This window comes from Haliotis asinina, chromosome 9 (genome assembly GCF_037392515.1).
Source record: "Haliotis asinina isolate JCU_RB_2024 chromosome 9, JCU_Hal_asi_v2, whole genome shotgun sequence".
NCBI lineage: Eukaryota > Metazoa > Mollusca > Gastropoda > Lepetellida > Haliotidae > Haliotis > Haliotis asinina.
In genome coordinates this window covers 14,482,960-14,555,048 of record NC_090288.1, presented here as the reverse complement: position 1 = coordinate 14,555,048, position 72,089 = coordinate 14,482,960, and the positions used below count along the sequence as shown (strand labels likewise).

The 72,089-nt window shown below is 40.0% G+C and overlaps 2 protein-coding genes across 3 annotated transcripts; one reads left to right on the top strand and one right to left on the bottom strand.

Moving 5' to 3' along the window:
* Positions 1 to 11,640: 11,640 nt before the first annotated feature.
* LOC137296849 (acid phosphatase type 7-like) lies at positions 11,641 to 14,845 on the bottom strand. The gene has a single exon (XM_067828717.1). The coding sequence runs from the start codon at positions 14,571 to 14,573 to the stop codon at positions 12,924 to 12,926; it is 1,650 nt and encodes a 549-aa protein (XP_067684818.1). The 5' UTR covers positions 14,574 to 14,845; the 3' UTR covers positions 11,641 to 12,923.
* Positions 14,846 to 15,053: 208 nt separating this feature from the next.
* LOC137296769 (UBX domain-containing protein 6-like) lies at positions 15,054 to 25,574 on the top strand. 2 transcript variants are annotated; one of them, XM_067828615.1, is made up of 4 exons: positions 15,054 to 15,370; positions 18,689 to 18,797; positions 20,799 to 21,052; positions 21,573 to 25,574. In XM_067828615.1, the coding sequence occupies exons 3-4, from the start codon at positions 20,836 to 20,838 to the stop codon at positions 22,682 to 22,684; spliced, it is 1,329 nt and encodes a 442-aa protein (XP_067684716.1). In that variant the 5' UTR covers positions 15,054 to 15,370; positions 18,689 to 18,797; positions 20,799 to 20,835; the 3' UTR covers positions 22,685 to 25,574. The 2 variants fall into 2 exon arrangements, with proteins under 2 accessions (XP_067684716.1, XP_067684717.1); XM_067828616.1 differs by having other exon boundaries at positions 15,088 to 15,273.
* Positions 25,575 to 72,089: the final 46,515 nt, after the last annotated feature.

The following is a 72,089-nucleotide window of genomic DNA, read 5'->3' as shown; positions in this document are numbered from 1 at the left end:
AGAGGGTCGCAAAACAGAGAGGTGTTATCGGGTATTCTAGAATGCGGAAGCCAGCATTGTTGAGATTACTAGGTTTAGAAGTCCCTCCTACGGTAAAACAGTTAAAAGCTCAAGCGAAACAGCTTGGATACACGGGTTATTCAAAATTGGGGAAAGCCGGGTTAACCACATTGTTATCACATACCCCAGTAGCACGTCCAACTATAAAACAACTGAAAGCCGAGGCACACGATTTGGGTTTAGGCGGGTATTCTCGTATGAGAAAACCACAGCTTGTAGAATTATTACGACAGAATAGAGCTATTGACCTACAGTTTGTGCGCACTGAGCACGCCGTAGGCAATTATTTGAGAGGTTGGCGCATGCGTGTTGATAGAAACATAGACATTACAGATATCAAGCCTCTGATAGCTGATAAGGTCAACCAGGAACTAAATAATCTAGGAAGTATCAAGTTTCAGATCACAGTGAAAATGTCGCTCGATAAGCAGGTTGGGAGTACCACTGAGTATTTTCAACCTTACTTCCGAGGTAAACAAGAGGTCGTCACACATGCAGAGACCATTGACGCATCAATCGATACAAGTTTTCAGCAGATACGAGAATACCTAGAACGCTACACGCACATGGGGTCCGGGTGGGTTGTAGATAAAATCGATAACGTCTATCTAGACATAGCTAAATACGTGCCGTTCAGAGGTGGGTCATACCTAGACTTGCCTCCCTACTATAAGAACAAACAAGCCATAGTAAACGTTAAGAATAGAGGAAACGATTGCCTGAGGTTATCTCTCAGGTCAGCCATATTTCCAGCTGTCACTAATCCGAACAGGCCTTCTAATTATCCACAGGATGATGGGCTCAACTGGGATGGTATAGATGAACCAACCCCAATAACCCAGATTACTAAAGTAGAAAAACAGAATAATCTGGCTATAAATGTTTTTGGCCACGAAGGTAATACAACAATAATACACAGGGTCAGCCCGGTGAAGGATTGTCAAGTTATTAATTTATTCATGATTCAAAAAGGTGAAAAGTATCACTACACGTGGATAAAACATCTCAGCCGGTTGTTACACGACCAGTCGAAACACGATGGGGAAAAACACTTTTGTGTACGATGCCTACACTGTTTCAGTCGGGCTGATTTATTAGAATCCCACCTGGAGGATTGCCAAGGTGTTGGGCAGACGGCCATACGAGTCGACATGCCTAAGGAAGGTGAAAATATCCTAAAATTCGACAATCACAAGAACCAAATGTCTGTGCCTTATATAATATACGCCGACTTCGAAGCCTTAGTGGTTGGGGTATCATCCACTAGTGGGAGTTTCACACAAAAAACACAAGAGCATAAAGCCTGTTCGTTTGGATACATTGTCGTCCGTTGTGACGGGGAAACGAAAGCTCCGGTAGTGTATAGGGGTCCTGACGCGGCTGAAAGGTTTCTAAAGTGCTTGCAGGAGGAAGAAAAAATTATTAGGAATGCATTGTATAGAATCGCTCCCATGCGTATGACCAGAGCCGACAAGATAGCTCACGCCAGTAGCACTAACTGTCACGTGTGCGACTCGCCACTTAACGGTGATTCGGTGAGAGATCACTGCCACATAACTGGTAAGTATAGAGGCGCCGCTCACAACGTGTGCAACCTCAAGCTTAAAATCAATCCTAAGACAATAAACATCCCCGTTGTCTTTCACAACTTGAGAGGATACGACTCTCACTTGATCATGCAGGCCATAGCGAAAATCGATGGTAATATATCATGCATTCCCAACAACATGGAGAGATACATCTCCTTCAGCTTAAACGGACTTAGGTTCATTGACTCGTTTCAATTCCTCCTGTCGTCACTCGACAGTCTGGTCAAGGCCAACAATACCTTCCCTATCACAGATCGATACACAGACGCCGAGACTAGACACCTGCTCATGAGGAAGGGCGTATACCCATATGAGTACATGGATAGCTGGGCTAAGTTCACAGAGACCAGACTACCTCCTATCGACTGCTTTTATAGCAAGCTGAATGAGGCGTCCGTCTCACGAGACGATTACTCGCACGCGATTAACGTATGGAATAAACTTGGTTGTAAGAACCTTGGCGATTATCACGACCTGTACTTGAGGACAGATGTACTGCTGTTAGCCGACGTGTTCGAGACGTTTCGGCAAACATGTTTAAAGCAGTATAAACTCGACCCCGCATGGTATTACACCAGCCCAGGTCTGTCGTGGGACGCCTTGCTTAGAAAGACCGGAGTTAATTTGGAATTGCTCACAGATTACGACATGCACCTATTCATTGAGAAAGGCTTGCGAGGTGGGATTTCCATGGCATCCAAACGATACGCTAAAGCAAATAATCAATACGTGAAAGGTTACGATCCTAACAAACCAACCAATCACATTCTCTACCTCGACGCAAATAACCTGTACGGCTGGGCTATGAGCCAGTATCTACCTACAGGAGGATTCGAATGGGTACCAAACGTTGATGTTATGAGCATTGCACCAGATTCGAACAAAGGGTATATCCTCGAAGTTGACTTAGAGTATCCCAAGGCATTACACACATCGCACAACAGCTATCCCCTTGCGCCCGAACGTATGAAGGTTAACACAGACTGGATGTCTGAGTACCAACATAACTTGTCAGGTGGTCGTGTGGCGGACGTTGAGAAACTCGTGCCTAACTTAATGAATAAGACCAAGTACATAGTTCACTATCGCAACCTACAGCTGTACCTGTCATTGGGTATGAGGCTGACCAAAATACACAGGGTGCTCATGTTCGACCAGAGCCCATGGATGGAGCCCTACATCAGAATGAACACAGACCTACGAAAAAAAGCCACCAGTGATTTTGAAAAAAATCTCTACAAGCTCATGAACAACTCGGTGTTTGGTAAGACTATGGAAAACCTGAGGAAACGCGTAACCGTGAAACTGGTTAGATCTAGTGAGGAAGACAAGCTCAGGAAATTGATAGCCAGTCCGGCATTCAACCGTAATAAAATATTCACAGATGACCTAGTTGCCATACACATGAAGAAAAGTCACATAAAATTCAACCGACCTGTTTACGTTGGGATGAGTATCCTCGATTTATCCAAACACCTGATGTACGACTTTTACTACAACGAGCTCAAGAAACAGTACGGCGACAGGTGCGAAGTGCTGTACACTGACACGGATTCCCTGCTGATGGAGATTCGAACCGAGGATGTATACGAGGATATGAAAAAACACATCGATTTATACGACACCAGCGACTATCCTAAGACCCATACCATGCACAGCACGGTAAATAAAAAGGTCCTAGGTAAGATGAAGGACGAGTGTGCTGGCACGCCAATAGCTGAGTACATAGGTTTGAGACCTAAGATGTACTCCATATTGAAAGCCGACAATAGTGAGATCCGAAAAGCTAAAGGGGTTAAGAAGTATGTGGTGAAACAACACATCAAACACGCCAGATTCAAGGAGGCCCTGTTCAAGACCCGTACCTTTAGACATAAGATGAACACGCTTAGAAGTGATGGACATAAGATATACGGACTGACTATAAACAAGACGTCCCTATCGCCTATGGACACGAAACGTTGGATAGCTATTGATGGTATAAACACATACGCGTATGGACATGAAAAAATTTGAGGCTATTTATTACAGCCCGCGTGGATATTGGAAAGGAGCTAGCGCAGTAGATAAGCTAGCTAAAATGGCGCGAGTATCACCGGAGAAAGCCAAAGCGTGGCTTGAAAAACAAGCCCTGTGGCAGATCTATTTGCCAGCGCCACGCTACGTACCTAGAAGGAGTTTCGGAATTAACATACCTAATAGAATTCACCAGGCAGACCTACTGTTCCTACCCCACGATAAGAGGTACAAGTATGCCTTAACCGTAGTGGACGTAGCCAGTCGTTACAAGGAAGCCGAACCCTTGACCACGAAAGATTCGGTCAAAGTAGCCAGAGGATTCGAACGCATATACAAACGCAGCCCGCTGACATGGCCAACAGAGCTGCAAGTTGACCCCGGACGGGAGTTCATGGGTGCCGTGTCACAACTGCTAGCCAAACACGATACGAAGGTCAGGCGTGGCACGGCTGGAGCCCATCGCAGCCAAGCTATAGTTGAGAGATTTAATAGGACTTTAGCTGAGCGCTTGTTCGGTCATCAATATGCTAGGGAAATGACAACCACTGGAAAACGATCGACCGAATGGGTAGCGAGGTTACCCGAGGTGGTGTCGGCAATCAACCATGAAGTAACCCGGCTCACTGGTAAGAAACCGGCAGACGCTATCAAACTAAAATCAGTGTTAGCAGAGTCGTCTGCTCCATTGCGTGGAAAGGAGAAACAGATACCAGATAGGGTCTTAGTTAGGTATCTATACCAGCCGGGGGAACACGAGGGCGATAGCCGTAAGCGAGCCACCGATCCTATATGGTCAGTCAAAACTTACAACATAGATAAAGTGGATATGAAAGCCGACGAACCTAACTTATACTACTTGAGGGATGGGCCGGGTAGGGGGTTTGTAAGAGAAGAATTATTGATCGTACCGTACGGCACAGTGTTACCGCCTGCCAAGTCACGGTAAACGTGATGGTGTAGCTTTGTAGTAGGGGCAATAATAGCAAGAGCTAAGGGTCCCACCAAAGCCTCATTTATTAAATGAGGCTTTTTAGAGGGGTTTTTGAAAAGTGTTTTCGGACTGTCATTCCCTATACTACTTGATTTCTTTTATGCAGCCTAATGTGTCCATACTGTTGCCACATTTCCTTACATTTCAATACAAAACAACCAATCAACGAACCAGTCACACAACTCTACGTTTTAGTGACCATCTGGCCTCATGACCACTTCCAGTCATCAATTCCTATAACCAAATCGAATCCATTGCAGTGGATAATGGAGACGGCTGTTGACATTTTATATTTATGCGTTTCTGCTAATTCGCTGGATTCCGTGAATTTCATCTTACCCTGAGTGAGTGGTATTGTTTTTCACTCCTTTTAGCAATATTCCAGCAATATCACCATGAGTGACACCAGATATGGGCTCTACACATTGAACCCATGTGGGGAATTGAACCCTGGTCTTTGGCGTGACGAGCGAACACTTTAACTGCTGGGCTACCCCACTGCTCCCCCTCCCCACCTCATCTCCATCTGAACATATTTCCCAAGGGTCAAGAACAAACACAATAAAAAAAACCAACACCAAAATGAAGAACGAATGAGCCTACACATTAGTGAGTGAGGTCAGTTTTATGCCATGATCTGCAATATTCCAGCAAAAAGGCGAAATTAATCTGTAATTAATGAAATCTGGGCCAAAAAATCCAGTGATAAACAGCATGAGCACCAATCTATGTAATCAGGATACTGTGACATGTCAGTGACCCTGACCACCCAATACCGAAAGTCGCAACTTGCGACAAGCGTGGACTACTGAAGACCAATTCAAACTGGTATCTTTATGAGACATCAAAGTCAATTGGGTCATCAATGGTTTTCAGTGGTCTGCTCATTATGATTTCCTCTCTGTCCTAACTTTTACACTTTTGTTTCGTCAAATAATGAAGACATAATATACTTTTGCGTTGCCGCTTGTCTGGCTTGTTTACAGGCATGAACACTTCTGTGTGTTGCCAAGTCAAATATACAACCATATACAGAAACATTTTGTGAAAATGAAATCTCTTTTATTGCGATACAATAGCTCTCTGTGTGAAGAGGGGCCTGCCTAGTGGCTAAAACATTCGGTAGTCTCTCAGATGACCCAGGTTTGATTCCCCACATGGGTACACTCTTGAAGCCCATTTCTGGTATACAGCTGACCAGGCTGCATGTATTCCTTCCCTTGCTACTACTCCCCTTTAGATCTACACCCATAGGAATCAAATGAAATCAAATGTAAATTGCACAGCTATAAATATTTCATGTGAAATAATGTCAAATGTTTCTGTGAAACAGACCAAGCCTAAAATACTGTAAACTTCTAATAAAGCAAAGAGACATATGAGATTAAGAGAGATTTGTAGCACTATACATGAGAAATATCGCTCAGTTATATTTTAGACTGTTTCCACTTCCGAAATGATATCAAAGAAAAACACAAAAATATTCCATTGGTAACACCTTCATTTATTATTATAAAATCAAAAAGTCAAAATCTTGTACATCCAAAAATATTTAATCCAGGTAACACAAAATACTTACTCTGATTTGGAGTACTGAAAGGCAAATAAAATAAGATCCTCATTCCCTCACAGTTATTGGCTGGCATGTCAGCAACCTTCTGTACACAGAACTATAAATTTCCATGTAACTCAACATCAGAGAATGAGCGAAATACACAGTATGGTGTCATACTGATGAACCAAATGTCTGATTTCCTGTTTCTCCTAGGCCACAGTAATACATGAGAAAGTGAGTGAAGTTTTACTCCAGGTTTAACAATATTCCAGCAAATAATGGTGGGGGACACCAGAAATGAGCTTTACACATTGTACCCATGGTGGGCATAGAACTTGGGTCCTCCACTGACGAACACTTTAAGCACAAGGCTACTAAACTGTCTCCGGTAATAGATGAATTCTCACATGCATTTCATAACATCATTATGATATGAATGCCAGTGTAACAATTTAACCATTATTTCTTGAACCTGCTCAGCCACCTTTAAGAAAAATGCATGCACAGGTTTTATTGTTGCCATTACTAATGGTTTGATATAACTGAGATCTGATCACCACACCTCCCAGAATGACACAACAATCTAATGTGGACTGCATCCAACAATCTTCAGTTGTGACTGTTTTTCTAAAGAGATGTCATCATAACATTACATCACAATACCATTAAGATTTGAACAATGTCATTTCAAGACTTGAAACCATATTTGCACTAGACCATCTACACTGTTTATGTACTTGGTTATTTCTAACTGTAAGTGTAATAATCAGCAATATCACAGCTATATGAAAAGGATTACATGTTAAAAAAGGTCCATCACAACAAATGCTTGTTATTGGCTGCAGTGGTCAATCTGTAAGACCTGAAGGCCTGGTTGTTAGTGTCTTACAGAACGGTTCTTTGCTAATATTGCCAAACAATGATTTGTCTTTACTAGTGTTCATTATTTACTGGTTGTTGTGACTTTACACGAATATTATTAATTGTTTGTTTAACAATGTAGCATTACAGTTACCAAAATTCCAGCTTTAAGATTGGACCAGACAAACCAGTGGTTGATATTCTGAGCACACAGTTGATCAGTGTTATAAAGCCTGTGTATCCCCTGGTCCTTGTTAATCCCACGTTAACGAGCAGGGAAAGGTTTGGAACCATCACTGAGAATCTTTTGCAACTACAATTTTGTTTGAGTTTGTTTTGAATGACATGATCCTTCAAACAGCTCTAATCAAATTACTGTTGAATTACTGAAACAAAAAGGCATCCTAGTGTTCATCTATTATATGTACCATCTGAATAGAGAGTGAATGCTGGATAGCATAAGGACTTGTCACAACTTGAAGCTATAAAACCATTGACACAGTGTCCAGATTGACTTCAGTTTATGCAGGGCATGTTTGTACGCCACACCTTTCAAATCAGAGTGAATTACACTATTTTTATGAATAATCCAGCAATATCAGGGTGGGAGACACCAGAATAAGCTTCACGAAGCATACATGTCAGGAATCAAACCCAGATCTTCACTGTGACAAGCAAACCCATTGACCATTAGGCTATGTCACTGCCCCTTAAAATCAGAACCATGATGTACTCTCTTTCATTTGGCGCACTGGTTGCCTTCAATCTCATGAACGACATAATTTTGTTGTAAGTTTTTGATAACTGAGATGAAGACATCACTTCCACAATAAAGCTGTGGCTGCACAAGTGTCCAGGGTCTTTAACAATGGTGGTGCAGTTCCCTATATAAAAGAGGATGGGTTCTATCTTATCTGACAAAGTGAGTTACACAAAGTGAGTTAATTCAGACAAATTAACAGCATGAAGTTGCTACTCTTAGTCTCTAAAATAAGCTAAGGCATTTACAGCAGATCTTCACTATCACACTAGCCATATTACAGAAAGCCTTTAAACACATTTCACAAATCCAGTAAAATTAACCGTGACAAAATGCAGTAAAAACAAAACAAAAATATTTACAATAATTTTTCAATCAGATTACCTTCATATGTTTGTATTCCCAAACATTTTGGAAAATTTGTTTCATATGCAAAGTTCTGTGATCATTTAAAAACACAAACATAAAAAAGTGGTAAAAAACACAAAAAGACCCACAAAGCTGAAAAATCAATCATATCTAAATGGCCTCATGTTAATAATTTATAACAAATCACATGAGAAAACAGAATACTGGGTAATACTTCAAGCAAATATATCCACACTTGATTATATCTCATATTTTAAAACCAACATTCTAAACAAAACATGTGATAATTATTTTGATATTTAATCAACATCATTGTTTAGTAGCATGTGTGTGTGTGTGTGAGCATGTACATGCTTCAACACTTGTTGGACATGTAAGATCAACTGAAAAAATAAATGAATCATTCATATCCATTTTTCAGACAAAAAAAGAAAACAAAATAATAATGAAAGTAAACCAAAATAAACTGTGTCTATCGCAACTCCAAGATTTTCTTAAGCAAGCGAGGTTGGAATTGTGAGTTTGGATTATGTTTCAATTACATCACAGCAGCGTATGAAATATGGCCTGTCCGACCACCTGAGAAAGTTTTGATTTCTAACAGATAGTCTAAATTTACAGCTTGCCAATCTGTTGGTCAGGTAAAAAATCACATGTTCCATACATTTAATTAATTTCGTAATATCTTGGTGTCTGGTCTGGTTAAATCCAAACAGGGCTGACAACATTTTGTGCCTACCAGCCCTGATGTCTGCTTGGGGTTTTGGCATATTTCATACCCTTATCACAATATAAAGGAACAAAAAGCATTTATTTCTCTGGTGAACCTCTTCAGGACAGGTGCAGTTCTGATAGCTAAAGAAAATAATCATGGTGAATCTGAACTAGGGATCCTGACAAAGCCAAAGGGACAGAACTATCTAAAACATTTGTGATACCTTTTGTGATTACTTGCTGTAAGTGTGACAATACACTCCTACAAATTCCAAAGTGAAAATGTTGAAGAGAACTGACTTTTATCTATCTTATTTGATGAATAACATGAAAGTTGTTGCTGCAACTGTGGAAACAGTGATACTTTTTCTTTCATTATTTATTATTGACAAGTAAGTAAAGATCAGATGAACACCAAAATACAAACTGTTAAATACACTAATCAGCTGATCAGTAACGATAGACTTCAGAACTAAATGGGAAACGTATTACAACATCTACACGTAAGTGGAATGTGTAAAAAGCATATGAATGATACAGCATATATACAAATATAAAAATGAGTTTAGCATTTGCTATAAGTCAGATTTAATTGCAAGCTCATAAGGAGACGGATTCTCTCTAAAATGCGCTACCATGGTTACCAGGTCTGTGTTCCTTATAACCAATCGTAGTGAGCCTTTTCCATGAATAAGATAACATAAAATTATAGTCTGAATTGTCTTTTTGCATGCACATTAACAACCATCTTAACATTTTATCTGATCTGATTTCAAGGCTTACCATTTTAATGGAATCACAGTGGTCAAACACCATGAAAGAAAGTGGCTGATCTTTGCGTTTAACACATATGAAGCTGGTAATAAAAACATTTTCTTGGTGATGAAAAGCCTCTCTCAAAAATGGTTCAGCAGTATCATAGAATTATAAACATTAATAGACACAGAAGTAAGTCTATTATTTTTTTGATTAAGGCACACTTTGATCCATCTGTGAATTGTAACAGCCCTAACTAAAAACAGTTATCAAGTGATGACTGTTTGATATATTGTCAACCACAGATTAAATGTATCACAAAACTGGCAAGATAACGGTTTGACAGAGGTTGATGGCATAGACTTTTACAATGAACAATGCTAGAATCTACATGCCTCAGGAAAATGAAACAAACATGGTTGTGAATTTTTCCTATGGTTAATAAAAGCTATTTGCAAAGTAACAATGATACAGTGAAGAGTAGCACAACCAGAAAGTCACTGTCTGGTGGGACTCATGCAGTTTAGCTGAACTGAGTCAAGCCTTGCCAACTTAGGTCAACTCAGTCTCAAGGTCAAGGTCAACCTGGGGGGATCAATAACATCAGTAAAAAGCATTGCTGACAAGTCACAGAAACAAAACAGCATCTCAAGCTCATTTGACAAAGATGAAGCTCAGAAAAAAGAGAGAAAATAAGAGCTGTGACACATGTTTGAGCTGAAATCAGACACTCAAGCATGTCAAGTCTGGTTCATATTTTGAGACACAAGCATTCGATTTCAATGTTTAATAACATTTAAAATATGATTTCATAAATCTACAATGAATCAGCAGAGTCCTATGTATTGAGAAAACAAGATGACTGAACTGTCTACCATGTCTTCTCATGACACCTTACCTGACAACATCACAACAGTATACCTGTCTTTGCAATTCAGGCCGGATTGCTACACTGAAACTATTGAATACACATAATTACATATCCCCTCAACATATTTAAACATGCAAGAAGGTACCATTATTACCATGTATAAGCTATTTTACATCCACTACTGTAATTGCTAGATGTGGTGTGGTGTGAGTTGGCTGCAATCCATCACAAGGGGTCAGCGAAACATACCATTTTGACACTGATCATAAGGGTCAAGTAGGGGGGTTGGCTTAACAATGGAGTTGGCTTATCTATGGTAATCTATAGTGAATGTCTCTTACTATGACAAAAATAAATGACGATACTTTTGACACATAAAATGAGACTACAACATGACCTGTGGCACCAGATAATTTTGTGTTCAGGTTATCATTTGATTCTCTGGGCACTGATGATCCTCTACATCTATGACCTTCCTAATATTTCACTAGTTTGTTACACACTTCATAAATCTTGTCTGGAAGAAAGCATAAACCAAGTTACAGATTTGTTTCGTAGATCTTTCATGTGCTATTCCCACAAGCAAACAGTTGTAATTAAATAACTTTTTGTTGATGTACAATACCATTTCTTTGATGACTAAAACTTATGATTCTTGGCTCCACTGCCTCATATCAGTAAAAGGTTGTGTCTGACATACAGAGGGTGTATTTATCTACAACACAAAGCTCTAATGCCATAATTTTGAGATTCACTTTCATGTCTCCAAGTTTTGTAAGTGATGAATCATTGATCCAGATCAATGCACTGAATCCCCTGAGTAGGACATCATCAGCCAGGACCAAGGTGGCAGATTCTACCTGTCAAATACCAGGAGGGCATCAATAAAATTGTAAAACAAAATAGTTCACTCTTCACAACCATATTCTCTTATATATCTTGTCCGTAAACATAAAAACATAAAAACATACATATCTGAAAATATACTATTAATGTGGCATGTTGATATCATGCTCAGAGCTATCTGAGTAATTCTCATACATATGAATTGTACTACATACATATGTGTAAAAGTGTAAAACTGAATTGTTTCTATTTCTTAGTCTGGAGTTATGATAGATTTTGTCACCATTGCTACATTTGACATATATCATGTGAACACTCGTTAACATGATTATTGATCTTAACAATGTCAGATCAAAAAACAAAATTGTGACTCCATCTTCATGATATTGTTTTTTGGAGTTTGGGGGAACTGGTGTACACCTGTTGCGGATACAAAAAAAATAAACCAGTTGTTACATTCATCTGAAACCATGTGTTTACTGAAATACTACACATGAAATCTCTATCTTTGGACGGGTTGACAGAGGAAAACACCTTTGTTTGGTCGCATCAGTAACAACAAGTGTTGACCAATCTCTTGCAGATGTTGTCAAGATTTATCTCAGTTTGACATCACAAAAACGGCTCAGAAAATGTTGAGTTTGATTCTCAGTTTGCTAACTATCTACAACATGTTAAAGACACTTTCACATTTGCCTTCATCCTATATATTGTTATAAGGTGTAACCATGGCAAGAGTGCAGTATGCAGAAAGCAAAGCCATACTGCCATTACCTTTAAAAAACTGATTGCAAAATCAATTTGCATTTGACAAAATCTGGCATAGGATGATCAATATGAACAGTCTTCGTCATGGTAGAGATGAACCAGATGAGATTAGCCTCATAACATGAACACAGAGTTAAGTCTTACACAGATGCAATCAACCGGTCATGTTGAAAGTACTCATGTTTAATGATGGGTGAGTGAGTGAGTTTAGTTTTATGCCGCTTTTAGCAATATTTCAGCAATATCACGGCAGGGGACACCAGAAAATGGGCTTCACACATTGTACCCATGTGGGGAATCGAACACGGATCTTCGGCGTGACGAGCAAACGCTTTAACCACTAGGATACCCCACCGCCCCTGTTTGATGATGATGATGATGATGATGATGATGATGATGATGATGATGACATGAATCCACGTTTGTTAAAATGTTTCAAAGCGACACCTTTGAATTGGTAACTCAGCTGGGCACTATTGTTGATGGTATGTCCTTGACGGCATGTCTGTGTAACTCTGATGGTTCTCTGTCCTAGTACCAAAATGCAGTACTAGAAAAATCCAAGGCCATTTTCAACAGAATGTAGAAATTCCTACCTCTCACTTCCCACCTGTTTGATGATGATGATGATGATGATGATGATGATGATGATTAAGAAGAGGAGGAGCAGGAGAATGTATGTGAAGAATGGCTGCCATTTGATCAAGACAATTCTTCACAAGGCCATTATAGTGATACACTGTCACAAATGGAATCCGTGTCTCTCACTTCCCACCTGTGCCTATTCTGAACAACATCCATATGTTCTTCCTCATCCTCCATGACATTAATCCAATGATCACAGCCACAGCGCATGTAATAATCACAGAAAACTGGACTCCATATTGCCTGGTCTTCCTGGAACGTAGCTTTTTCCTTGTCAGCTTCGCCATGTAACGGCTGTGATCTTCAGGAGGGATGGGAGGCTGCATGGGAATATTTCTAAGTTCTTTGATGCGCTGGAACACCCCTTCCCCTGGTTCACCAAATGTTCCATGGCTGTTTTGAACAATCCATATCCTATCGACTTTTTCATTGTTGCTTGCAGAAAGTACCTCCCAAAACAAATGAGTCGCATTGATGATGTCAAGCTTGGCAAATAGTTCCTTTTCTATCCCAGGATATCGGAAAGATGACCATTTTCCTCCAGGTTTGACAAACTTTTCTTGATGATATTCTGCGCCCATGGAACCAATGGTCAGATGAATTGGTCCTTTAGGGTTTTTATAATGATATTCATCAAAAAGTTTTTCTCTGTACACTGGCCATGTACGTTCATAGTTGTGTTGATGACCAGCTATGTACAGATCTACCCCATAGCGAAAAAGAATATCATCTAGTTCTTTCCGAAGAGCTGGCTGTTCTTTTAAACATTCCTCCTCCTCTTTGTTACATGATGCATACATTGGCTTGTGACCAAACATGATAAACCATGGATGTTTGGGTCTTTGCTCCTTATTGTTGATTGAAAGGTCATTTTTAAGCCAGGATAGCTGGGCCTCTTTTAGCTCATGGTTCTCAGCACAAAGGACTTCAGTGTTAATAACAATAAAGTGAGCACTTCCCAGGTTATAGCTGTACCAGAGTTTCTCGTAAGACATTGGCCATGAAGACCCTGGCATGGAGAACCGGTACCTGTAGTGGACATAATGCTGGAACTCCTCCTGGTCTCCTGGACAAGTCATGTAAGGAACCTGGGCAGCCATTTTCTGAATCCGTTTAAGGTATTTATCTCCAACCATACCTCCTCCTCGATGCAGATCGTTAGCTATATCTCCAATATGTATCACAGCTTCATAACCACCATTCAAAGCCTCTTGAACTAAGAAATCCAATGTTTTTGAGGATATTCCCATGTCTGCAAGAATCATCACAGAATGAATTGAATTCCTCTTGAGAGACGGTACGGTAAAAGAGAGTTGTTCACTGACACCTCCAGCACCTCTTCCAGAGTTGACTCTGTAAAAGTACTGTTCACCATCTTTCAAATCAGATAAATATGCACGGTGCCAATACTTTGTTCCTTCCTTATTCGCTTCCTCAAACTGAGTAGCCTCAGCAGTTGCTTTTCTCAGATTTGCATCTCTACCATATTCGATGTAAGGCTCATCAATCTTTTTCTTTGAGGCCCAGATAATAACCATGTCATTTATTTTCTCACCAAATGATATATGTATTTGTTCAGGTCTAACCATTTCTATCAGACTCTGTTTAATACCATTTCCATGTCTGTGATTGTGTAACAACGGGTGGAGTTTAGTCTCGACAGAATTTACTTCCACAATCTTCAAAAGAAGTACCCATGATAATGAGAAACTTAAAAATGATGAAAACATGTTTCTGCATCCACTGTGGAGAACTTGATTGACATGCATGATCAAATTAAAGATTGGTGATGAGAATCACTTTGATCATTGGATAATATAAAAGCAACGTTCGCTTTTGCATCCGACCTCAACAATGTATGTTGGAAGCTTCAGACAAGGTGACAAACAACACGTGATAGTTTGATTTGCCGATTCGTTTTGTTCACTTGTGATTCCACCCTCACCGTATACATTTTGCCACATCGATGTTTGTAACCTAGTCTTTTAGTATTTTCTTGCACAGAAGCTCTACGTTATGGACCGGAGTACAACTGCTAACAAATTTCTCTCAAAAATCGCCATTGATGTTTTCACTATGGAGGCTGCCATATTGAAGTAACGCAGTGAATGAACACCCAAATTATGCAAAAATACCATTTTTCAGTGTTTTATTTGTCAGTGATATTTCTTCGAAGGTATGTTTCGACTTAAATCAATTACAACGCATATTTGTATATTTTAAAAGGAGTAAAGTTCAAGATTCACTTCGGGGTTAAGATTCGCGAACAGGAAATGACTGACAATTCGGAAAACTGAGAGAAGCTAAACATATTTAGCCTTATTTGTTATGTCCGAATCGGAAGGCGTAGTCAGTAAACTCACGGACGGGTTTCTTAGTTTTGGGGAATCGTTCATTCCAAGTTCCTATGTGACGTCATTCAGGGAACTCATCTTGGACAACGAAAATACGATCGCGCTTCAAATTCTGGTGATCCTTGTTGTGTGGTTGTTGTTGAACCTGTGTCTAATACGATCAGCTTGGAGCATTTACTCAAGTGACGTGCATAGTATTATAACAGCACAAGGTATAATGCACTTTAACCAAACGTGTAACTCATTAAAATCCATGTCACACAGTCGAGGTGAATACTATTTCAGCTAGCTAAACGTCGTGTTCCTGCCAAGGCACACACCGACCGTCCTTGGCAGGAACACGACGTTTAGCTAGCTGAACTAGGTGAAAACCTGGAACATGACATTTAGCTAGCTGAACTAAGTGAAACCAGTCTACAATAAGTTTTTTTTGTTATGTTGAAAAATAGTCTAGTAGTACTAGTTACGCTGAAGGGGATCGTTGTCGGCACATATACTACCAATGTGTATCCCAGGTACGTCTCTGTATACGTAAATATTCCTTATACAAAGTCAGATTAGAGAAACGTAGCTTAGAGACGATTCTAACTCCAAACCGAAGTGTGGTTTATGTAGTTAAGGCTCCACTGATTGTGAGTGCAATTGTGCATCATGGAATATTTGTTACATAGTATTTGTTGGTATCACACTAATTTTCTACTCACTGAAAAATATCCACTGGTGTATTTCTGGTTTGGTCGTATGCTTTACCGATTGTGTAAATACACTTTAAATAAAAACTGTTGTGAAGATTATTTTAGTGTTCATAGCTGAGTAAACACATCTGTTTTCCTATGCTTTTCAATAATTGATTTCCTATTTTGGTTGCAACTGCATAAAATCTTGTGTTGTTTAGTTGCGGGAGGGGTATGTGCAGGAAGGACAGTGGTGGCGAGAAGCGTTTGTAGAAAAGCTTGCTCACACAAATTAATCTATTTATTTAACTAATACCAGTCTTTGTTTCATAAGTGAATTCAGATCTTTTTCATTTGACAAAAAACTTAGTATTTGTTTTGATTATTGTTTTCTTTAGAGTGTGTTTACACTATCAGTAGAGGTTGGAAGCAGATCTGAAATACATCAGTGGATATTTTTACATGCCCTCAACATGCACACAGAACCAAATTTATGTGAAACCAATGAATGCTTGCTTCCTAGGTAACACAATCAAATGCAAATAATACAACATTACGGCCTTTCCATTAAAGAAAGGGGCAGTTGAGTGGCTGATTGGTTAAGAAGTTGCTTGTCACACTGAAGACCTAAGTTTGACTCCCAACCAGGTGCTACAATATATGAAGCCCATTTCTCATGCCCCCAGCTGTGATATTGCTGGAACATTGTTGGAAGCAGTGTAAACAAAACTCATTTACTTCAGGCAAGAAAACAGCACAATGCAGGATGAACTCATCTTAGGGTACATTCCTGCCTTCTGATTTTGGAATAGGGTACACATCTGTAGTACCATTGCCAACACTGACCCCTTCAGCAGAAGTTACTAAGGCCATCAACATGTAGATCACTGTTGAACTAATAAACAAGGTGACTTGTTCAGCAAACAGAGTTCTAGTACTGATTACTCACAAGGTTTCTCATTGTTAGAATTAGTTGAACTCCACTCATGTCAGTAGCTGTAGAGTTACACATTAACTCACCAATGTACATATCAACAGAGTTATCACCTATGGCTATTTCTAATGTCCTGTGCTTAGAATGTTCTGAATTAGGAGATAAACATCATGTGTTGGCCAATTTCCAAATACTCAGATCTAAGTAGAAGGTTGTGTCAGCTAACCTTTTCAACTGACCAATCAGAGTACAGTTTATCATATCATGAAAGTTGACATTCGCACATACCTTTTGAGGTTTTATCTCGAAAAAGTTTGCACCCGAAAGATTTGGAGTACCCCAAAACAATGAGCAAGCAGTCGCTGAAAATATTAGCTAATGGTATATTAGCCCTAGGCATATATACTGCAGGTCAGATATATGTGTATTGTGAGAATTTTCATTTGTTGAGAGATCAGTGTCGATGACAGGGCAGTTTCGTTACTCCTGCCGAAGCCTAATCAGAAGCTGCTGTCTGATTGATTTAATCTGTTTGGTTGTCTCGTATTTAATTGGAAAGCCATAGGTCACTCACAGTTTAGCTGACACAACCTTCTACTAGGGTTTGTTAGATTCAGTATTGCAGTATGATGAATAATACTGAGACTAGTGAGTGAGTGAATGAGTTTAGTTTTACGCCACACTCAGCTATATGGCAGCAGTCTCTAAATAATTGTGTCTGGACCAGACAATCCAGTGGTCAACAGCATGAGCATCGATCTGTGCAATTGGGAACCTATGACAAGCCAACCAAGTCCGCGAGCCTGACCACCCAGTCCCATTAGTAGCCTGTTACAATGATCGCCTTTTATGGCAAGCATGGGTTGTTGAAGGCCAGTAGTGAGACTAAGTTTACTTAGACTGAAGAAATACACTATGAGACGAATATTCATTAACAAGTGAGAATATCTGGTAACAAATGCAATAACAAATCAAGAGTTCTTGTGTTATTCATTATTAAGTGAAATAGATTTTTTTATATGTTTTGATCATGTTGCTGGTGTTTATTCTGACCCAAAAAACTCAGATGTTATGTTGGTGTTGACAGCTTACCAGAATGGACAGATGCTGGTTTTGACAGCTTCCACTGTATTCCATTTTGCATTTCTCACTTTGATGAATGACACCCAAATTCAAGTAAAAACACCCATTTCTAAAGCTCATGAAGGTTTTTGATCTAGTGACCTAGTGTACTGGAAGTGCATATAACTTCCTTTTTTAGGTAGCAGCAGTGTGCTCAGTCAGTAACTTAAACTGCTAGACCAAAGCCAGGGTCTAGTAAACTTCTGTTTGGTCTAATTTAAGAACTAATATAGTAATGCTAGATTTTACTGAAAATTATGCAAGCAGCCAGGGTTGCATGAGTATTCTCAAATACTTAACACAAAGACTGTAAGCTCTATTTGTGACTATTTTGAACCAAATGAAGATTCATGCATTTTCCCATTCATGGTTTGAAAATTATATTTGGGACAGGTGTATAGCAGACTGCAAAAAATTTAAACTATTGCAAGTAATTGTTTTCTTTAAAAGACAGACTTGTGAAGAACTGGGGTGGAAAAGGTCTTCAGGAACCCATGCTTCCCACAACAGGCGACCATGCTTCTTGTAAGGGGTGACTAACGGGATCGGGTTGTCATGCTCGCTGACTTAGTTGCCACATGTCATCGGTTCCCAATTGCGCAAATCAATGCTTATGCTGTTGATCACTGAATTGTCTGGTCCAAACTCGATGATTTACAGACCACCACCATATAGCTGAAATAATGCTGAGTGCGGCGTATAACTAACCTTACTCATTCACTCCTTAAATGATGTAATCATGGTCATACCAAGTGTCTATTTCTGTCATTGTTTTGACTCCCATATTTTGGTTATTTCAGGTCGCAGCCAGTCCATTCCAAGAGAAAGAGAACGCAGGGACACAGAAAACGGCCACATGAAAAGAGAGTGACAAAAAGAGTCTGGATCTGGCCTGTACTCTTTAAAAAAGTAGGGGATTATTATATGTGTTATAATTATATATATGGTATATGTTGATACCAAGTATATGACATGGATAGTGCTGATGGTAAATATCTTGTGTAAAAATGTTTATGTAAAGCCTTCCACAAAATATGTCCGGTAATTAGTGCTGTTGTCAGTCACATTCTGCTGATCAATGATTGGAGCTGAGTACTCAGTCAATAATCGATTGTAAAACTCATTAGGATTGCAACATGCGATTCGTTTCATTCATCGAAAATTGAATCTGACACCTTTGTTTTGAGTTTTGATAACCATTATCACTATTTAAATTCATTATCTGAACACCTGTTTAGATTATTTCCAGACATAAACTTGACTCCAGCTGAAGTAGTTTCAAGTGCTGGCATTAGGCGAAACGTGAATTGTTGATGCCAGATAGATTATCCTATGAGAATTTTTGTTAACAGGCATCATTAAGTTGACTGCATCACTATTTGAAGCAGAGTCCGAAAGTTAAATTGAATCTTATTTATATATGAAGAACTGAATCGAAAATGATTGAATTGAGGGTTTAATCATTGCAGCCCTAAAACTTGCATCTCCGATAACTGAAAACAATCATATTTGGGGGCAAACAAAACAGTCATTGATTAATATCACAATCACAATATAGGATACTTCCTGCGAAGTTGTTTACATTGCAGTTTTACACATAAGGACAAATGCATACTATATAGTTTGTAATCCCACAAGAAGTAGAGCTACAAACATGCAGTCATTCCTGAGGTGCAATTCTTATTTTGACGTTTTTGGTTAAGGTCTGTTAACGCCCAATTTTTCTGTCAGTAAAAGAGGGCAGTGGAGTAGCTCAGTGGTTAAAGCATTTGCTTATCATGCTGAGGACCCAGGTTCGATTCTTCACATGGGTATAATGTTTGAAGCCCATTCTGATGACCGTGCTGTAATATTGCTGTAATATTGTCAGTCTGGGTTGATATGTCATTGAATTCCAATTGCACAGATCGATGCTCATCTCTGTTGATCACAGGATAGTCTTGTCCAGACTTCATTATTTACAGGCCACGACCACGTAGCTAGAATATTGCTGAGTGTGGCATTAAACACGCCAACCAACCAATAAATCTTTTTGCAGTTTATGATTAACAGTCTAGGAAGCAGGTTCCCACAGTTCTATTTTTTTTCTGAAATGTTCACAAAAATATTCATTATTTGTCATTATATTTATATTTGAATATTACCAATATTCAGCTCATCTGCTCAATCGCGCTTTGTTTTCCCTCGCTCACTGGATGTCAATTTGAATGGCACGTCGTATTATCAAACTCAACTCCCTGATTATCATACAGCTCTTGCAGCCATTAAGCACACCGAGTTAGTGTGGCTTTGCTTATGAGGTACTCATTTACAGCTCTACTGACTGGGACACATAGTCACAGCACTTTGTCCAAGTTTACTGTGCGTTTCTGTGCCTGCAACAAGGTGTTCATGTGGCCACCATCCGGTCCTTCATCAACAGATTCGTGGGTTCGTTTAAATGCACAGGGTTGTGTACTGTACACTGTGGGTTGTGACAAGACTAAAAAGGTTTTTACACCCAGTGACAGATAGGCTTGATCCTGTCATATTCAAGCTCGCCATTCAGGGCATCTCGGCTTAATGTCAGGGTTGCAGGATCAATTAATTCAAAGCAAGGCTTTACTTATCAAGCCTAAAGGGAAACTAGAATTGCTGCAAACATCATTGAGGTTACTCCAGTATGAGTCAGGGTCAGACAATTGGAAATCTTCCACATTTCTGATTATTCTTATGTGTCGTGCAGCCTTGTAGAAACCATAAACTTTTTGAGATTCCCATCATATCTTTGTCCTTCAAGATATTTGGCAGCCAGCCTTAATTGTTAATTTGTTGCCAGTTATTATCTTGCAACTATTACACAACTATTACTAATGTTTTCTTACAATGTTAGAACATTTCTCAGTATCCCTTACTTTTGCTATTTTACAGTTCCACATTTACCGGCTGGTGGAACCAAAGACTGACAATGGCAGCCATCAAAAGATTCTTCCAGAAGAAGAAGTTAGATGTGAAGTTTAAGAAGGCAGGAGAAGGTCACAGGCTGACCGAGGAAAGACAGCCCGCCCCACGACCAACTGGGCAGATGTTCGCCTCCAGCTCAAACCGACCTCAGTCCACAGCAGACGCGAAAAGGGCAGGTGAAGCGGCTCTTGCCAGATACGAGACAGAAAAGACTGCTAAAGGTTGGTTTGATATCAGCCATCCACACTTGAAGCTTTTTGTTGAGTTTAGGGATTAATTTTTTGTTCTGAAATGCAGGTCTTTGCAGATACAGGAACACATTTTGCTTTTCTAAGTGAGTGATAGGCATTGATAACATAGTTGTTTAAGGTGCTGCAAGAGTTGTGCCCCTTTGGAACATTAGAAATCTCTGATTGTTGGTTCAAAATGTGTTTTCTCCCATTGTGTTTATGAGCATGGTCATAATCTTGGGATTCAGGAAAGTGTAAAATGTCTGAGACCTGCAACCTGCATATGATGTTTTCAGCATTTAATTACACACACAGTTAAATATTATCATACATATGGTGATGTTTGTAGGGGTTTATAACAATTAAAAAGACTATATTGCAAACAATATGTTGTGTTGTGAAGTACATCTGTTAAATATATGAAAAATAATCACAATCTTGATTTTGACATATTGATGCAAAAATGTCTGTTTGAGGTGCAGCGTCTAGCGTTAAAATGACATTGTTTCAGATGATCAGAGTTTCCAGCTGGCTCGAGTCAGGATGAAGAGGCAGATGGAGGCTGAGAAGAAAGCCCTTGCGGAAGCTGAGGCCGCAGGAGCAGCGTATAGAGCAGAACCCACCACTGTGGTCAAGGACTCTGCCCCAGTTCTCTCCGAGGTCCTCTTCAAATGTCCAGAGATCGGCCCTGTTGTCCTGCCCAAGATGGAGATGGAGGCATATATCCATGAGTACCTCCTGGGAAGCCTAGCAGAAGAGCCTGAAATGACCTCAGCCCTTATGATCCACACTCTCAACAAGAATAAGGACAAGGTGAAGGTGGGGATTGATACCCTTCTGAAGTACATTGACAACATCATAGCTCACCCAGGGGAGGAGAAGTACAGCAAGATCCGGGTCAACAATAAAACATTCCAGGAGAGGGTGGCCAGTTTGGAGGGAACTCACGAGTTCCTTCAGTCAGCGAGGTTCAATGTTGTAACACTTCCATTTGAAGACCATGAAGAACAGTTCTATGTCATGTCCATTGAGGATACCAAAGAGGAAGAAAGGCTGAAAAATCTGAAAGAAGTTTTGTTAGCCGCAGAACCATTACGGCCTCAGCTTGACCATTCTTTGAGAGTATTTCATGCTTCAGGTTCTGCATCCCAGTTTGTTATTCCTGATGAGTTTTACAACATTACGCCGGAGGAGTTGAAAAAAGAGCAACAGCGACAGACCGAGGCTGTTGAGAAGCTGGGCATGCTTCGAACCAAAGCGATGCGAGAGAGGGACGAACAGCGTGAGCTTCGACGATACCGTTATGCTTTACTTAGAATTCGATTCCCAAATGGAATTCTGTTGCAAGGAACGTTCAGGACTGTTGAGAAATTGCAAGCAGTTCGTGAGTTCATTCGTGAGAACCTGGATGACGACTGGATGCCCTTCCAGCTTATTACATCAACTGGGCACAAGCTAACCGATGATACTTTGACAATAGCTGAGGCAGGATTGGCACCAGCAGCTGTGGTGAACTTTTCATGGGACCCGACTGTCATGGCGGAGATCGCTGCCCAAAAGGGTAAATCACAGGAGGGGAACTATTTGAAATCTGATGTCCTTGCTTTGATACAGTCGTTGTGAGGTTGATTGAGTCTTGTGCATGCTGGTTACCTTGAAAAACTGATACTCTGTGGATAACGCTATCCTAATCTTTATCTGACTTAGGTTGTGATGTGATTCTAGTTAGAAAGTCAGGCTTAGTTCTGCTGAGAGGAAAAGTGGGCGCAGTGCTGTGGCAAGGATTGATCTACACCTTCTCAGAAGCCAGCCAACATTGGGTTCAAGTATGCAGCAAATATCCATTAAAACTCCAAATTGGATGTAACCATACCTCAGTTTGTTTTGATCAAGTTTAACTAATGTCATGACATTTAAAAATTTAATGACAGTATTTAACTGACAACTTATAATGATGAATGAGGTTTAGTTTTTGAGCCAATAATGTTCTTAATATAGAACATTGTTATCTGAAATAGCATGATTAGAGAAATATTCTCATGGAAATGAATCAGTCGGCACGTGAAAACACTAGTGTTTCTTCCCAGGTTTCTCCACAAGCTTTGTATTGCACAGGGAGTGAAATTCTGGAAAAAAAACCCCAAAACAATTTATTGTATTTTCAGTGTTCCCTTATTTGTTTCCATGAGCATATAACAGTAACAAAATCCCATTTTTACAAAAAAGAAGATTGTTTTTCCAATATGTAAGCTCAGGAAACTTTGTGTAGTATACTTGGTGAATCCCTGTGTAAGTGGTTTGCAGAGTTGTGTCCCTTTGGTATAGCAGAAATCTATGGTCCTGGGTTGGAATCCAAGATTCATTATGTTCATCCAAGTTGTAATGTTAGGTTCGTCATCTTCATCCTCATGGTCTGAGAAGTATGATTTCGTACATGCTTATAGGAAAATAAAGTTTGTGTCGTGTATGGATGAAGCAAGATGAGGTCCATTACAGCTTTGACATTTTGTTATTCATAGTACCAGAGATAAGAGAAATCATGACAAATTTCAATAGATCAGGTTATATCATTTGTGGAAAATGTGGGATGATGCCTATGAAACAACTCATGATGATGATGATGATGATGATGATGATGATGATGATGATGATGGACAATCCATTGTACCATGAGGTGCCCAGGTTATGCATGCAGCTATATGGTTTGAGCGTTACATTGTTACGTGTTAAGTTTGTTGTGAGGTTTTAATGTTGCTGGGTAATTTAGATACAGTAGTGATAAGATTTATCCAGGACATGTAACATGTTTGTAGTGAACTTCAGATTGTTTTCCTTCGACTGAGACAGTAATATTAGAATGTATTTGATTTGGTGCTCTCTCATTTGATCTCACTGTTTGAGACCTTCAAGTTTCAAAATGTTTTTGATTCTTTGCCAATAAGATTTACTGTTTTTTTCCATCTCCTAGAAAGTTATGTAATATCTTTGTATTTGACTTATTGGGACCTGTCCATGCCTAATCCTAGATAATCCATTCTGTAAGGAGGCTTGTGTAGCATTTCAAATCACTTGTAGACAGTCACAATTTGTATTTAGCTCTATGCTCAACTCTTGATTCAGGGCTCTTCATATTTTATGGCTTGACATGATGGTGATGATGATGACTTTTATTGAGAAGCATGTACGTGGTTATGTACACCCCAAACACACATTCCCACCCCAAATTTATGTACAAAGTCGACACCCACTCCACTCGCATGTCATGTGAAAAGTCAATGACACCATCTAGTTCATGTGTACAAAATTGACTTGCCTTACCTCCCCCGAACAAAGTGGGTGACTCCACCTTAAAATCATCATGACCCCTGTAGCCTTAAATTATGAAAAGTCCCAAACAATATGTTGATGAAATGCTGTGCCAAGATAAGTGACAAGTGGGATGTGGACAATGTTACTGTGTACCACCAAATTAGTCACCATGACCAGTATCATCTTGGCCATTCCCTCCCCATTACACTGATTATACGTATTCAACCTTGGTCCTGTATACAGTCTGAATTTTAGAGGAAGCAGCCTAAGTATAAATCCTCAAACACAGACCTGATATTGTACCAGATAGCCAGAACCTGCCATATTTTCCAGTGTGTTTACCTGTGTGCAGATCTTAGTTAGTGAACCCATGTGTAGGAAGAATGCAAGTGTGCTGTTTTGTATATTCTGCCAAAATATTTAAAGCACTATTTCACACTGCACTTCTCAAAAAATAAATAATGCATTTCTCTCGTAAAACTTACTGTCAGCTCCCAATGAAGCTACCATATAATTTTTTAACAAATGTAATTACGATCAATATTCCCCATGCACTTATGTTAATTCTGAAACATCACTACACCTTTTATCAAATGTTCCCATTTGGTCATTCCCTGAGTTTTAAATTCATGCCATGAGTTTGGGGAGTCAATGTTACGAATGGGTGCATGCAAATGATTGTTTTCTTCTGTTTGATTTTAAGGTGAAGGAATTGTTTAGTAAACAATTTTTGATTACGGATGGTAGTGGCGGTGGTTCCATGGTATTGTGTTATTACCCACCTTTCACGCTTACAAGTCAGTCTTCCTGCACCATAGAAGTGTTGATTGGGAAGGGAAAATATAGGCCACATATATTGCGTGCATACCCAGTCTTGATGTGCTTGTGCATATGAATACTCTGATTGTATTGTGTAAATTTGTTTTTGTATATTTATAAAATCATTACTGAATGGTGAATGGTTCAATTTGGGTTTATTTTTCAGAAAAACTTTGTTAACTTGCACTTCAATTGGGACCTGATTCATTGTTATGTACTGTAACCATGGTAACCATATATATGGTGTAGTGGACAGGCATGGGGTGGTAGCTTAGTGGTTAAAGTGTTCTCCAGCCTGGGTTTGATTCCAAACTTAGATCCAGTGTTTGAAGCCCATTTCTAGTGTTCCCATCATTGTTTTGTTAGAACATTCCCTCAAAGAAAATAGTATTGACTCTCTTCCTGTCTTGTAGAGTGGTCAAAAGGCTGTTAGTAGTGTTTGTCACACTGAAGACCCAGGTTCAATTCCCCACAATGGGTACAGCCCATGTGTGAAGCCCATTTCTGATGTTCTCGCCCATAATATAGTAGACAAAATAAGTTTGGGATATTGGTATTTTTGTGACTGACATTTTATCAGTATGTCACTGAATAAATACATCATTATTGATAATTTCAAAATTTACAAATATCCCTAACTATTTTTGTCCAGTTTATTATGGAATGTAGTTAATGGCAGAGTAGGACTAAACTCACTCACTCATTCACTCACTGTATTGTTATTGATGCAGTAGTCCAGCCTGATGCAAGAATTAGGATCTGATGAATATGCAAATGAGGTTACCTAGGAATTATAAACTCTGTACATTAATACTTAATTAAGCGATGCATGATACTGAAAAATGTTGTCTGTTATTGCCTGTATTATAAGATTTATTCATATGTGAGCATTTCTGACAACAACATGGCTGCCAGACATTTCAGTTATTTGAAAAATAGATGTTATTTTACATTGCTTTAGTTAATGATCTCTGTCTTCAGGTCAGTTATTTCAAGAATGTATTTATTTGATATATTTGTTTCTTTGTGTTTTTCCATATCTTAATACCATATGTTCTGTGATGTTCAGAGAAAAGTACATATTCTAAAGTTGGTTCATGCAATACTCTTTGCATTTCCCATATTTGATATGGATGAAGCACATGGCCAATAATCTATATTTGGCACTGACTGTATTTTTAGTTATTTTTTTTTTCTACAATGGGCTATGTAGATTTTTGAGATTGATAATTGTTACCAAAATATTGATCAGTAAATTTCAAAATTGTAACTTTCAGCATAAATTCCACAGTATCTAAAAGAAATAAACCTGTTTCATATCACTGGTGAAAGGTGACATGGTTTTGCGTAGGTTATTAACAAAACCACACCCTGAACGTATTTTAAAAGCAGGCCATTAATAAAGTTCTAAATTTGTATATTGTGTGAAATATTTATAACTTTTTTCGCTGTCAGGAAAGTTAATGTACTATAAATAATAATTTTTAAATTGATAATTATTTATGCAATTTTCATAACATTGTGATGTTTCTGATTATTAGTAATTCTAGCCAGCCTTAATTGCTATACATTATTACCTTGTATTGACTTAATATGTGTTTTTGCTTTTTGTACTGGCTCAGGAATTTCAAGATAACAAGTATCACTTTATTCATGATTATTCTTAATTTATTGATTTCACATTTCATGTTTGTATTGTGATGGAAGCTCAGCTGAGATGGTATGATCATTCCTTTACATGGATAGTTACTATTATCCTTTAGTCATGTCTGTATGCTCAGCATCTGTAGCAGGAGAACGGTCGATGTGGAATGTGTGGCAGGACTTGATTGTCTTGCAAATGATATTTTGTATCCAAGTTCGTTCTGTTTTGAGTCCTGTGTCAGTGTTAGAGTGCCAGGAAATGTATGAGTTGATGATAAAATAATGGCTGGTTTATAAAGCACCTGTATCAACACTCTTGTGCATGCTCAGAGCACTCATATATTATTATCCCAGATAACCCAAGCTGCCTGTGAACCGAGAAGGTTACTGTCATATGACCTATCCCACCTGGTACCCATTTTCTGCTGTGTGAACAGAGACAGTTCATGAACAAACTCACTTGCCTAGAGTGAGAACATTTTTGTCACATGTGCTTTGTTATGGGGCAGGACTGAAGTCTAAGTAACATTCAGGACTCAAGCTGCCAAACAAGCTGTCACCCATCCAAGGACTCTCTGTGCTCAGCATTGCTTAACTTCAGCTGATTTGTGACCTAGGCTGTATACGCAGGACCACACACTACCACGAGTTCTATGTATAATATACCAGAAGTAAACACAGATGTTTCACTTTCCACTAAAACGACAATCCTGATGTCGATGTATATTTTCAGGAACTTGCAGCAAGATTGTTTGCCATGAGTTGTGTGGAGAATATTATCAGCATCTACTTATGTACTGGTGTATGTCACTTCTATGGGACGGGAGGGTACTGAGTTGTACCCTGGTACCTGTCTCAGTACCTGGACCCATTATGATCATGTGACTAATAGATTAAACAATGTAATATGTTATTCTTTCATGATTAAGATGGTTTTTTTAAAGATTACAACATAATTTCCACTCGCCAGTTTCGGATGTAATACATGGTAAAGATATTGAAAAATGTGAAAATTTTGCCTCTGAAGTGAAGAATGTATTGATTGTTATTTCTTACAAATTTGATGTCAGGAATAAACATAATGGGTATCATGCTAACGTTGAATATTTGGGGATTGGGTACTGGAGTAAAAAATTTGTGCCGTCCCTACTTGTGCCCTACTTGTGCCATGTAACAAGCCAAGATATGATAACATTTAATTTAATGAATTTCAGGAACATGGGATCTGCAGTATTGCAACAAATATGTTAAATTTCTACAAACATATTTTGAATATTGTCAGAACCATTCAAATGAAGGAAAACTAGAATTATACAACCTGCTTGCTTTGTAGTTATGACAAACTAAATTTATATTTGCAAGATTGATTTGTGAGGCTTTCAGTTAACAGTTACTAAAAATCTTGTCCATGCTAAATTTCAGAGGAGGTGAAGATTAACTGATTGGATTTATTGAAAATATCTTGAAAATATATGCCAGCGCCCTTTTCATTCATTGTAGTATTGCTTGCCTACGTTAACGTGCCCGAAGTTAAGATATGAGCTATTTGAATGTACCTTTAGGCCAGACCAATTTTATTTCTGTTACGGATCCACCTTCAAGAATAAGAAAAAAATTAGAAAGTAATTTTCTGTGCTCAAAAAATAAAATCCTCATACTTTTATTGACTGAAAATGTACACTCACAAGAAAATATATTTTAGGTTGTCTTTTTGACCCATATTCACATTTTGAATTCCCAAAAGTAAAATCCTTTTGAGTATTTAGAAGGAATAGTACTTTGATTGGAATTTCTTTTTTCACCTGTCATGATCCGAACCAAAGCCTGAATGTAACACAAACGGATGTGATCATGTTAAGGGAGACAACTCTTCCACAAAGACGTTTTGCAGATTCCAGAATGTATGTTAATTGGAGTGCAATTTTGGTTCATTAGTGCATTTGCCATAGGATGTTTGTTATAGCTGTCATCTACCATGTTTGTCAAGGGATATTTACTTGAACTTTGTCCAGGTAAAATTGAGTTAGTTTTGCATGTAATCCACATTGATTGTCATCTTGAGGAGAATCATGTATTTCAGTGAAGCATCAAATGCCGGGAATGTTCTAGAACTGGATGGATGTCAGGGCTCCCAAATTATCAGCAAATTTCAATAAATATTCCAAAATTGAAATTATAAATTTACCAAGTTTCATAAATGCAGCTATAATTAATGTGACTTATGTTGAGGAGACTTATATTTTACAAAGTGGTACCTGCAGCCGAAAGAGGAAATTGTTTTAATGCTAAATTGTACATTACTGCACTAAGTGGAATCTAGACCTTCATGAGGCGGTTACATAGCCTAGTGGTTAAAGCGTCCCTTGTCATGAACGCCTGGGTTTCATTCCCCACATGGGTACAATATGTGAAGCCCATTTCTGGTATCCCTCGCCAAAGATATTACAGGAATATTATTAACAGTGTTGTAAAACCATACTCGCTCACTCATGACTTTGACTCTTAACGGCTGTAAGATGTGTTTGTTCCTTTGGACAAATACAATGTTTGACTGCTTAATAGAATGTTTGAACAGATGTATTAGGTAACTGTCTTGTCAGAATGTAATGATGGGTTGGTTTTCGAAAAGTCATTGTTATTATTATTATTATTATTATTATTATTATTATTATTATTATTATTGTTATTATTAATGGCTTTGGGCAAAAATAATCATCATTTCATGCGGGACTAATGTCCCATCCAGTATACATGTGCATAGATACTGGACTTCGTATTTTGTTAAGGAGCTGTGAGAGCTTGTTTCTATGTAGTGATAGGCATTACAAATTATACATCCTCCAATAGAAAGTGTTGCTCATAGTGTCTCTTGTCTGTAAGGATGTTTTTCTTCATAGGATCAACGATTTTGACACAAACATGGCTATCTGTTGTAGGACAGTCTAACTATTGGAGGGTGAACTTTTGTTAGAAACATTTTGAGGGTGGACTGTAGGTGAAAACTATTGTAGGTCTTGTGTTTACTATTCAGACTATTTGGTATTTTTATTATGAATGCACATCAACTAAGATTCATCTGACTTTTTCAAGTTTTCATCGGTCCCAAGCACTGGACACACTGAGAAGAACACTTTGTTATGCAGTATGAGATTTTGTTGTTTTGTGTTACAGATTGTAGACATCCAGAGTTCAGAGGTTTCATGTTTGACTTCCAAATCTGATTATCTCAGACTGTCAAGTTATCCTCTTCCACAGATACATGTACTATCAGGAATTGAAAATTAAATTCTGGAATTCATCTATCTCTTTTGTTATGTATATAAATAATGGTTCAACTTTGTTTATTTCTGGATCCTTTTTTCAGTGACAGAGGCTGGTATGATGAAGAGGAATACATGTTTTTCTATAAAGAAGTCGATCCATTAAATGTATTCGTCATAATTTATGGCTCACCTGATTTTAACTTGTAAAGATACAGGATCGAATCGGTATACAGTAATCCATGCTTGTTGTAAGGGGTCACGACCCTTGAAGGTCCCGGGGTAGAGTAGGCCTTCAGCAACCCATGCTTGCCATAAAAGGCAACTCAGCTTGTTGGAGGCTACTAACGGGATCGGGTGGTCAGGCTCGCTGACATGGTTGACACGTCATCGGTTCCCATGCTGTCAGTCACTGGATTGGCAGATCCAGACTCGGTTATTTGCAGACTTACGTTTGAAAAAGGAAATTAAAAATATTTCACATAAAAAATAATCAATGCCTTATTCAAAAACAAGAACTTTGCTAGTCAGTCGGGCTAGCTATGCCTGAAAGTTGCTAGTCCACTAATGATTTACAACCCAAAATCTGAATGTTGAAACTAAACAAAAGATTCCAAAAATAGATGAGAATAAGTTATTGTCAGCATGACAGAGGTTTCATCATTAAGCTGCACAAAAGATGAACAATTTTATCTGGCCTTAATCTTGCATGATTTGAATGTGTATTATAACTAAAGAAAAAAAACATTACAAAACGTTGGAACTAAAGATTCAATTTCGAGTTTTTCATTGGAGCAAAAACTTTGCTCAGTCCTAACTTTATCAGCAATTTCAGTGATCGCAGAATCAATTATAGACATAATGAAGAGAGCCTGTTGAAGTGAGTGAGTGACTTAAACTCTAATCAGCCATATCGTGACTAATTTCACATTTCACAATACGTGAATATATAATAAATAGAGATTAATATACTCGCGAGTGTGTTTATTTCTTTATTATCCAATTGTATCTAACTTTTTATTTCTAGACAACTCCACGTAAAACGAAATCAGCTGTTGTCGCTTGACGTAAAGGTCAAGGTCGCGTTAGAATACAGTGATACTGCACTATGGACGTAAACTTCCTGTGTAATGCTACTAAGAAAAGAGCGCGACATATTGACTAGCTACTCTTGCACGAAGACAAAAATACAAACACATTTTGAATTTAGTCTTTATCAACTTAACGGTCACATGCAACCAAGAAATCAAACATAATTAAAACACATTTATCACTTATTCATGACATATCATATACACTGCTGCTTTAAAAAAACCCAACAAAATTATAAGCGTACAATCGCGATTCAAAAGTGCAGTATTTTGTACTTGGGCTTACTTCCCCCGAAACGAAGCCCTCGGGAGACCGAACCCAGTCATAGCGGGTGGATGTGCTCTCAAGTGTAACAACAGCTTCCGATTGGCTGTTTCATTTGCTGACATGCGTGTACAAAAAGATGTTCTGTTTGATGGGCATTTTAGAAGTATGGTGAGTCACAAGAAAGTAAGATTCTTAATGGATAACCATTTCTTTTTGTGTACTTGATGCGTCGTTTCAGTATGGATTCAGATACTGTTGTCAAACAAAATTATATACACTAAAAGAAGTCGTTATCCATGACGAATGTATATAGAGATGTTAGGTTTTGAAAATACATGTTCTCTGAATTTGCGCTCGATCCCATCCAAAATAATCTCACTGAGATGGTAAACTACTGCGAATCTGTCATTCGTCCAAGTACAAAGCAGGACTTGAAACTGACAAGAGTTTGCACCAGTTTCCGTCAGATCCAATCATCCGAAAAAATGAATGTAGTTTATTTGCAACCCACAGACACAAAAACATCTCATGTGTATCACACGTGACTAATTACATAATGTGGCAGAGACGGGACTCGGATGCACGAATCATAAATCAAATTATTTGCTTCATGTCGTATAGTTTGATAGGTGTTAAGTTCTAATTGCACGTGTTCAATGATTGAAGCTGTGTACTGCATGTTGTCTTTAGCAGACAGGCAGGCAGACATATGGGTGTGAATAAACCAGACACTGAGCTTTCTTTGTGACAGAGACTGCTTACCACAATCAACAATTTTTTTACGTAACGAGTAGATTATTTACTTGTTTGAGTACACAACCAAGATTAGACTACTGCTCACGACCTCAGACTCTGGGCATGATACTGTTTCAAGCTCCGCGAACCTATTCACTGCGCATGCGTTATGGACGCAGCGCAGCACAGCTGTTGAAACCAGTTTTCCCCCCAGCGCTGGGGGAAATTTAGTGAAACGTTTGAACTCCGATTTAGCGGGCTTTTTTCCATCGCGCTTTTTTCAACTTTATAGGTTGAATTGGCACTTTTTATGATTTGTTTCGGTAAGAGCATACCGAAAGGTACCAGAATCTACAAAGTTGTGTTTTACGTTGCATGTGACCTGTAAGAATTGTATAACTGGAAATATTGTTAATGGGAAGTTTTTCGTCGTCAGAAGAGTCGCTGAGAAGAGAGCGAGCAACGGTTTGTAACAGGAGGGTCTCACTGCCATAAAAGACTTGTCAATTTTGATGTGGTATGTCCCCCCGTATATTGGGCCTCCGAAGATAGTGTGAACAACACCACTAGACAAGGCTTTGCTTGTGTTTGTGTACGGCATGCATTGGGATGTTAGATTTATTTCGGACAAACTGCCGATGACGGAACGACTGAAGACGCGCGACGCGAGCATGAAAACATGGCAGGCTGATTTCCTGTCGAAGACAACAGATTTCCCACTTCCCCAGTGTTGTACATCAGAAAGGCGTGAATAATTGTTCACACTCTGTACATTTTTTATATCCAGACACTTGCATGGTTTGCGTTGAAGCTACGTTATTGTCTTGCAACTTCTGAATCAAATGTTTGCGGGCATTGTGATTAATTAGCCGTTTGTCGCCAGTGACGTGTGTTCCACTTGTCTTTATCGCCGAGCTTATTTTTACCTTTTCTTAAAATCTCATATCAATAAACACGATGTTTGAATAGTTGTTCGTAACCTTTTGTATTTGATCGCATTTCATTGGTTTGTTCTCGTAGTATGACCGAAGAGACTGAATATTCGTAGCAAATTTGTAGTAAAACGTTATGAATGAAAAAAATGTACCACATTCCATTGGGGTCATGGAGGTCATGGTCGGATAACTGACCAATGAAATTCGTTTTAGGGTCTATTACACGTGTGCAACATATGATTTTTATGTACTCGGTTATGTTTCACTGTATGGATAATAATATATATATATATATATATATATATATATATATATATATATATATATATATATATATATATATATATATATATATATATATATATATACTTATCAGGTGAGAAAGCCAACATTGCCCACTTGAGTGACGCTCACTCAATTTCTCTTATAACACAGTCTACACAAAGTAGAGACGCGACTCCAACATAAGGGTGGTAGGTCATCCAGGTCACGAGATGACCTATACACGTCATTCGATTACTAGAGACGAGCGAGTCAGGACGTGTTGCTTGGCTGCTCTATCTTGTGCGCTTTGTAAGCTGTACACTTCGTTTCTTGCATAATCATCTCTCTCTACCATCCCCTTTCTAGTCGGTGTGGGGTGCTTTTAGTTACCTGCGAATAGAAAGTTCAGACAATCACTCATACATCTGGACAAGGAGGCCAGATCCTTTGGGGCTGAGCAACGATGCTGTTCACACCTGCCAAGCAATGGCCACTTTCGCCAAGGTGGCAGGGATGAAACAGGGCGAGGAGCCTCTACATAGGGCATAGCGGTAGCCGGTGGAGTGGCACAGGTCACCCTGTCAGCTGCTAGGATTTTAGCATTACCAACCTCAGACGGGAAGGCTTCGTTGGGCGCACTAATCTCCCTGCATAGATTATGGACTCCCTCCGTCACACCTCAGTGTCCACAGACACTTTGTTCATGGGGGAGATCCAGCAGCAGGATCTAACCAATTGGATCATGATGAGTGGCGGCCCCCTCGCAGGCTCCACCCCCCGCAAGCGTCAGGGAGCTCCTCCAGCGGACCACTCCACTCCGAGGAAGTGGACCAGGAAGGTAGACTTTTGGTTCAGATGATGTGGCCGAGGACCCACGAACCCTTCCAACAAGCCCAGCCAGGCTAACCAGGGGTTCCAAACCCCAGCAGGTGCGCTCACTATCATTCCTCCGCTCGACCAGCCCATTGGCGGCCATCCGAGCCTCTTCATCCTGAAGTGGCATCAGCTCGGACTAAACCAATTCATGTGTCGGATCCTGGAGCGGGGTTTCCGCATCCCGATCTCCTCTCCGCCCCCTCTAACCTGCTCCCTGGGGGAACATCCGATGGACTCGGTCAGGTTCCAACTCACCTTATCGCAGGTGGAGTCTCTCGTCTGTAAGAGGGTGGTTTAGGAAATCCCCCTTCAGGATCTGACTCCTGGGTTCTATTCCCCCATGTTTGTCAGGCCCAAACAATACTTGGGGAAATGGCGGCTGATTCACGAGCTGAAGGAGTTCAACTCCTACCTCGAACAGCTGCCATACTGACCGTTCCACCAGTCATGAGGTCACTGGAGCCCTTGGACTATATGGTGTCCCGCGACCTCCGGGATCCATTCACTTGGCAGATCACAGGTACCTCCGTTTCATCCTTAGTGGCAGGCACTTTCAATGGAATTTCCTCCCATTCGGGATTTCTTCCGCCCCATGGCTGTTCACTCGTGTGACCCAACCCATCGTCCAGTTCCTCCACGAACTCCTGGTACAATTCCTCATGTACCTGGCTCGGGACGGGGCCTCGTCATCCACCTCCTTGGCCTCCTAGGGTGGCTAGAGAACCTGGAGAAGTCGGACCTAGTACGATCCACCTTTCTCCAATACCTTCGTACCCAAGTAGCAGATGACAAGGTTAGCACCCCTAATGATTCTTGCACTATCAGAGCCCCTGTCCCTCAGGCATACTAGGCCTCCTGATGTCAGCCCAAAACCTGACCGTCAGGGGGCGGCTGATGCTCCCACCCCTTCAGGTGTTCCTCAATGAGCATGTCAGGGAGGTCCACTGTCTTCACCCAATAAGTCTCCCACCTCACCTCAGACACTTCCTCACCTGGTGGCAGGTGGACAACAACGTCCTCAGAGGAGTTCCCCTAAGGACACCTCCCCTGACCAGTCACCTTTTCGTGGACGCCTCCACCCAAGGATGGGGCACTCACTTGGGGTCGGACCAGACGGCAGGTACCTGGTTGGCAGACCAGAAGGACCGGCACATCAATGTGCTGGAGCTGGATGCCGTCCTGCCTGCCATCCTCCACTGGTCCATTCCCCTCAAGCCCCAGATCTTACTGGTCCACACGGACAGTTTTGTTGCAGCCTTGGTGATCAACTGTCAAGACTCGATGCACTTTCGTTGCAAGTGGGAAGGAATGGATGCTTATGCCTTCCCTCCCCCAGCGATTCTAGCACAGGTAGTGGCCAAACTTCAGACCACCAAGTCCATCAGACTGCTTCTGGTGGCTCCCATGTGGCCTGCTCGAACCTGGCTCGTTCCCCTTTGCAGACTCTGTCTGCAGGAGCCCGTTCGGAATTCCTCTCCAGAGGGACCTACTCCTAAGCAAGCCTCAGGTATTCGATCTGCACGTTTCATTCAAAGGGGCTCAGGAAGAGCGGATACTCCAAGCGAGTACATTAATACCAATCTAGCGGCCATCATGTCTGTTGTAGGGAAGAGGTTGCCGGGTCTGGACATTTCAGCACTGAGGGAACTGATCAAGTTTCTCTGACAGGCGGAGGGGTGGCGTAAGCCAGGGGCTCCTGAGTGGGACCTCAAGTCAGATTTTTGTTAGCCTCTGGAAGAGTCTCTCCTCTTCCGCGTCACTGTCAAAACCACCTTTCTAGTGGCCATGACCTTGGTGGACCGAATATCGGAGCTTCATGCTCTTCAGGCAGACGAACTGTGACATACCTTCCACATCCCTTCCTTATGGCCGTTGGTAGACCCTGCGGAGGAGGCCCCGTTAGTGGTCTCTGAGTATACACCCACCGCACCCGCTCCCCCAGACAGGAGCAGCGGAAGCTCTTCCTTCCCCACTTCCAGAGAAGCAAAAGGGAGACTGATAGGACAGCTCTTGAGCTCTATCAGGCCTACAAGGATCAGGACAGACCACTTCCTGCTCAGACTAACCCACACGAGATTAGGGCCATCTCGGCCATCATGGCTTATCACTGCAACATTGCGGTGGTGGACATCATGGCGAGCTGCTTCTGGAAGTCTGGCTTGGTGTTCGCCAACCACTATTTAAGAGCCCTTTCCAATGAGGATCTGGCGGGCATTTCCACACTAGGGCCCCAGGTACTTTGCCCACCAAAGAACAGGGGCTCCTCATCCTTTGAGTCGGCACGGTGCTCCTCCTCCTTAGGAGACTTACATTTCCCGGCCTCTCGAAAGCTCCCGACCATTTTCTGTCTCAAATAAAACAATTCTGTTGCTTCTCTCCGCTCCTTCGGTGTTGAGGTGTCTCTCATCGTGTTGGGTTTCCCTCCAGGGTTGCAAGCTGCTCCCCCATCCTTAGCGGAGGTGACCGGACAGCGGAGCGTGTCCTACCCGCCCTCTAGTGTGGGGTCGGAATCATAACTCTCCTTTTAAGATAACATAAGCGACGGTCCAACTTCTCGCTTCCGGTCTGGTTCAATGTGCGCAGCGACAATTTGCTACATGCAAAGACAGAACCCAGCTTACGCGTTGCCGTGTTGACATTAACTGAAAAATATATCGACGCATGTTTTGCTTTGCTTTTTAGTTTAGAAAGGCATCTGTTGCTTAATTTCCAAATTCAGTACGAATTGACACGATAGAAGATAACAGGGAAAACGCCATGAAAAGTCGGTATATTGTCACGGCATTTCCTAAGACAGAACACGAGTCTCGGTGAAGTAATGAAAATTCTTTTTTTTATATGTTATCAGCCCTTATGTTGTTCCCAACGGTCATTCTTTAACTATTGCCACATTAAAATCTTACAAAGAGTTCCAATACAACCACCGACTCAATGTAAAAACATCGGGGCTACACCTCCAGCGAACGAGCATCCACTGGAAGTTCTTTATTGAGAATTTATGATTATTACATATCCCTGACAATTGCAAAAAATCCGTATAGAATATAAGAATTAGTAAGAAACATATATATTACGTTTTAACCAGCAGTTCCTCACTCATCTGAATCCATTTTGTTTTTATATTCTGACACTACGTACTGCATATTTTTATGTTTACATATGCAAGTCCCATACACCTATTATCCAAGCAATTAGTCGGTTGCATCAGAAACGCCAGTCATCATAGCTTGAAATAAAATATTTCCTCCTTGAAAAATATGTCCACCGGTCAGTTGTGAGTCATGTCATATATGTGAATTTATTGGTTCATTTCTTACAAAAGTTTAACACAGCTTAAAGCTCTTAATAAATAAATGTAGTCATTTACAGAGATTTCTCTCAAAGAACAACATATAATTCTGACCGCCCAAGCGGATGTGTATGACAGAAATATATTTCACAGGTTTCTTATTTTGGTAACATTAAGTTGACAAAATATTTCCCATGACAGATAATTAACTATCTAACTTTAACTATCTAACTCTCTGATTTTCATTCAACAGTTCATAAAGAAAATTTTAGGCTATATCCGTTTGTTAGGGATTCCACCGCCTCGCTTCGAACTGCCATTTCGCGATTCATACTTGCAAAGTAACCAGTCATGCCTTTCCCATGTGTATCATAGAAGCATGGAATAAATGTTTTAGGACATAACACTTGATATATCATCGTAAAAGGGAAAAGATATGCTGTCCATGCACCAGCGTGAACGTTACCGGTGAAGGTGAAGGCTATAGATCTACTGGCTAACTGTCTCTAAGTGTAATGGTAACACGTTTCGGCCTTACCGTGACGAGAACAATTAATTTCATACATAATAAGTAATGGTAATTTGTATAAACCTGTCAGCGAAGGACAGTAAAACAACTCGAGTATCACAGATTCTAATGTAAAACTAGCAACTAGACCTAAAAAAGTTTAACCATACAGTACAATACAAGGTAAAAGCCAGCTATATATTGCCAACAACTGAAGGTAGATCACCACACTAAGGACCATGGGGACTTACAGTGCATTTGCTTCCTGCATGGACCCTAGCTGGATTTACATCATCCCCTCAGTCGTTAGCAATTGAGACACATCTAGCTATAAATTAAAATTACACATATTCTACGATTAAAAAAGTGGAACGTTTAAATGTACTTGGAATGTCCTGGGACTTACGTACCCTCTCAGGGGGACAATAATTTTACAGTACTTTAACCCCCCTCGAGGATACAGCCCCTAACAATCCAAGTTACTAATTCAAACCTCCAATCATAAAATATTGATATATTTACAAATCAGCCAACAAATCTAATTCTTTTAAAAATGCAAAAAAATTATGTTGCTAAAAAGATCGTTCATAGTACGTGATTTGAAATAATTATCCCTTGTGATGGAACGGATTAGTGAAGGGAAGATAAATTCAAAAAGATCGCCCATTTTCAATTTCACACACACACACACACACACACACACACACACACACACACACACACACACACACACACACACACAGACACACACACACACACACACATATATATATACATACATACATACACACACACACACAATGTATACAATGTATATATATATCATATTTGTAAAACTAGTTTGAAAACGTAAAATATCTTAACTATGACGGACAATACAGTGTTAAAACGGGCTACAGATTGCCATCAACTGAAGATAGATTATCATACTAGGGACCATGGGGAGTTACAGTGCCTCATCTACCTGCATGGACCCTAGTTCGATTTACACTATCCCTCCAGTTGCTGGCGATTGTCGGAAATACTTACCCAAAGTATTAAAGAACAAAAATACTACGTTTTAAAAATTTGGTAAGAATGAATGAGCTTTGTCAATAAGTGTAAATAAAATTTACATACCCTCTCAGGAGGACAATAATTTTACTTACCCCCCTTCGCAGCTGCTAATTTACACGACCGTGTTTAAAATACCATTAATCTATTTACGAAACATATCCAAAAGTTTATACAATAATTCTATGTCATTTAGAAATTGAATTATGAAATGATAATTAACATCATAAAAATGATTACCGAAGTATTTATCCCTTGTGATGGGGTAGCATGTTGAAGACTTGTAACTCTATGTATAACGGCGTGTAATGATAATATCCTTCTTCAGGTTTCCCTCCGCACCATGTAGTATTGGCTATCCGCTCCAATTAGGATAACGAGCAAGAGTAAGGCGTTTCCCTTTATTGATAAACAAAGGCTACAAGTGTTGTGTTACTTATATCGCTGACAAAATAACAACCATTTTGTCTTCACCTTATCACGTTTATTGGTAACTGTTGCCGTGGAGGGTGTGGTTTCTGAGTTGAATAAGCACTAAATAAATTGACGCTCTTAACTGTTACCAAGGCCTTGACGTATGAAAGTATGAAACAACAAAACAGTTACTTCAACGATATATGATTCTTTGACGTTCATAGTAACAATAAAACATATTTATATTTATTTGTGATTCTAAAGTGAGTTCAGTTTTACGCCGCACTCAGCAATATTCCAGCTATATGGCGGCGGTCTGTAAATAATTGAGTCTGGACCAGACAATCCAGTGACCAACAACATGAACATCGATCTGCGCAATGACCGATGACATGTGTCAGCTACGTCAGCGAGCCTGACCACCCGATCCTGTTAGTCGCCTCATACAACAAGCATAGTAATTTCTGATCAATTATGCAAAAACACTCAGCGAATGACAGTAAAATAACTAGATTATCACAGATACGAATTTAAAAATAGTAATTAGATATACTCTTTAAAAAAGTACGGGATCCTCATTCTTTTAGTTACGATTTAGGAGATTTATCAGAGTCAATTAATGCTGATATGGTATTATTGAATGTTTTGAGAGTGCATCACCATTTGCACTTCCTTACAACCATGGTTATTTGGAATAAAGTCGCTTTTGAAAGATGATTGGTGTAGCTCATGCAATTTGCACGTGTACGATGTTCATTCTAAAACAAACGACTAGAAACAAACATTAACAGATATGTGATGCAAGATGAGTGTCAAAATTAATGTTCTAAGTGATTTCTCGACCTTCTTGAAAAAGCGTCAAAATCAAGAATGGGACACCATGCACGTGTATGAGGCTACTGCGTTGTGCATGTGCTTATCATGTGTTGTGTTTAGGGGTTCTAATAGAGGGAAATGGTGGTGCGTTCGAAGATATCTGTCCTTGAAACGTTTATTAACATTTACACTTCCTATCCAAATTGAAAGTTCAGGTTCCTCTACTTTTTTTGAAGAATATATGACCTATGACAGAAGGCAGTGGCTCATGGGCCAGTCTGGTTATACAGACCTCTGAATTCCGTGTTCTTCAGAAATATGCAATGGGCCGAACCAGCTTTATTATCCTCTACTTTTTTGAAGAGTATATAAAACAGTTTACCCATGGAGGACAATGGAATATAAAAACATGCTAAACATCTCAAACACCTGAAGGTAAATCACCATACTAGGGACTAGCAAGTCAAGAACCCTCAAGCAATTTGTTGTCAATTTGTTTTATGTGTTGTAAGAATGTCAAGTTACGACGAGTCCCAGGAATGTTGCCTCTTCTACTACCTTGATGGGAGTGCCATCTGAAGATAGGTCTGGATCCTTATGAGGTTTGTATGATCACACGCTAAAGAAACGCAAGTTTCTTACTCGTGCACTTTTACTCGTGCTATCAAACATGCACGAGTTGTCACCATCTTCAGTGGGCATAAAACTGAGCCAAAATCTTTAGCCAGTCACTCTTTGTTCAACAATGCCACATATAAAGCAACTTGAAAGGAACCAGGCTAAACTGGAGAGTGTGTCCAATATCTTGCTGGTCACTTTAATGGCAAGATAACCGTCCCCAGCATCGATACAACATAACACAGATGACCCTCCTCGAAGCGGCCGACCTAAGGTCACCACCCCTTGACAAGATCAACACATAACACATCAACACCAGCGAGATCCTTTCCTTACAGCAAGACAGTCTGCTCGACACACCATAAAGGCGCATAATCGACGCATCTGCCGTGACACTGTCATCCGACGCCTGCGTTCCAACAACCTGCGATGTCGTTGACCATCTCGTCATCCTGTCCTCCAACCACGGCATCGTCAAGCACGGCTTCAGTAGGCACAGGGTCATCAACACTGGCGTCAACGTGACTGCAGTCGTGTCATATTCTCTGATGAGAGTCGGTTTTGTGTATCACATGCAGATGGGCCAGAATTTGGCGACGTCAAGGAAATCGTTTTGCCGACAGAAATATTTTGGAAAGAGATGCATGGGGTGGACCTAGTGTCATGATTTGGACCGGAATTGGACCTAATTCGAGACTTGGCACAATGTGCTTCCAGGATGTGGGTCAAGGTCGAGGACATGTTGTCACAGTTCAGAGTTACATTGACCAAGTCATCATACCCCATATTTTCCTCAGCATCGGAATCACTTTTTCCAGCAGATAAACACATGTTCCAAGTGTCACCTTGGACTTTCTTTAAAAACACAACATCCGCGGCCTACCGTGACCAGCTCTCAGTCCTGACCTGAACCCCATCGAGCACCTGTGGGATGAGGTTCAAAGACGCCTGAATAAACTGCGACTAGTGCCTACAACTGCTGATGAACTCAGTACAGCTGTCCTGGGTGTGTGCAGGAGAATCCCCAGGGCTTTTACGAATCGTCTGATCCACTCTATGTACAGGAGATGTGAGATGTGTTGCAGTGATCAATGCCCGTCTAAGTAAACTTAGTCTCAGTACTTTTCGTTACACTCAATCACTGAGTCTAACAAAACCTTATGGGAGGTCGCGTCAGGTAACCTTTGAGATAGACCAATCAGAACACAGCTTACCAAATCGCGAAAGTGCACATTCGCACATACCTTTTGAACTTTTTATCTTGAAAAGGTTCATACCCGAATGATTCCGAATGCTATTTAGCTTAAGCTCGCTTCCAGGTGATGCTCACGGCTTACGTACAACCATGACAACGGTGAGTAAACAGTCGCTGAAAATGGTGTTTTTGGCAATATTCAAGGATGTCATCTTGCGGAAATATTAGCTAATGGTAACCATGTGAACAGAAACCCCAAAGAGCGTATATACTGCAGGTCAAATAATTGTGTTATGTGCGGATTTGTTTGTTGAGAGATCTGTGTCAGTGACCTGAATATTTTGGAAGATCCCTAAATAGTAGCCGTTGTCTGATCTCAGTGGTGGAGTGGTGGAGTGTAACGATATACACCGAGACTAAGTTTACTTAGACTGTGATCAATGGTAATGCTGGCCACACCAGGTATTCAATTACGTCATGGGAATTGACTAGAATCGGTGTCTTTCTTTTACTGTCACAAAATGTAATGACGTCATAGGTTTCTGTTACCAATGAACTGTTCTTGTTCAAATTTCTGTATACCTGACGCTGTTGGTATTTGTATTTTAATACTGTTAAAAAATCAGCACAGGTATACTTTGTACTAGACTTGCGTTTCTTTTGCGTGTGAGTTTATTTACGACAGTATTGAATACAATTATTTTTTATTTTGAAAACTTAAAGCCATTTTCAATGGCCAATTTTCAGATTTTGTTAAGGCAGACTTGTAGCTGCCTTTCTATTGCATGAATCTTTCCAAACATATTGAAATCATCCACGAAAAAGGACCCAACACAAGTGTTCAAGACGTTAGTGACACTGTTTATTTTGATGCTAAAACCCCCCTGATTTTGGTGGAAATATCATACATTGTGGAACCTACGTTGCATCATGTAATTTTTTTCTAAGTCGAAAAAGGTAGACACAGTATATTGTTTGTTGACAATGGAGTTTGAAACATATTAAATGGTAAAAGATACTTCGTTTTTAAGATACATCCAGTGATCAACAGCAGGAGCAGGACCTGATTTTATAACGCCAATGCACAAATAAACAAAGAAGTGATTTGGGAATAATGGGCACAGTTTATTCCTGAATATGACCTATATACCCCCAGCAACTGCTCACAACCCTAACTCAACCCTTAATCCCCTAGGAGAGCTGCATGCTCACCTCCGCCAATGACAATGAGAGCATATGAGTGCTAGGGCCACCACATAGACACCCATTTCTCTCGGCCAAGACCCAGTATGCATCACTCAGGCTCCGAGGGCCACGGCATCGTAAGACCAGAGTGATAACACAAATCCCCCCCCCCCCCCACCCCCACCCCCCATCCCCCGGTAGTATGATATGAGCGGGGAGCCCAGCCACATACCCTACCTATGCCTAGAACTAGCAGGTATTGTGAGCATCTGCCGAGAGAATACCGCCAACACAAACTGTACCGAACAGCAAAGAATAATTTGAATTATCTTCCATGTACTATATATACGGTAATTATAACCTCACCAGACCAACCACAGAAATTTGTGACATTCCTTATTGACCACCTTCAATTCAATGCCTCTTAATCAATGTTCATAAGAGGTCAGGTAGCTCCATTCAAGGGGGATCCACAAGAATGTCATGTGCTACGCCTCTGGCAATGGAGACTCACAAGCTGAAATAAATGAATCCACAAAGTATCTTGCCTATTTAAATCCCACATGGACATATATACATAGTTGTAAGACAACAGCAGATTAAAATTGTAATTATAAAATTGAATGGGAGGGTGTGTGGGATATTTGCCTTAATATTTCACTGCCCATGGCCTTTACTCTTACGCTGGCACCATGTGCTAACTGAAAGAAAGTTAGAGTAACCTGCCCTTGGCCATTACATCGACAAGACGCTAACGTCCTACCGCGAGTTTCTACTGATTTCCTAGAGCTATTAGAGTTATCCCCAATTAATCATACCGATCAGAGATTTGGCAGCTCAAAGTCGATAAGAGACTTTATCCCTTAAATGGATATATTTTATTACATGTGCCAACCCAGTCAGCAAGGCTGACCACCCGATTCCATTACTCGCCTCTTACGACAAGCATGAGTTACTGAAGGTCAACATTCTAACCCGTACCTTAACTTCATCTTTGAGATGACGAACACCAGATTTTGATCCCTTGCCCTGAATCTTTTGAATCACGTTCCACGTTGGACATTTTGGACTCAGATTTCCAAATATGCCTTGGTATTTGCCATTTTAACATCACACAGGTTATGTACAATGGGATGTTATCGGAATACGTTCCCCACCTTGTTCCTAATATTTCTAGCTCGCTGTCAGTTTGTAGTGAACCGTGGTTTGCGTATAGGCGTTTCTGCAGAGGGCATGGGAATGGTTTTGTCTCCATTGGCATGCAAGACGTCTGAAAATAGTTTCACGGGATCATGAACATTTCTCCAATTTATGTTTTCCAGAGCTTACGGATTCGATAATGGCCAATTGGCATTAGTAAAAATCCACCTTGTTGACGGCGGCTCATCTGCGGGATAGATAGAGTAAGAACTGTTGAGAAGTGGCCACTTCCGCAAAGGTCCATTTGGACCAAGGATTCAGACTCATTAAGAAGATTATAATCTGTATATGATGGATTAAGAGCAGAGTATGTTCCTGTGTTAGGATGGAGATAAGAATCGTTGAAGATGCATAGATCATTACGAGGGTTGGCTGAAAAGTTCTAAGCCTCACTGTGAAAAAAAGTTACAAAGTCCACGTTTGTAATTTATTTTTCTACATAGTCCCCTTCCAAGTTCACACACTTTTGCAAGCGATGCTGCAAGGCCCGAATCTCGGTCAGGAAGAAATCTTCTTCAGCTACCCTAAAAAAATCAGTCACAGCGGAAATGGCGTCATCATTACTTGCAAAATGGCGACCGGCGAGTTCCTTTTTCATTTTGGGGAACAGGTGGAAGTCAGAAGGAGCCAAATCAGGTGAATAAGGAGGATGGTCAATGAGTTCAAAGCCACAATCGCGGATTGTTGACATGGCCACCACCGATTTGTGAACAGGCGCATTGTCTTTGTGGAAGAGGACACCTTTAGCGATCATCCCTCGTCGTTTGGCTTTGATTGCTTCTCGCAACTGGTTCAGTAGATCAGCATAGTATTTGCCGTTGATAGTTTGACCTTTTTCAAGATAAATTCAATGAGCAGAATACCCCTGGAATCCCAAAAGACTGATGTCATCACCTTTCCAGCTGAAGGAACAGACTTGGCTTTCTTCGGATCTGGTGAATCAGGATGCTTCCACTGTTTTGACTGTAGTTTTGTTTCTGGTTGAAAGTGATGTATCCAGGTCTCATCCATGGTTACAAATCGTGCCACAAAATCATCGGGATCTGCTTCAAAACGACGCAAATTGTCAAGGGACGTCTGGAACCTGACACGTTTCTGTTCTGCTGTCAAGAGCTTTGGCACCCATCTTGCAGAAACTTTAGTCATTCCTAATTCGTTGGTGATAATATGCTCAACCCTCTCATGAGAGATGCCCACTACACTAGCAATATGTCGAGTAGTCAATCGTCGATCATCCATCAACATATCGAGCACTCGCGTGATGTTTTCTGGAGTGGTTGCTTTTGAAGGCCTTCCTGAGCGTGGGTCATCATCAAGGCTTTGTCTGCCACGCTTAAATTCTGCAGCCCACTTCTTTACTGTGGAAAATGAAGGAGCATCATCCCCTAGAGTGGAGACCATGTCAGCATGTATCTGTGTTGGGGACATCCCTTTCTTTTGCAAGTTCTTGATGACTGCCCTGTATTCAGTTTTGTCCATTTCTGATGATTTCAGAGGGTAGGTTTACTAAAAGAGCTGTAGTTGAGATAAAACTATTAGTACGTTTGTAGTTCTTGTGTCTATGATTCACTAAATGATTGTCCTCATTGGTGGCAAACACCTGTCTCTACCTGGTGGGGAAAAACCGCTCAGGCTGAGAACGTTTCAGCCAACCCTCGTATTTGAGTGAAGGACCGTTCCGTGGTTGTTTGTATGAGAGTTACCCAGTAGGGGGTAATTGCCGTTCAAGTCGCCTATGATCATTCAGGACTTCTGAGTTCTGAGATAATACAAGTGCTGAAGATCAGATAGGCTTATAGTTGAGGAAGGAGGGAGATAGAGTGAATATAGTGTTAATCCTATGTTCAGAGTCATGGCGACAACAACAGATTGCAGAACCATTGAGGACGCCCTGCCTCACGTGGATAGAATTGTCTCCTCACGTTCGGCAGTATTGATAGTCATATATACACTTAAACGCGGTTAGATCACTAATAATCAAAGGTAAATGAATCTCTTGTGTGCTTAATGGACACTTTAAAAGAAATGCCAGAACATGCATGGAAGCAATTGATTCAGTGTTCTTTCAGTTTAAGGTTAATGAAACATTGGTAAGAAGTGAAAAACAAGACTGTTGAAGCACACACGCACCATGTTTAATTCAAACGCACAAGCACTACTGGCTAGTGCATGTGGAAGACAAACTTCTCATGCAGCTTAAGGGGAAAGTTTATTTATGACCATCAAATTGTAAGGTGTTCCCTTACCTTTTGTTTGTAGTATAATTATAGTATAATCACATTGTTTGCTGATTGTTTCCTTTCAGTGAGATTCTTCTGAGTTGAGTAGGTAAGTGAATGTACTTATTAAAGGTAGAAATGCATGAACAAAAATACATATGAAATCAACTGAGAAACCATATTGGTTGCTTCTGTGGTATTTCCTGCTTGGTAACAACAGGAGAAAGTTGAGAGAAGTATGACGACTCAACAACAACAACACAACAACTCCATCAACAGTGTCAGTATAAGGTGTGACCATTTACCTTGATACAGAAAAGGCCGCATGGCAGCCTGTTTCTTTATATGCCAACTAAAGGCTGTTCCAAATGAACTGAGAACTTGTTATAGGCTTTGCTCCATGTCATCGTACTTTCGTAGCAGAGAAATTTAAAAGCACACAAAAGTTAATCAATTACTTGATCGAGTGTTTCCCATTTCTTCGATCCTATTTACGTAAACTTATGTTAATTTCAGGTCTATTCACAAACACAAAATTTTTAAAGAAAATAATCAAACGAACGAAAGAATTACCAAAATTGAATGAAAATATTTCAAGTGTGGTGAAAAAGGTTTTACAGCTGGGGTTTTTCATTACCGAAACTTTATAGAATCCCTGAGAAATATTCAAAATTCCGAAATTCCGTATTATCTTCGTAGGAGGTGAACTCTCTTAAGGCTGTGGTACTCATATGTACAATCCTAATTTTTGGGTGTCAGTTCGAATGATGTGCCAACATAAAAGAGAATATGTCACGAACAATTGATATACGGGTTGTAAAAATGGCACAAACGGCAGACGGAATTAACTTCGTTGACTAGGGGAGCAGAGAATGTTGTTATTGATACGTTCGTGCAAACCATGCATGCATGGATTCGTTACAGAACTTGGCCCGGAAAACACTGTTCTGACAGAAAAATACGATCGTTTCATGTTTTAATTGAATTGTTTTTTTTATAGGCATAAGCTATATAGTTTGGTTTACTAACTTCACAACGTTAAGCCGGTTACTCTCAGAGTCCGATTCGACATTTTAACAATCACTTGACAAAGACCCAACCAGTTGTAACACGATCACGCAATGCATTAGTATTCACTTGATCAGATGATGAACAACGTGTAGTTAACATGCACCTGCTGATTTTGAATATTCCCGTGAATATGCTCATAGGACAAGCACTGACTGATGTGATGTTAAACACATGAGTGTTTGGGGGGTTACTTCACAGCAGTTCCTGTCATTAACGAAATGAAAAGAAGAGACATAGGCCGGGCCATTTCCTACCAGATAATTTGCTGTTAATTTCGTGAAGAATAATGAAAGAATGGTGAAGTTTTTCAAATGTCTTTATTACAGGTAAACGAGCGAAAACAATAACCATAAATGGATTCATTCGCATTGACAAAATTACTACTTGCCGAACACCGTTGAAATATTGCTGTGCACAGCATTAAACAACAAGCAAAGAAATCCTGTTCTCAATGGAATAGTGAATGACTAAGATTTTCTTCTGTCACAGTAAGTGAGTTAATATTTGACGTCAACGTCACAATGGCAATATCTTAGCCATATCGTGACGAGCAAACTGGCGTCCTGTTCGGGGACTTTGGCATACACTCATCAGCAATGATGTTCAGTTCATCAGAACTCATCGTGAACTGACCATTCAAATTCATTCAGTAAGTTGGAGTCAGTTATTGACATATAAAGAGTGGAATATGTTCCTGTGCCAGGGTGTAAGTATGTATTTGTGCCATCATTATGTATATATAACTTATTATTCTAAATGAAATCGTCCAAATCTTACCCTTTTTGCGTTTGTGGTCACACCACCCTAGAGAGGGTTGTGAACATTCAGATCCCCATGAATATACAAGGCTTGGTTAGTTGATCGTAGAGAGTTTGTAGATCAGTCTGCTGACGGGTTCTTGAAGGTGGAGTGAGTGAGTTTAGTTAAGAACTATTCCAGCTATGTGGGGCGGTCTGTAAGTAATCGCCTCTGCACTAGACAATCAAGTGATCAACAGCATGAGCATCTATTTGCGCAAATGGGAACTGATGACATGTGTCAACCAAGTCAGCGAGCATGTTAGTCGTCGTTTTAGTATACACCGAGGAATCTCTCCATATTGTGAAGATCACTCACAATCGCAACGTCCCAATCATTGTTTGGTTCAGGGTGTAAAGCCAAACAAGAAGAAGGTTCCATACCTGAATCTCACAATACATTAGTACATTATTGACACATGACTAGATGGTTAGATACACACTATCTAATGAGTGATTCCCATTTCCAATGTTGCAAACAACCATGCCTGTATGTAAAATCCCTCCCTTTAACCACCCATCCGCCTAACAAGATGCTGACAAATGTATCGGCGACAGGTGATATGATATGCTTATGTTTAACAAAGAGAGATGAGAGATGTGCTCAGAATAATAAGCATATTTCTACGAGTGCCAAAAGAACCAAGCTTTTGAGATCACATACACATAAATCAATTATTTGCTTTGGTGTAAATGAAACTCGATCATTACAGCTACTTATATCGACATTCAGTTACATTAAAATCGACGTTCTTGACAACAGTGCGAACGAAATTTCAAACAGTGAGGGTGGCGCGTCTCCGTGACGTAATGTGAGGTATGCCTTTGTTGGGCACTGTGAAATTCATGTGATTTCCGGGTTAAATAATCTTGTTTACAGGGTTTCTAAACCTGATTCTGTCAAAATCGCTAATTGCCATAACGGTTACACATCAGTATGTTACAACCTGTCAGACCCGTGAAGGTCCTGGGTAGAAGAGGCCTTCTGGAACCCATGCTTGCCATAAAAGACGACTATGCTTGTCGTAAGAGGAGACTAACGGGATCGGGTGGTCAGACTCGCTGACTTGGTTGACACATGTCATCTTCATGCGGCGACCCAGGTCAATCATGGTGATGGCGATATCGACTATCTTGCTATTTCATATCTTCAGTCCACTCCGTTTTACGATCACATCAACATTAGATCCAACAAAAAACTCTACCACATACTCGATTGTGTACTCGCAACTCTTCCAACAGAATCCTGCCCTAATGCGAGGGATGAGCACTACCAGTAAAGTCATCTTTGTCTACACTCTCCTTATCGGGGGACTAATTCTCAATCTACTCGTGGTTTGTGCGTTGAAACGGTATTCCAAGAAAAGACAACAGATGAAAACCACGACTGATGCAGACAAAGCAGCAAGACATGAAAGGCAGACGACAATCACAATCGTCACCGCCAGTTTCGTGTTCTTATTTCTCGCCCTCCCACTAGCCACCAACTCCATCGTATACAACCTGATCCCAGACGTATACAGAAGGAAAATCTTCTACGTTTATTTTCTGGTGGAGAAAATTGGTTCTGCACTGATGGGTTTGAGTCTGTCTACAGATTTTGTTACCTACCTCTGTCTCAGCACCAATTTCAGGACCACCTTTTTCAGAATCCTTCACATCAAGCAGACTGAATCACCAAACAGATGCAAGGACCAAATAACAGACCATACACACATAGCATAGATGGATGTAAGATGATGTCCAGTGACGTGCAATTGTACAGAACTGCAAAACTTGGAACAGGCGGACTTTTAGTTTTAGCATAGTGGCCCTTATGAATTGAACTGTCCTTATGTGTTTTGTTTGCACAATCCAACTCTAAATACGTGCTAACTAGTGTTACATTTAGATTTAGATAGATTTAGATTTAGATAATTATCAATTAATCAGTATTGCAATTTACAGAATATACACTCTCGTAAGAGTTAAAATATTTCTTTCGCGGCAGTAACAGTTTAGCACCTATGCTGTCGTTCGTGTGTCACAATAACTTTTTCACTTAAGAACACCTTTGTTCAGTCACACCTGACCAGAGTCTTTATCTAACGCATCCTTATGTCTTTATGACTAAAACAACAGTGGGATGGTGGGGTAGCCTGATTAATATGCCGAAATCCTCACATGATTACAATGTGTTAAGTCACTTTCTGGTGTCTCCCGCAGTGAATGAACATTATTTCACGATGTGGCAGCATGAAATATGAAATATATGAGATAAAATGATGCAGGTCTTTGAGGTTTAAGAGAGCTGCCTTGCCAAAGGGAGCCAACTCTAACCCAGTATAATCCTATTAGTTAGATAACTATGACAGTCCATTGTACGATTTAGACTATAGCATCATCACGTTGTGAATATAGGGAGAGGGAGTCGTCATTTAGTGTAGCTTTCGGAACATCCAAAGGGTTGGCTCATGGTGTCACCATGTACAGATTAAGACCTGACCTCGTAGTCCGTGCTAAAAGGATTATGTTTGTGACAGTGCGAAGCGATCGTTATGGAAACCTCTAGTGTATAATAGACCCGTGAAGGTCCCGGGGTAGAATAAGTTTTTATTAAAAACACACACATGTCCTTAGCTTTCAGAGGATAAACGATCACGAGCAGTCTCTCAATAGACACCAGAACTAACAGACAGTTTATACTTCTGAGTAACACAGTACATGCACTGACTGCGTAGATGGTGTCCACGATGCTGATGGCCATGAGGTAGTATTTGATTGAGTTCCGCACCTGGGACACAAACACTGAGATGTTCAAACTGTTCAAAATAAGGGCTATCACGTGGAATATGAAAGCTATAACCTTGATATATTTATCTACGGCAAGGTATGCCACACGTGAAAGTACCAATTCAAGACGTTGGTAATTCTTAACAGGTGGCTCGTCTACATGGTCCGATGAGCAGTTGAAGGTAACATTGCATGCAACATCAGAGGACGTAATTTCGATCGGGACAACCGTTGTGATTATAATGTAGTCACTGGTATTTAATTCCATCAGTGATTCCACAGTTTTTGTCAAATTCTTCTCACCAGACAAACCGGTGGATGTAACATCAGTGACATTAGCGCTAACTTGTATAGCTCTGTGAAGAGAAAAAAACACCAAAGCCGCGCATGCGAATACCCCCGACATGTTGCCTAAACGATTTGCTGTGTATCGCCGACCGTGGCCTTTTTATACGTTAACGAGACATAATAATCACATGCCAGAAATCACCAAATCCAAGGTCAGCAACATCAAATTGCTTATTAGGATGCTTAATTATACACCAAAGAATTGATTTTGCGTCACAGTGGGAGACTGATTCCCGAATTCCGATATACCACTAGGTAGGTTCCACCTAGAAAAATGGCAAATATTCAACAAACACAATCCAATATTCTATATTGGATCGTGAGGACGGGTTTAAACGAAATACAAGTGCGAGTGTGATTTACCGTTGAGAAAACAGATTCATCAAACTGTTTGAACACTTATCCTCAAGTGCCACCATACATTGTAGAGCTGGTTTTGCATTTACTTCATCACGAAGGCCTGTGGCTTTGCCTTGGAACGTTCCGAACTTCACCCACGCACAGTTTGTACGTTGAAGCTGATCTGCCGTCCCTGAATCGACGTCAAATTAAACTGTCCCTGTATGTTTCTACATTATATTCCTCAAAATCAAAATCAGTCATGCATCTTGTAAGTGTGTTTTTCATCCTTTTCATAAAGAAAATGTGATGCATTGGCCAGAGCCACTGACGTTAGATCAAAGATAACTTACTTCTACTGCGTCCATATTAGCAAGACTTGAATCTATCAATTTATTAAAAACACACACAAAAAGTAAATTTACTATTTATATCGGGGTCTCATGTTTTCAATCATCAATCAATCAATCAATCAATCAATCAATCAATCAATCAATCAATCATCCTCTTTGAAATTCTAAACAATTTGAAGAGTGATCTTGCTCCTAGCTTATGCAAAGGTGCGTTCTGTTAGATAGTCAGTAACTTGTAATTGTTGGGAACACAATTGCTGATGCCGCGCACATGAAAAACTTAACATATTGTTTTGGAGTTTACTTACTGACTGGATACCCCTTGACGTTGACAACGGGAACGACGTGACGCTGCCAACGGGAACGACGTGACGCTGCCAACGGAGACGACGTGACGTTGACTGTCCATCCCATAATCATTTGTCCTCCTGACAGGGTATGTAAGTCCCAATAAATTTAACCTTAAACTAGTAAATTTAAACTTACAACTTTGTATATCGTAGAATATGTGTGCTTTTAGTCTACGGTTATAATTGTCTTCAATCACCAGTAGCTGAAGGGATGGTGTAAATCCACCTTGGGTCAGTGGAGGTAGAAAAAATACTGTAAGTCCGTAGTATAGCGATCAGACTTCAGTGGCTGGTGATCTATCGTCCGCTATAGTATGATTTTATACTGTATTATCCTACAGTAGTATGTAAGTTTATATTCAATGCTAGGTTTAATCTCTAACTGTGATATACTAGTTACTTTGCTGTCCTTTGGCGGCAGATTTTATATAAGAACGTTATAAAGTATTTATGAACAAACTGTTGCAGTCACGACATGGCTGATATATTGCCAAAGTGACTTAAAAATTTAACACTGCTGTATCCGTGATTACACGATGCCATTTAGAAAGTGGTCAAATGCAACATATGTCATATTTGGGATTTCACTTTCTTAGTAAAGTACAAATTCTAGTTGTGGAAGTTGTGGAAGCATCATATGTAATGGAAGTCGCGGTGGCTGAGCGGGCTAGGTGGCTGACTTTGTGTGCTGGCTATTAGATGCCTGACTCTGAGGGTGCGGGTTCGAATCCCGGATGGGACTCAACCGAAAAAAGTACTAGAATTTGTACTTTACTAAGAAAGTGAAATCCTAAATATCACATATGCTGCTGTATCCGGTCCATAGGTTTACGATGGTCTGTGTTGACACCTTGAAGTGCCTTGCCACCTCCTGCTGCGATGTCCGCCCTTGTAAACGACAATGACTTTGTGTCATTGATCCACTGTCAGCCTTTTCATTCTCGTGTCGTCTATAGTGGCTTAAAGCCCCCACTCACAGACTTCAGCTGAGGGTGATACACAATTTCATGATGCACGTGCATTTCATGTATCGTGCACTTTAGCAATTGACTGCAGTACATGAACAGGGATAAAGCATTAACAACATGTAGGTATGAATTAAAGGGATTAACAACAATGGATGGTGGTAATGATGTGACAATAAGAGGAAACCAAAGGTAACTGAAGCCGAAACAAAGTATACATGGCTGATAAGGTAATTGCTTTGACAAACAAAACAACCGGCAGCATTGAGTTACTGATATTTCTGATAACTACCCTCTCTTCACCTAATCACGTTTGTTGCAATGTGCGATCGACGATTCGTCCAATTATGATAATGGCTAGGAATTAGGTGTTCCATGTATTGACAAAGCATCCAGCAGCACTGAGTTACTGATAATTATGATTAAAAATAACTACATTCTCGTCTCATAATCACGTGTATTGCAAATTTCTTACGTCCATTGTCCTCCTGAGAGGGTGCGTAAATCCAAAAACATTCATAGAACATTTAAATCTACCAGGATTTTAATCGTAGTATTCTTGTTGTTTTAGTTTTGGCTAGCATTTTGTACACTCGCCAGCGGCTGAAAGGATGATGTAAATCCAACTAGGGTCCATGCAGGTAGCCAAGGTACTGTAAGTGCCCATGGTCCCTAGTGTGATGATCTACTTCCAGTCGGTGGCGATCTATTGTCTGTTTTTATATTGTTTTGTCCACATAGTGATATATGTTTTAACTTTCCACACTAGTTTTAAATTGTAACTGTGATATTCTAGTTGTTTTACTGTCCTTTGACGACAGGTTTATTTATGAAATACATATCTTCCGTTTCTGTATTAAATGTTCTCGTCACGATATGGCTGAAATATTGCCGATGTGACGTTAAATATTAACTCACTCACTCACTCACCCTGTGCAAAAGTGACATGATGCTCTTTGGTATCGTGATGTAGAGAATGTACCTTAAAAGTTGTGACATTTTAACATCGCAGGTAGGAGTTGTTTGAATGTTGGTCGACGTGAAAAGGAAGGTGACTATTGGACACTTGAAATCATCCCTTTTGTCATTTATTGTGGGGAGGAGTTTTTGTCAGTCTGAATCTGTATGCACAGATCTAAATATGTTTTGTGGCGGACTCACCTACCTCTGTCTCCCTAATTACAAGTTCAGGTGGGTAAATCAGTGGCACGTAGCTTGCTTTTTCGTGGTTTTGATCGATATTAGATCATCGGTGGACCGGGAGCTTCCGTTAAACTTCTTGGCCAAATTACCTTCCTCTGATTTTGCCAACCCAAGCATAAATTAATATGTATATGTCATTTACATATGCTTGTAAGTCATATAAGTCATTTGCATAAAGAAACAGACCCGAAAGGAGGGGAACACCATTGGTGCCCATGGGCATATCTACTTCTTGGCAAAATGTTTTACCCCAAAAATCACGAAGATGATATCAATGAGAAAGTCCAGCATTTCACATATTGTTTTCTCGATAAACTTTAAGTGATATTTGCATTCATTTTTGACAAATTGTCCTGAACCTCTGAACATAGATATGTAGGTATATCTTGGTTAACACGTTTGTTTACAAAATGACTCATGGATAAAAGAAATCCGTACGGATGGGAATATCTCAAGAACCGTTGACTAGATTCTTTTCATATTTGGTATCTAGGTTTATCACAGTAAAAGAAAGGTATCAATCAGGTTTGGTGACCTTGATCTTCATCTCAAGGTCACAAGGGAACTTTAGCGTTTTACCTTGTCAGCGAGATATTTCAAGAACCGTTTACTGTATTTTCTTCATATTCAACACCATCCTTTATCGAGGGAAGCCGCAGGGCCCATTCGATTAGGCGCAGGGCCCATTGGTGACCTTCAATTAATTTTCAAGGTCACGGCGACACTTTGTGAGTTCTGTTGCGTGGTAGCGATGCCTTTCTAATTCTTATAAGAAATTGTTTAAACATATTTCCGAAAAGTGGGTAGGTAAACAAACACTTTTATGCTTTTATAAATTCTTATAAGAAGTTTCATTACAGTCAACATTTTCAGGTAAAATCGAAAGTGCAATTCTGAACACTCGTGTTACAATTATGTTACATATTTTGACGATTGTTTGAACACAATAGACAATTAATACATTACATAAATACACACGTCGCCTATGCGTTACTCTTTAGGGATAGTATAAAATTCGGCGTACCATTCATCTTATTTTCTCACCGGGGAGGATGCTGTCGTGCCGGGCCGAGGTGATCTTACGGATTACACCTTAACCCCAGAGTACAGGTTCCATCCTTACAGGGTTTGAATCTCACCGTATCAGTTGTGTAGAACAGATTGTGATACTGTGCCTTGCCTGTTCGTCTGCACTGTCGACTACAACCATAGTCGACGATTCAAACGATCACTACAGTCCTCACATCCAAACCCATCGTCCATTTTATACAAATACAGTATTGTGATTAAACGCTTCTGTTCACGTGTTTCGTGACTGGTGTAGAGCAGAAACACAACCATTTTGAATGTTTGTACCATGACCACGAGAAAGAAAACCATGAAAACCAGTCAATTTTGCGTTTAGAGTGTTTAGACTGTTTATTGCCCAGTAGCCTTATGTTTATTGGCTAGCCTTGTGTTTTTCATGTTATGGACACTAAGTGTGAATCCCATTTCTGGAGCCTGACCGCTGAAGATCAGCATAGGTTGCTGAAGATCAATATTCTAACCTGGACCTTCACGGGTGTCAGGTACGTATACTATATAACTTTGTTTTTATTCATTTATGTTATGATGTGGCTGATATACTGCCGGTGTGACTTCACTCACTCACTCACTCACTCACTCACTCACTCACTCACTCACTCACTCACTCACTCACTCACTCACTCACTCACTCACTCACTCACTCACTCACTCACTCACTCACTCACTCACTCACTCACTCTATCAACACATTCCCAAATCGCAGTGTCAGTGATATGCATGATTTATATTAGCATGTTGAACATGTTGAAGTGGCATTATTTTATTTTAGATAAACATATGATTCCAGTTAACAGAACATGTAATATTAATGTAATGTTAATGTAATGTTAATGTAATGTTAATGTAATATTAATGTAATGTTAATGGCGTTTTCCCTTTATCGATAAACAAAGGACAACCGACAGTATTGAGTTATTAACATTTCTGACAAGATAACAATACTTTCATCACCAAATCACGATTACTGCCACAGTCAGACAGCGTTAGTGTGAACCCCGATAATCCGGTCCGGAGATATCCGAATCGTAGCCAGCTGTAATGAATCTTGTTAACTAAGTAAACGGATTAACTGTTGATTCATTGATCCGAAGCTTTACTCTCCGGATCCGGACGTTAATAAGCGTTAACGGATTAACTAATTACACCAGGTTTCGCTTCAGCAATCCGGCGATACATCAAAAACGTTCGGATAATCAATGAGTTGACTGTACGTTTCACTATAGGACGTTTTTAATAAGAAAACGGAAGTGTTCGGACTAACGTGGCTGGGTGACAGTTGCCATCTTCCATATGGTTTGAGTCGAGTAGGTACTGAATGAACAGACTGATTAACGGTTACCTGTGCCTTGACTAAAATGCCTATGATAATACAAAATCAAATGATAAACATTTTGGATGCGTTTGTGGTAAAGATACATACAAAACCCTGTAAACGCCAGAGCTGTGTTTGATGCCTTTCCCTCCCACGAAATGAAATCTTTCAGTATGGTTGATTCGTAGATCAGCAGACATGCAGAACATTGTGTCCTTCAAGTCCATGGGCCAGGCAAATAAAGTAGTAGGTCATTCGTTAATTTGTCCATATGATTCTTTTTCTCTTTTTAAATCCTGTAACGGAGCTGGCCAGATTTGCAAGACCCGGTGTTTCAATATTTCCTCAACTCCTCAAGAAGAATGAGGATATTTGATCATCAGTTGTCGAAATTCTGCAAAAATGAAAATGTTATTTATAGGCATCCTCAGCAAACCCAAATATGGTGTTGGCTTAGGGATACATGACTAATCACCGTATATAACATGACGTAATGATTTAACTTATCAGTTGATGACCAAATGGTGTTATTTAAAGTAATATATCATCCGATCATATGATGTCAATATTTGATATTTGTTTTCGGTAGATTTTTTCGTTAACAATATGTTATTTCATATCTATTCCAGAAATTTAAGAGTTCGAGAAAAAATAGAAATAACAAGAAAACGATCACAATTTCGAGAAATTGATTTCCCATAAAGCTTAACATTTCGCGTTTCTGACAGACACTTTTAAAATAACCTAGAAAATATTCAAAATTTCGAAAACTCTGCAGATGAAAGCATCATCGAAGTAGTTTCTGTCATTAATGAGGCGAAAAGAAGTGACACATGTGCCAGCCCATTTTCTACTTGAGAACTGCTTGTTATTCTCGCGAAGAAAACATGAAGCATTGCTGAGGTTTTCGAATTTCTATATTACGTTTACACAATGCTGTACCAAAAACAAAACAGAAACCATAAATGTACGTTACAGCTGCACTCTGATACAGAAAATTGTTTGATTGTAAATTCTAACGCCAATATTGTTTTTGCCACTCAATACTCAGAAAAGAAAAATAAAAACCTCCATCCAAAATATCAAAAAATAAATTCATGCTGGTAAATTAAAGCGCCACAACCTGCTCATAATGACAAACACTCACTCACTGTTGGTCTTCAGCAACCTTGCTTATCGCAAGGAGCGACTAACGAGATTGGGTGGTCAGGCGTGGTTGACGCATGTGATCGTATCCCAAGTGCATAGATTGATAACGTTGGAACCGTACAATCAACCCAAGAGTTTAAAAGAATTTTCTGATAACACTGAAATGAATTTCGTTGTTCGTTGATTTTATGGAAACAGCTGACAACTTTTTTCTACCACAATGTCCAGATCTGTCACCTGTACCACTACACATCACAAGAAAGTCCATCCCGTACATAAATGTGTCTTGACATCATTCATTAGTCTGCCGTATTCGATTGTCGAACCGTCGTGTTACCATTGTTGATGTTTCACATATACGACTCCATTCACTGTTATTGTTTCAGAATTAACCGATGAATGTCTCCATATTGTAAAGGTCACGCACAATCACAATGTAATCATCACTTGGTTCAGGGTACAACTTCAAACAAGAGGACGGTTCTGTACCTGAATCCCCAGCGGGGTATCTCAACCACTATGTGCAGTTCTAGAAGCTATTCATCATTAGTGTAGTGTTAAGTCTACATCAAACACTTTACTGACATTACTGACACACGACTAGATGATTAGATAGGATTGTTCTTAATCTCAAAATAATGAGTGATTCTCATTTCCAGTATGCCCACTTTTAACCATGTAACAATCTCACAAGATGGGAAGTGTTGTTATGAGTTATTGTGAAAACAAGTAAACGTTTACTGCCACGAGTGAAATCTGTTTATCTTGAAAAGACGAATGTTTCAAGATTGTGTCGATAGCTTTTGCCTCTAAGCATACTATATCTAAAAGTAAGACCAGTTAGTCCATGTTTGAAACAAGACAATACAGACTGAACTGTACAGACAAAACAAACACTCAGTTCATAAGGAATGTGATCACTTACTGTAACGATAAATATACACTTTCAAGAAGCATCACTGTCATACAACTAAATGTCCACCTCTTAAGAAAGTTACAAATTGACATTAGACATCAACAAACATCCATCAAGCAATTAATCAAGCAAAAAATAATTATAATATCTTTCCATATAATACGTACTATGACACTCCAATGATCTTCGCTTTGTCCATCAATAGTGCTGCCACTATATTGCGCTTGTGTATGCACCAGCCAAAACTGGCATGTAACCCTGTACCTTCTGGGCATATCGTCACATTTTTAGGACGCACTTTTGCGGTGTACAGAAGGCACGGCAAAAATGACACCCTTTCCTTTCATTGCTTGCCAAAACGAAAAAGCTAAAAAAAAAAACTCGATGGAAGAAATCCTATGCACATGAGGTTTATCACACTAACAAGTGTTAATTTATGTCATAAAATGTATTTTGAGTTAGGACAAGAGGACAAGATTAAAATTTCTTAATTTTTTTCGCATAAGCATTAAAGCATACACGAGAAAATATTCAAGTACCGAAACTTCTGTAGATGAAGGTATGTTCTTAGTATCATCTACGTAGATGATGAAATCTCTTAAAACCTTTCTGTTGACTATTACACTGATCCCACTGTTGTGCATGCTGTGCACCAGGGGCACATTTCACGAACACATGCTGTGCACCAGGGGCACATTTCACGAACACATGCTGAGCACCAGGGGCACATTTCACGAACACATGCTGTGCACCAGGGGCACATTTCACGAACACATGCTGTGCACCAGGGGCACATTTCACGAACACATGCTGTGCACCAGGGGCACATTTCACGAACACATGCTGTGGACAGCACGACCCCAGTCTAGGGGGCGTATACCAATCAGTACACCATACTACAAGCACTGATTGAAAGCACGTTTTGGGGTTACTTTCAAAAGCTCGACAGCAGTTACGCATTAACGAAGCAAAAAGAAGTGACAAACATTAATTTTTTACGTGAGAATTGTTTTTGATTCTCACGAATAAAACAAAAAGCAATGTTGACATTTTCGAATGTTTTTATTACGAGTTAACCATACTGTATCACAAACAAAACAATATACATACAAACAATAATTACAACTGCATTCTCATAAAGAAAACCTGTTTACTTGTAAATTCTAAGGACAATATTTGTTCTACAAAAAACATTCTTGAAAGAAAAACACCCATCCACAATATGGAAAGTAGCTTCATGTCAGTAGATTATAGCGCTCACTCTAAAGTATTTTTTAATACATAATTCCGACCATATCATAAACCGACATTATTTGCTGTTATTTTTACAATAATTATGTAGAACTTTGGGGTAAAGTTACGCGATTGGTAGGCGCACAATTGGGCCATATTTACCAAAAGTATTCTGTCATTCACACGTCATGATGACTCGGATGTTCTGTTCAGATAAGCAAAATATAAATCAACCGGATTCAGTCAAGAATAATACTCTCAGGTACACTGAATGAGCGAGTTACTTAACACTTAACGTTACGTCGGCAATAGAGTGACGAGAACATATTTGAGATTAAAATGAAATATGTGAGCAATATAAACAAAAACGGTCGTCAAAGGACAGTAAAACAACTACAATATCACAATTAGAAATAAAGCTAGCGTGCAAAGTTCACACTATTAGCACTGTGTGGACAATACAATATAAAAACAGGCTATAGATCGCCAACAACGGAAGGTACACCGTCATATTAGGGACCATGGGGACTTAAAGTACGTTTAACCTCGGCATGGACCCTGGATTTACACCACCCCTTCAGCTGCTGGCGATTGTAAGAAATGTTACATAAACCGTAAAATTAACTCTTTCAGTAAAACAAGTCTTCCGATAACTATGGAATGAGTTTCCTGGCTTAAGAGTAACTTTTTCAGTAAAATAAGTCTTCTGATAACTATGAAATGAGTTTCATGGCCTGTATGAGTACAGCTGACAACATTTTCTACCACAATGTGCAGTTCCGTAACCTGTACCAATATACGCCGCCAGAAAGTCCACCCCGTACGTTTGGATGACTTGACATCATTAATTACTTTGCCCGTATTCGACTGCGAAAAACCGTCGTGTTATACCTGCGATTATTTTACATAAAACGACTCTCATTTCAGTATAAACTGAGGAATGCCTCCATATTGTGAAGATCACTCACAATCACAACGTCCCACTTGGTTCAGGGTACAAAGTCAAACACGGGGAAGGTTGTATCCCTGAATCCAGTGGGTTGGGCACGACAAGACATATATTCACCATCAAAACATAGTCTACATCAAATACATCAGTACAGTACTGACACATAACTATATACAGCGGTCGGGTTGCGCTACGTCACTACACAATGAGTGATTCCAATATTGTGCCTACCTTTAACCATGTAACAACCAAACAAGATGGATGATGACAGACATACCAGTAATATTATATGCCGGTGATATAAAATACCTACTATTAACAATGTAGGAATATTTGACCAATAAGATCAGGGATGTGCACAAAACAATTACTCAATTACATATCGCTACGACTGCCTCTAAGATATCTGGGATTTTCAGAAAGCCACATCAAAAGACGATGCACTATATTTATAAATGTGATGATGCCATAGTTTGAATCGCTCAGCAGATCTTTTCAAACTAAAAGCTACTAGTAATTATACTGGAGGGACCACATGTGACAGAGTTGGGTCCCTTTGGCAAGCCAGAAACCGACGACCCTGGTAAAAATCAAAGACCTGCTGACACGTCGTGGTGAGAACGAAATACTGTTCATTTAACAGTACGTCAAAACCAGTAATTCACTATATTCGAAGACACATACCACAGTCCAGTTCATATAGCCATTCAAAGACTCAACAAGTGTGACTTAACAAAAGTGTACTGAAAGACAAAAGGAATTTTGACAACAGGCAAACAGAAGCTTTTACTACCACGAAGACACATAAATTACGGAAGCGCTGAAGGGACATGAGTATGAGAATTTTTTTAATATATATTTCGTGCGCACGAGATACTAAAATGTGCGCACGATATAATATAGCGTGCGCACGATATACAAAAGCGTGCGCACGTTATACGAAAACGTGCGCACGATATAATATAGCGTGCGCACGATATAATATAGCGTGCGCACGATATAATAAAGCGTGCGCACTATATAACATAGCGTGCGCACAAAATGAAAGGAGACACGTATTTTTAAATGTTAAATCGTGCGCACGAGATACTATAACGATTTAACATTTAAAAATACGTGTCTCCTTTCATTTTGTGCGCACGCTATGTTATATAGTGCGCACGCTTTATTATATCGTGCGCACGCTTTATCATATCGTGCGCACGTTTTCCTATATCGTGCGCACGCTATATTATATCGTGCGCACATTTTAGTATCTCGTGCGCACGAAATATATATTAAAAAAATTCTCATACTCATGTCCCTTCAGCGCTTCCGTAATAAATACCCCGAAAAGACGGATGTTTCAAGATTAACAGTGTAAACAATCCATGTATCGATAGCTTTTGCCTCTAAGCATACTATATCTAAAAGTAAGACTAGTTAGCCCATGTTTGAAACAAGACAATACAGACTGAATTGTACTGACAAAACAAACATTCAGTTCATAAGGGATGTCGTCACTCACTGTAACGATAAATACTAGTATACACTTTCAAGAAACATCACTGTCATAAAACTAAATGTCCACCTCTTAAGAAAGTTACAAGTTTTAGCAAGTCTGTACAGATATCATTAGACATCATCAAACATCCATCTATGCTGTGTGTGTATGGTCTGTTATCTGGTCCTTGCATTTGATGTGAAGGATTCTGAAAAGGGTGGTCCTGAAATTGGTGCTGAGACACAGGTAGGAAACAAAATCTGTAGACAGACTCAAACCCGACAGTAATTCTGACAGGGTAATCACTAAACTAAAAAGGTAGTATGTATGTGTGCCCGGTCCGTATACGCTCGAAGAAAAGTTCTGTACGATGGAGTTGGTGGCTAGTGGGAGGGCGAGAAATAAGAACACGGAACTGGAGGTGACGATCGTGATTGTCGTCTGCCTTTCTCGTCTTGCTGCTTTGTCTGCATCGGTCGTGGTTTTCATCTGTTGTCTTTTCTTGGAATGCCGTTTCAAGGCACAAACCACGAGTAGATTGAGAATTAGTCCTCCGATCAGGAGAATGTAGACAAATATGACTTTACTGGCAGTGCTCATAGCTCGCATTGTGTCAGAATTCTGTCGAAAGAGTTTTGAGTAAACTACCATGAAAGTGGTTGTGTTTTTGGTTGGATCTATTGTTGATGTGATCGTAAAAGTCAGTGGACTGAAGATATGAAATACCAAGACAATCATTATCGCCATTACGATGATTGACCTGGGTCGTCGCATGAAGATAAAGTCCTTAGCTTTCAGAGGATAGACGACCACGAGCAGTCTCTCAATAGAGACCAGAACTATCAGACAGTTTATACTCCTACGTAAAGCAGGTTTTAAGTATATATTAAAGCAGACAACGAATCCGGTAAAAAATCGAGAATTGTAGTTTGCTGTGATCGTGATGTAGATACTCTCAATACATACACCGACTGCGTAGATGGTGTCCACGATGCTGATGGCCATGAGGTAGTATTTGGTCGAGTTCCGGTCCTGGGACACAAACACTAAGAGGTTCAAACTGTTCAAAACAAGGGCCATCGCGTGCAAAATCAAACCCGTTATCTTGACGTATTTATCTATGACGAAAAATGTCTCACGTGTAAGTACCCATTTAACGTGTTGATTGTTCTTCACAGCAGGCTCATCTGCATGATCCGATGAGCAGTTGAAGGTAACATTGCATGCAACATCAGAGGACGTCGTTTCGATCGGGACCAACGTAGTGATTTCAGTGTAGCCTCTGGTATTTAGCTCCGTCAGTGATTCGACAGAATTTGTCACATTCTTGTCACCGGGTAAAGGCGTGGTTGTAACAATTATGACACTACCGCTAACTTGAAGAAAAAGACCCAACAAAACCACACATGCCAGTTTCCCTGACATGTTGCCTATTGGTTGCATATCTCTGGCAGAGGCCTTTTATACCTTGAAGAGACTTAATGATCACATGAAGGATATCATTAATTCTAAAGTGTATGATCTCAAAATTGCTCATTACATTGTTTCTCTGTACAGCAGGGAACGATTTTCACGCAAAGATTAGAGGAACTGAGCCCCACACAGAGATTACAGACATTGATTCCAGCATTCTGATGAACGAAGCAGTATTGTAGACCATAATTTCTATGATCTCCCAACCCTCAAAGAATTGGCAAACATACAGGAAACGTCATTGCTAGTCAATAAACAATGTAGATGTTCTGAAGAAGCAGATTCTATAGCGCGTAAAAGACAAAATAGTTAATGGTATCGATACCACGCGCTGGACCAGATCATTTCGTGTCCTCAAATTATATTCCCAGTTCAAATGTCAAGCTGCAAGCATATAGTCCACAATAGTTTGGCATGGTAAACAATGAGGACAGTTCAAACACTAGATTATCACAGATATGAACATAAAACTAGCATATAAAAGAAGGCAATACAATATAAAATAAGGGCTATAGATCATCCACAACTGAAGGTAGATTACCATACTAGGGACCGTTGGGACTTACAGTACCTTGGTTACTTGCATGGTCTCTAGCTGGACAAATGTAGCCAGAAATTAAAAACACTTATATTTAATTTTAAATTTATTTCAGATGCGTTCCCGGGACAGAACGTGTGGACCCGGGACAGAATGTGTCCACAGCACCCCATTGCTGGTCTTAAGAGGCGACCAAATTGGGCAACCTGTTTGTCGTGGGTTGCGTCCCGTGTCGGTGGAGGACGGTAGTCTGGTGGTTGAGGGCAGTAGGAGAATAAACCATTTTGCCCTTATTGCTCAACATACCACTTTGGCCCTTACTTCACCTAGATGGGTGGTAGAACTGGTCCAGTTCTATCAATTGGCTGGTCACGTCAAGCCCTGAGCTATAACTATTTCATGCTCAAAATTTATGAAACTGATAATTTGAATGAAGCTTTTTATGGATATCAACTTCTTTATTATGAGAACACAACATTTCGGAGTTAATGCTTACTCCTTCATCAGGTGAATGAGAATGGGGTACAGAACTACATTTATATGTACAGGTAAAACAATAACAAAGTAACAAGTGGAATGAATTAACGATAGCTGGAAGCCAGTATAAACAAGCACTGATAGGAAGCCAACAGTTATGATAACAATGATGGAAGCCAATGGTAATACATTACATATGATAGGATTTGTTTACATAACACAGATAGGGGATAAGGACGATGTACATGATTGGGGATAACGATGAATGAATGAATGAATGAATGAATGATTGTTTAACGCCGCATCAGCAATATTGCAGCTATTCGCGGCGAGAAAAAGTCGCTCGTTGTACAACACTTGGAAAATAATAGAAAGTGATGTTGAAAATCACTAAAATATCAGTTACGTATCACATGCAAGGGTAAGAACTGATCTCTGAAATAAAAGCTATGTTTTATCACATAGTTTGATTTCTTTTAAATATGCTAAAATTAAGTGGCTAGAAACTTTGTTAAAAAGTGCACATAAAGTACGAACATCGTCATAAAAACACTCTCTGATATGAGCAAAGCCAATACATTGAAGCAAAATGTGCTTGATAGTAATCGGTCTGTGGCATGGAATGCAAAATGGTGGATCTTCACGTTTCAAGAGAAAGGAATGTGTATAGTAACTATGGCTGATACGACATCGCCGTAGCACAACCTCATCGTGACGTCTAGGTCCAGTACATGGATTTCGTCCAATATTGGGTTTGATGGAATGAAGCTCATTTGAGGCTTGATCATCCCAGTTCTGTTGCCACTGATCTGTTATATATTGTCGAACAGCAGGTTTGAGGTCAGAAAAAGGGAGGGTAGTGTTGGTAACTGAACTTTGTAGAGCTTCTTTGGCTACGGAATCCGCTAGAGAGTTACCTCTTATACCAGAGTGGCTTGGAAGCCAACAAAACACAATAACCTTCCCAGCCATAGATATGTCTAAATGGTGACTTAAAATTTTGTCTAAAAACGGATGATTATGTTTACGGTTTCTGATTGCCTGTAAACTGGACAAACTATGGGAAAAAATGATGAAATGGTTGTCTAGAGATGTTTCAATAAACTGCAATGCTAATGAAATTGCCATAGACAAAAATGGAACTTCCATCAGTCAGTCTGAGGGATAAGGTGTTATCATCAGCAACAGGATAAAAGTTAATTTATGATTAAACGTAATGCCAAGAAATTTAGCTTCTCTGGCAATTGTTATGGGAGTGGTTTTAAGGAATAACTCAGGATCTTTATGCATTTTACGTTTGGTACAAAAATGAATGCAACATGTTTTAGTTTTCGAAAACTTAAAACCGTTTTCCAGTGACCATCTGCGTACCTTGTTTAAACTAAGTTGCAATTGTCTTTCAACACTATTCATGCTGGAACCCCGTCATGACATATTGAAATTATCAACGAATAGAAAGCCATCGACATTGCCATTGAGAACTTTTGATGCTAAAAAGAGTGACAGATAAAATACTTCCTTGTGGAACTCCCATTCCCTGGTCATAGATGTCACAAAGGGTGGATCCAACCTTGAATTGTCTAATAACCATGAAATAAAATCAGTCATGCGACCACGAAGGTCCATCATATGGAGATCTTTCAAAATACCATATTTCCAAGGAGTGTCATATGCTTTTTCTAAATCAAAGAAAATAGAAACAACATGCTGCTTTTTAATAAAACCATCACGAATAAATGACTCTAATCTGACAATATGATCCATGGTACTCCTCGGGTGTCTGAAGCCACACTGAATGTCTGTATTAAGGTGATTTGATTCCAGATACCAGACGAGGCGACCATTTATCATACTTTCCATGGTCTTACAAACACAGCTAGTTAGAGCTATAGGGCGGTAATTAGTAGGATTTGTATCATCCTTGCCTGGATTTGGCACTGGTATAATCATTGCTTCATGCCAAGAAGGGGGAAAATGTCCAGTTTCCCAGATATTATTGAAAATATTTAATAACGTGATGAGAGAGTCATCAGGTAGGTGTTTCAGTAATTCACTCTTGTAATTCACTAAGGGAAAAAGGTTCATTATAATCTTCTGAATTATCAGACTGAAAACTCAGATGTCTCTTCTCCTGCTGCTTCTGGCATTTTTGAAAGGCAGGATCGTAATTAGAAGAAGATGAATTCTGACTGATCGTTTCGCCCAATTTATTAGCAATGATCTTTGCAGATGTTACTACATTGCCATCTATTTTGAGATGTTGTACAGTGTAACCGGAACCTTTACCTTTGATTTTGCGTATCATATTCCACACTTTGTTAAGGGGAGTACGAGTATTTATTTTAGAAACAAATTGTCTCCAACTCGTTCGTTTACATTGCTTTACGCATCGACGAGCCTTAGCTCGTGTAACCCTGACATTATTCAAATTATCCGGGGAGGGAGATTTGTTGAATATTCTCTCAGCTTTTTCCTCGTTTTCCTGGCTTTTCTGCAATCGTCATTTAACCATGGTGTGTTAAATCCTGGCTTAACTGAGGTCTTAGGGATAGTTTTGGTAGCAATAGTAAGCAGTGTTTCGGAAAATGTTTGAATCTCATCCATTTTATTAACAAAAGTTTCAGGATTCAAATTTACACGGCATAGAATATTAAAAGTGTGCCAATCAGCTTTTGTAAATTTCCATTGTGATGTGGGTAGATCCTGTGAAGGACTGATGGTCTTACGTATTGTGGGAAAATGATCACTACCACATAATCATTTTGGACGGACCATGTAAATTCATTATATAGAGAAGGGTCAGTCACCGATAAACCCAGCGCCGAATACGTTCCCGTTGTTGGGTGTAAATACATATTAGTGCCATTGTTAAATATGCAAAGATTCTGTTTACCAAGAAAATCTTCGTGAACTTTGCCTTTATCATTATAACTGGATGAACCCCATAAAGGATTATGCAAATTCAAATTACCGACGAGTATAAAGGGCTTTGGGAGTTGATCAGTCAAATTATCAAGTTCCTTAACAGTAAGTGTTGCCGATGGGGAAACATACAACGAACAAAGTGTTATAGCAATGTGGAGAGTTAGACGGACAGCCACAGCCTGTAGGGTCGTATTTAATGACACAGGACTGAGAAGTGTCCCCTACGTTTCTTGGAGACATAATCCTACAGGATCATAATCATGTGCAAGAAGTTTCACTTCATGATAATTAGCCCTAAAACCTCGGCAGTTCCATTGTATTAATGTATGGTGAGTCATTTATGGTGGAGTTATGGGTGAGCGTTCTCTGTCTTTCTTCTTTGGAGGATGACTCCTTGAACGAGTGGCTTGTGGTGCAGAAACATCCATATCTTCTAGTACTCCAAATTTATTGAACAGCAATGCAGGACTTTTGTAGTTGATGTCTGAACTGTAACTGAGGGTGCATTAGATGACTGATGTGGGGTCTGAGAAAGTTACGTAGGCGTATCTTTTGTTAACCATGTATAATCAGTTTGACAAGAAACAGAAGTTGTCATAGGTTTTATTGCAGCCGCGTAAGTTTTCTTAACTGTTCCTGTAGAATGTGTACCAGCAACTAGTTTGCGTGCTTCAGTGTAGCCAATGTTTTGCTCTGTTTTGACTCGTTGCACTGCTGCCTCAAATTTAAAAACTGGACACTCAGAAGAGGATGCCATGTGAGGTTCGCCACAGTTAAAACACTTGACTGTGGCATTACACGTAGAGCCTTCATGATCTCGCTCTCAACATCGATAGCAGACAACATGATTTCTACAGGCATTTTGACTGTGACCGAACTTTTGGAGCAGCGGATTGGACGAGGTACAAACCTATCAAATCTCATAGCAAAACAACCTACTTTTAAACGCTCTGGTAGGGTTGGTGTATCAAACGTCAGTAAGTACGTATTAGATGGATGGCCATCTTTCCTAAATGTAAAACGGTTAGCTTCAAGGACACCTAGATCCCTGAGTTCAGAAACAATTTCCTCCACAGAGAGTTCATGTAAACTGTGATCACGATCGCGGATGATCCTTTTGCTAAAGCTAAGGGATTTATGCGCGTAGCTTTTGATTTTGATATCAGCAAGTTTAGTTGATTCCAGAAGTGTTATGGCCTGTTTACGTCACTTGCATTCAATCAGTAGAGCGCATGAGATACATCAGCTTTTTCACATCAGATACATCTCCAGCTTTACCTTTAATGGCTTTTTGTAACAGAAAAGGAGAAAATGATGTCAATTTACGATCTCCTGATGCTTCAAGGACAATAAACTTAGGCCAGGTGTCTCGCTCTGAGTAACACAGTCGGCCAACAATTTCATCATATGAGGAGTCAAGTTCACTATCTGAGTCAGAGTGTGTTCTTTTCGCCTTTTTAGAGTTCGTTTTGGGTGCCATGGTGATATGAATATGTTTCATCAATCCTGCTCCCCGCCCACCAATTGAGCGATGTTAAACGTCAGCGGATTTCCAGCAGACTAACACCAAGAGGCTACAGGAATGATATACTCCAGTATGGTATCATACCAGATTGGCCCATGAGCCACCGACTACTGTGCTCTAAGTAAGTGATTCTAATCAATAAATTCCATATTCAATAAAACAATAGTAAATTTCAATGACTTTTCAACCACGACCAAGATACATTTAACTCCAAAGTCAAATTTGTGCAAATCAATAAACTGCACAGAGCCTGGCGTGACCAGCCGATTGATAGAACCGGGCCCATTCTACCACCCGTCTAGGTGAAGTAAGGGCCAAAGTGGTGTGTTGGGCAAAGGGACACTGTTTCAAGCTCCAGTTGCCCTCAACCACCAGGATCCCGTCCTCCACCGACACGGGACGCAAGCCACGGCAAACAGGTTGCCCAATTTGGTCGCCTCTTACGACCAGCAATGGAGTGCTGTGGACACATTCTGTCCCGGGTCCACACGGGACGCCTGTACGGAGCTCACTCCCATCTCTGTTATGCAGTCTAGATCCTGTCGTTTGGACGGGACACGGCTTCAACAAGTTTTCTTTGGACAAAATCATATCTGTAGGCAGTGCCATTTAGTATCAGTTTATCATAAGAAACATAGCACTCATCCCCTTTCTGCCTATATTCCTTTCTGCCTGGGTAAAGTCTGGTGATATTCGGTATTTTCTATTACCCTTCAGGTTAACCCTCGCTGATTGAAGGATGCTCTCTCTGTGTTTGTAAGAAGAGAATTTAACGATAATAGGATGAGGCATGCGCTTAGTGTTGAGCCTGTGTGCTTGTTCTATAGCCATATCTGCTATTTCCCTACTGGTGAGTTTCAGCTCGCCATGCATAAAAATTTTAAGTTTCTCTTCGCTGTCATTCCAGTTTTCCTTTTCCTTCTCCTCAATTCTAAAGAATGAGAGGTTATCTCGTCGTGACTGAGATTCTAGGGTTTCGAGTTTTCGTGACATAGATAAACTTGAGGGGGAGAATGCAACTATCACCTTCCACATTTCATTCTGATTATATTGAATAGCCTGGAATGATTTCTCAAATTTATTGCACTTACTGTGGAGAGATTGTAGTTCGCCCCAAATGTCGGTGCTCAAGGATAGCGTTGATATCGTGGTCACTGTTATCTGCTGTCGCGACGTGTCCTGTGGAGGACTGGGTTAGCTGATTCTGACGTGTCCTGTGGAGGACTGGGTTAGCCGACTCTGACGTGTCCTGTGGAGGACTGGGTTAGTTGACTCTGACGTGTCCTGTGGAGGACTGGGTTAGCCGACTCTGACGTGTCCCACGTGGTCCCGGGATGCTCTCTACATTTCCGCCCATGAGGAGTAGAACACTTCCAAACAATAACATCTGTAGCTGTCATGTACAAAATCCACTGGAAAGTTTAATCCATGTATTGGGTGCTCACCCCCATGCTGAGAAACACGTCCACCCGGTACCATTACAGGTGGCGCTACTAAGGTATAATAATATATATCAGCATTTATATTCAATGCGAATATATCAATATGAAAAGTCGTTTTCTCAATACGAGGGGATATCAAAAAGTTTTGAGCCATGCATATTTATACTTGACAAATAGTAATGGCCAGGGCACCTAACGTATATTTATGTCCTAGCTACACATTCCCGGTAGGATCACATAGCTGGATGCAATTCTTCAATGGCAGTGCCTTGTAGAAGAGATATGCCCCCTAGTGAATATGAAAAATTGACAAGGTTGAATATAGAGCAGTAAGTAAGTGTCTTGTCCTGGAGAGCAACACGGCCAAGCAGGTCAAAGAGCGACTCACTGCTGTTTACAGGGAGTCTTACTGTTCTGATGCAACCATCAAACGTTGGGTGAAAGAGTTTCAGCGAGGAAGAGAGAGCTTAGATGATGTCCCCAGTCCAGGATGACCCTCAACCAGTACCAACCAAGTAAACATTGATACTGTGCATCAACTAGTGATGGGAAATCGTCGTATCACCCTGCACGAGTTAGAAGATGCAACCGGGCTCTCATATGGATCCATTCACAGCATGC

Excerpts from the sequence above, each read along its gene's own strand:
- LOC137296849 (XM_067828717.1), bottom strand. The coding sequence starts at position 14,573 with ATGCATGTCAATCAAGTTCTCCACAGTGGATGCAGAAACATGTTTTCA.
- LOC137296769 (XM_067828615.1), top strand. The coding sequence starts at position 20,836 with ATGGCAGCCATCAAAAGATTCTTCCAGAAGAAGAAGTTAGATGTGAAG. Across the intron at positions 21,053-21,572 it reads GACAGAAAAGACTGCTAAAG|ATGATCAGAGTTTCCAGCTG; the intron begins GTTGGTTTGATA and ends ACATTGTTTCAG.